This window comes from Aethalodelphis obliquidens, unplaced genomic scaffold (assembly GCF_003676395.1).
Source record: "Aethalodelphis obliquidens isolate GAN/ISIS:26980383/991018 unplaced genomic scaffold, ASM367639v1 scaffold53, whole genome shotgun sequence".
Taxonomy (NCBI): domain Eukaryota; kingdom Metazoa; phylum Chordata; class Mammalia; order Artiodactyla; family Delphinidae; genus Aethalodelphis; species Aethalodelphis obliquidens.
Window position 1 is genome coordinate 14,183,918 of NW_020837997.1, and position 66,782 is coordinate 14,250,699.

The following is a 66,782-nucleotide window of genomic DNA, read 5'->3' on the forward strand; positions in this document are numbered from 1 at the left end:
CGTGTGCTATTTTTATTTATTTATTTTATTTTTGGCTGCGTTGGGTCTTCGTTGCTGCGCGCGGGCTTTCTCTAGTTGCGGCGAGCGGGGGCTACTCTTCGTTGCGGTGCGCGGGCTTCTCACTGCGGTGGCTTCTCTTGTTGTGGGGCACGGGCTCTAGGTGCGCGGGCTTCAGTAGTTGTGGCACATGGGCTCAGTAGTCGTGGCTCACGGGCTCTAGAGAGCAGGCTCACTAGTTGTGACGCACGGGCTTAGTTGCTCCACGGCATGTGGGATCTTCCCGGACCAGGGCTCGAACCCGTGTCCCCTGCATTGCCAGGCAGATTCTTAACCACTGTGCCACCAGGGAAGTCCACGTGTGCTATTTTTGACCTGCCTTTATGAACGTGGGCACATCTGTGACCTAAGACAGTAGGGGGGATTCTCTGTGACTTTTGCCTTGGACATCGTCCCCTCAACAATCAGGGCCTTTGATGGATTCCCCCTATACTAGGGCAGGACCTGCCTCTTTCCCGGGAGGGCACTGGGTGCCCCATACTCTGTGAGGACACTTCCGCTGGATGTCAGGCACGGAGGCGCCGCCGCTTTCTCCCTCATACACGAGCCTGCTTGTCCAGGAGCACCGTTGGGGCCCCAACTGTCACAGCTGGCCCTGTAGCCGCTAAGTGGGTGTCTGCACATCTTCCAGCCCAGTACGTACAGCCCGTCACCTCCAAGGGGCAGCGTGACTGACGTAGGGTCCACCTGCCCCTCCAGGTGGAGGAAGTGCCCGTGGCCACCCAGCCTTGCAGTTCCCATCTGTCCTGACTCAGGGCTGGTCACACCCGTGGCGTCGCCAGAGGGACAGCGGCCAGTGTGACACAAGCATCACGCTAATGCTGGTGCTTTGGAACCTGCCTCTCCTGCTGTGCCCGGGGCTCCTGTGAGCACCTTGGAGATGAGCCCGCCAGTCTGACCGAGATCCGGCCGTGGCGCCCTGTCCAGGGCGGCCAGATTCAGCCAATACAAACCCAGGACGTCCACTTACATTTGACCTTCAAAGAGACAATGAGTGGTTTTTATTTAGCGTAAAGATGTCCCAAACATTGCACGGGATATACTTATACTGGAAAAGTCATTCATCGTTGGCCTGATTTTCAATGGAACCGGGCGTCTGAATGTTATCTCCCATCCCTCCCCCTGCCACCCTGGCCGATAGACGTGTGGGTGAGCGTTCCCTCAGACCAGGCAGCACCTCCATAGCTGACCACAGGATCATGAGCTCGTAGCAGTTGCTGTTGGAGCACTGAGGGCTGGGATGGTTGTCACACAGCAGAAGTTGACGGATACACACAGGGAGTGAGCCCCAGAGCCCGGAGTGGCAGCCCGGCTCCTGGACCCTGATCCCCACGTGGTCCCGCAGGAGTTAACTAAATAAGAGCGATGCTGCCAGAGAAGGTGAAAAACGCTGAGAGTGAGCAAGGGTTCTGGCTTTTCAGTTGGAAACTCGGCTTGTGTTTCAGCCTTTCTAATGGCCTTCGAGAAAACTCCCTCCCTCCCCGGCTCATATACCCCAAGCTGGGAGGAAACCAGGAAAGACTGAACGGCCGCGGGACCCGCAGACCCAGGCTTTGTCCCCACTTCGGCCCCCATCCAGACAGAACCCCCCCCACCTTGGGAATTGCACTAAGACTTCATTTAAACCTCTCGCCCAGAGCCTTGTGGGACGGCAGCCTGGCAGGTGGATAGAATTCTCTCTTCGTTCCTTAAGGGCAGAGGCCGGTGAGAAGAATTAAACGAAAAGTGAATCATCAAAGCAAGACCTTCCCACCAGCCTCATCGAATCAAGAACTTCAAGGACGCTGCACTTTTCAGGACACTCCTCATCTTTTTAAGCCAGTAACTGGATCATTCCTGGATTGTTCCCAAGGGGCTTCTGAGGTCTTCAAGCGAGAGAATACTTTTCTCTCTCTCTTTTCAAAAACTTGTGGTGAAATACACGGAACATAAAATTCACCATCTTCACCATTTTTAAGCGCACAGCTCGGTGGCATTAAGCACACTCACATTGTTGTGCAACCATCCCACCATCACCTCTAGAACTTTCTCATCTTCCCAAACTGAAGCTCTGTCCCCATGAAACCCTGACTCCCCACCCTCCCCCGGCCCCTGGCCCCCCACCATCTACTTCCTGTCTCTGTGGATCTGACTCCCCCAGGGCCCCCCTGTGAGTGGAACCACACACTGTGTGTCCTTCTGTGTCTGGTCAGCAGAATAACGGCCCCATGACGTCCCCGTCCTGGTCCCGGGAACTGCAGACGTGTCATGGGGCAGAGGAGACTTTGCAGGTGGGATTGAGTTAAGACCCCTGAGATGGGGAGGACCCTGAATTCCCCGAGGGGCCCAGCGTCATCCCAGGGTCCTTATAAGAGGGAGGCAGGATGGTCAGAGGCAGAGAGAGACGGGAGATGCTGCGCTGCTGGCTGTGAGGATGCAGGAGGGGCCGCGAGCCAGGGATGCGGCGCCTCTAGAAGCTGGAAAAGGCAGGAACCGATGCTGCCCTGGAGCCTCCGGAAGGACCAGCCCTGCCCACACCTGGATTTAGCCCCGTGAGACCCGAGTCGGACTCCTGACCTCCAGGACTGTCAGAGAACCAATCTGTGCTGGTTTAAGCCCCTTGTTCACGATGACTTGTTCCAGTCACCCCAGGAGACTCACATCCTCAGAGCAGGGGGACCAGGGGGACCGACCCATGGACACCAGGGTAAGGATGTGCTGGGACATGGGGGAGGACCTGGCGAGACTCAGGCAGGTTGTATCTAAAGCCCCAAAATGCTTTCCTGAAGGGCGGGGGCCCACATTTGGTTCCTGGGGCTGGAACCCCAGAGAAGAGCTGACCTTGGCCACCGAGGGGCACGCCGCCGGGCCCAGGCGCTCCCCATGAGGACAGATGCCCTCCTGCCTCAGATGGCCTGTTCTGCCCGAAGCAGCCCCCCTCGACCTCAGCTACCCCTGCCCCGGGCACCCTTGGAGACCCGCAGCCTCAGCTATTTCAGGCCACAGAGCCTCCCTGGCCCACGTGGGCCGCTTTCAAGATGCAGCTCTTAGAATAGCTGTGGCCGTTTTCCCTGCGGCGACTGCAGGGGAAGGAGTTTTAAGGAGGAGAGGGGCCGGGGGCAGCAGGAGGGGACAGGCCCTGCTGGCTGGGTGCCACCAGTTGCTCCTAGCCTCTGGAGGCCCAGGCTGGTGGGAGGAGGGGGCTGCCATCGGGGTCATTCTGGGGTCAAGGCCAGGGGTCCCATCACCATCCCCATGGGTGGGGGCGGGAAACGGAGGCAGGGCAGGTGGAGGGGCCCCTTGGCCACACAGAGGGGCAGCAGAGCCAGGTTTGAGTCCGCTGCCCATGGCCTTGCCCACGATGACCTTCTCTGCGGGGGTTGTGCCCCTGGTGCACACGCGGAGCCTAACTAAAGACCCCTCCAACTTCCCCTGACGCCAGAGGGCTGGGGACTCCGCAAGCGCTTAATAAGTGCTCCGAATATGGAAGCCAGAAGGGCTGGGGACTCCGCAAGCGCTTAATAAGTGCTCCGAGCATGACTGACGGGGCCACGTGGGAGAACTGAGACGGTCACTTGCTCACTGAACAAGCACTGCTTGAGCACCTTCTGTATACTACACTCAGGGATGTGGGGGACAGCCCGGGTGGGGTAGGGGCAGAGGCAGGAAGCAGCAGCCCTGGGGGCAGTGACATCACCCAGAGAAGTGAAGCAGGCAGAGGGGAAGGGAGAGGTCCAGGGCGGCCGACCACACCAGGCGGGGGACGGCCCCGCAGCTGCTTTATTTCATGGGGGGACAGAAGGACCCCCTTCAGACCCCACGTTGAGCCCTTTTCTCTGTCCGGGGCTGGCCCTCAGACTGGAGGTTTCCCAGGGCTGGAGCAGGGCAGGTCTCCCCTGTTAGATTGGGATGTCCCAGAAGAAGGAGCTGAGCGTCTCCCCTCTCAGAGTAACGGGAACAATTACATCTGGAGGTGGGGGATTTGGTCTCCTTCTTCCCCGGACCCAGGAGCGTTTGGCAACATCATAGGGGCAGAAGGAGTCATCCCCAGCTTTTGACCCAGAAAGCACAACGATTTCTGCAGGAAAAGAAAAGCGGAAAAGAAAAACCTCAAGCCCAAAAGTGCGTCCACCCCTGGGCTTGGCAGCATGAGATTTGAGGTTCTTGGATCTGGATTTAAAGAGGAACCTATGTCCTAAGGCGGGGGCTCAGGATGGTCCGCAGTTCCCAGGGCCCAGGGCCCAGGGCAGGGCAGGGCAGGGGGTGGGCGCCCGGCCCCAGGCTCAATCCTCATCCTCGCTGGCATAGATCTGGGCTTCCCAGCGCTCCGCCATGGCGTTCTTGTGGCGGGTTACCCGTGTGGCCTCCAAGACCTGCAAGAGGAGGCACGAAGTCCCCATCGGGGTCCTAACGCCCCCAAAAGGGGGTCCCAAAAGGTCCTAGCTCCCCTCGCTGCTAACCCATAGGAGAGGCCTAGAGCAGGGGTAAAGCAGGACCATCCCCTCCTCTGTTCCAGACCCTCTACTCCTAGTAATAGTGCCAAGGAATGTGTTAACTCATGCTGAGCTCCACAGTAGGGAAATGCCCGGGTCTGGCATTTTGGACTCAGCTCAAAGAGGGTCACAAATGTATTCCACAAATCCACTGAGGTAGCTGGCCTTCTACACATCTCAGATGAAATGCCTCCCTCAAAGAAAATGCCCCTGTCTTGGGCCGAGTCAGCCCCAAAACCATCTGGTAAAGAGGCTGCACATGGAACCTCTTTCCACAATCTATGCTCACGACAGGCATCAAAAGCAGGTCACAGAAAAATCCACCTCAGGCAGACACTATCAATCAAGAAGGTATCCAGGGAAGTCCCCACACCCAGAAGAAGGGCTTCTGAGGGCCCTGACGCAATAGGGCAGGGGGCACAGATGTGGGAGGGAAAGGCTCAGGTCCTCGCCCCCAGGAGCACACTCACCTCCGAGTTGACTTGGTCAGTGGGGTTGAGGCCGGCATACTACAGGAAAGGAACATATGTCAGCCCCCAGGGCCCTCTAGCCCTGCCCACCCCAGAGCCCCCCTGGACTCAATGCACAGCCCCCTTAGTCACCACTTGGGGCAGAAGGGAAGGTCTTCCCTGCCCACCGTGGTCCCCCCAATCACCCCAAACTCAAAGCCATCCACCATGCTGCTCTCCTCAGTGACGCCTCGGTCCGTCATTTGCAACTGTTTTCTCTTTGTAAACGTCATCGTAATAAAGACAGTTGACATCTATGGAGCTCTTGCTGTGGCCAGGCCCTACTCTAAGGTTGGAAGGGCGCTGTTCTTATTATCATGCTCATTTTACAGAGGAGGAGACTGAGGGTCAGAGAGGAGTAGGGTCTTGCCCATCACACCGCTGGCAAGCTGCAGGGCTGGGACTTGAACCCAGGCCCCTGGGCTCCACTCTGCCCCAAACCTCTGGGCCAGTCTCTGAGCACCAGATTGGCGAGGCTGGAGCTGGTGTTATTCTCCATGGTGTCAACAGTACCCGCCCAGGGAGGAGAGGGCCTCATGGTTAGGAATGTGGGGTTTGGAGTCAGGCCTGGGTTCAAGTCCTGGCTTGGGAGCTCAGACTGTATGACCCTGGGCATAGGCGACTACAGCTTTCTCCAGAGAATGGGCCACAGGACATCCCTCCAGGGTGTTAAAAGCAGAGTGTGTGCAGAGCTCTGAGACATCCCTCATGAGGTGTGGATAATAATCAGAAATAACAATGATGGTAATAAACACATGAAAATAATAAGGGTGATTTTGATAGATTGCCACAGCTCTCCTCCTCCAAGCGGAGCTGCCTCTCAGCCTTTGGCTCAGGGGGACAACCTCATGGTGGGGACCCTGCTTATGTGGCCCAGACATGCAGAGAGGCCCAGTTTACCCATCGTGCGCCACACGTGTGGGGGACACAGGCGCACAGTCACGGGCAGGGCAGTGAGGGAGGCAGGTGTCAAACCCAGCTCACGCTTGAGCCTTGCCTGACCTTCCCTGGCCCTAATGGGGAGCGTCAGACCTTGTCCAGGCCTCCAAGTGCATGGCAGGGCTCGAGACTCACCCACTGCTCATTCTTCTTCCTCTGCCTGGGGGCATCCTCAGCTGAGGCCTCTGCCGTCCACACCAGGCCGGAGTGCAGATGGATGGGGGTGAAAACGTGTGACTCAGACACCGAGTAGCTGTCCGTGATGCCTGGGGTAGGGAAGGAAAGAAAGGGCATCAGGGAGGATCCCGGGGTCTCCTGAGGGCAGAAAATTTGTCAGACCCCAGCCCAAGGGACACAGAGTCTGGCTAAGAGGCTGGACCAGTTAAGGAGATGGGTGAATGGACAGACAGAGCAGACAGCAGGTTGCAAAAACTGATAGACAGAGTGACCCACATAGCCAGTTAGGAGAAACTGGATCCACAGCTGAGCCGACCACACAAGGAGAAAAACATTAAAAGTCACACGGGGGGTATTTTGCCTTGACAGAAAAGGAGCAATCGACCAAGAGGCTAGGACATCTGTAAACCTTTATGCACCTAACAACAAAGTGTCCAAATGCATAAAGAAAAAGCCCAAGGCAAAGTTATTTCTCCAAAAGCTACTGCTTAAGCAGACAGACCAGCTGACCGGGGTAGTAGACGAAGTCCCCCAGATGCCCCCCCACCCCCAGCCTCTCCTGGCACCCTCACGCTCCTCATGCCACCCTCCTCTGCTCCAACCTTTGAGACTCTGAGCAAAGCAGCCCTTCCCAGGACCCTGCCTCACCAGATGCGCGGGAGGAGCTCCTGGAATCTTGGTCACCGCACTCGTCTGGAGGCAGGGAGAAGACCTCAGGGTACAGAGCGCTCCGCCGCTCGTCAGCCACCTCCCGCTCCCGCCGCAGGACGCTCTCCACCTCCCTCTCCAGCAGCTCTGATGACTGGGACTTCTGTAGCCTCAGTGCCGGGGCCCCAGCCACCTCCCAGCCCCAAACTCGGGGGGCCTCAGCTTTCTCAGGCTCATCCGGGACCCCGAACCTCAAGGGACGCAGGCGGAAGTACTCCCATCGCACGACACCCCTGTTGGCACACAGGGGTCCCCGGGGAGGCTCCTGCTTTGTGCTTGCAGGCTTTGCAGAGGATCCCGAGGGATGCCTCTGAGACCCCGTGGCCTTTGGAGAGCCCACAGGCCTGGCCTCATCGGCAGAGAGACCGCTGGGCTTGCGGTAGGTGTGGAAGGCTGGGGATCCTCCCGGGGGCGTCCGGGGGCTCAGGAATGGCTGGTAGGCATCAGGTGGGATGCGGTTCACCTTCCTCACCTCTGGTGTGGGGCTGGCTGCGCTGGCATCTGGGGTCGCGCTGAGGATGGAGTCTGCGCTGTGGACTCTCCTGAGGATGGGCTGGGGGCCTTCGGAGAACCAGTCGGATGTGGACGCCCGGCCCACCTGCAGGCCCTCGCGCCGGTGGTCCTCCTCGCGCTGCGACCCCTGAGCAATGTCCCGCTGCACGTAGAGCGACGGGCGCCCCCTGTGCGGCCGCGGGGCCGTGGCCGGGCTCGCCTTGCTCAGCAGCGGCCTGGCCGGGATCTCCAGCAGCTCCTGCTGGCTGGCCGCCCGTTGCAGCCCCCGCTGCTCCCGGAGGTCTGCCTCCCGCTGCTGGGCCAGCCGGATCTCCCGCTCAATGGGCGTCTCCTTGGCGGGTTCCGGGGACCCCTCTTGGGACCAGGAACCAGGGTCATCCGAGGCTCGGGCACCAGAGCTGGCGGGTAAACCGTGGACCCTCTTCTCGTCCATGACCACCTCCTTCTCCTGAGGCTTGACTGGGACGACATACCCATTGACCAGGGGTGGCCCGTTCAGGGCCTTGGAGGCCTGGCTGGCCCCAGGTGGTGGGATCCGAGGAACCCCCGCACGGGCGTGGGCCGCCCCGGGTGGAGCGCTCCTCTGCTCCAGGCTCAGGAACTGCCGCCTGGCTGCCAGGAAGTCGATCTGCTCTGTGTCAATCATGTTCTCCTCCAGGGGCGTGGACTGCGGGCGGCCGGGGCTCCTGGGCTCCCCGTGGTCAGGGGTGCCACGGAGCATGGCCACCGTGCCGCTCTTCCTGACCGCCTGGTCCTGAATGACCGCCCGGCGTTCCCACTCCAGGTCACGTGGCCGCCAGGGCGGGGTGTCCCCAGCCTCCAGGTGGTAGGCCTTCACCTCCGTCTCATTGTCCTCCGGGCAGGGCAGCTGTGGGGCCAGCCGGCCGGGGAAGTCACGCAGGCTGAGGGGTGTCCCCGTCTGCACCATTTCCAGAGAGGCCTCGTGGTCAGCAGGCCATGCCACTGGCTCATCCTGGCCCCAGCCTCTGGCCATGGACCTCACGTCCACCAGCTCAAACGAGTAGCTGGTGTCGCCTTTGAAGGCCATGCCGGCCACACGGGGTGAGTGCGGGATGCTGAAGATGGGGTATCTGGTCACTCGGTCCATGTTCTTGGGGTCTCTGCCCACCAGAGGATCCCAGGGTGGAGAAGATCTGGGCTCACTGAGGGAAGAGAAAGACATGTCAGTCACCAGGTCAGAGCACCTGGGGGGAGGTGCAATCCCACTCCCTTCAAGGGCAAAGTCCTGGCCAAGTGGCCTCTGTGACTGGCCCAGGGAAGGGTAGGTGACCCAGCCCTGCCAATCAGAACATTCCACCCTTTGGCCTCTGCGATTGCTTCAGGGATGGACATGTGACGCAACCTGGCCAATGACGTGAAATCCTGGGACTTTGCAATTAACGTGGAAAATTGGACCCTCTTCCCACTGGGCTTATTAGGCTGGTTGGATGAGGCCGAGAGCTGTTGGGGGGCCATATGTGTCCTCTTGTGGACGCATCTTGCTTAAGAGCACCCCCAATCCCAACACAGCATCCTAAAAACTTTGTTTGAGCTCCTGGATCCAGCCACACCTGAATCCCTAGGTGCCCCTGTACTGACCCAACGACTCGGCCCCTGTGTGTCTAACATTTGCAGGTACCCCTCCCACCTCCTCTGCCAGACACTGCACACCCTGCAGGGTAAGCCTTCCACCCAGTTCACCGCTTCCAGACCCAGGGCCACCCCTAGACAGCCTCTCTCCCAGGGCACACACACCCTGAGGTTCCTTCTGTGATTTTTTCCATCTGACCTTTACAGATGAGCCCAGTGGGCCTGCCCCTCTCTTGGGGATGTCAAGTGGGGAAACTGAGACCCAGAGAGGGGTGGTGACGAGCAGACTCCCACACCCTGGTTCTCTCTCCTGCACCTGTCCAGCAGGACACCTTGTCCCATCCCAGACAATCCTTTTCCTCAGCACCATAAAGCCAGGCTGGGCTAAGGAGCGCCTTGGACCTTGTCCCGCTGGGCCGGGCGACACCCTGACCCAGTGCTCCAGGGGGCCCAGCCCCCCTCCCAAGAGTCCCGGCTCCCTCTGAGCACAGCTCCAGGAGCCGTCGTGAAGGCCTGGCACTTGCTCTCACACCTCTGTGACTCCTGGCATCCTCACACCCTACCCAGGGCTCTCAAGACCGCCATCCGGCCTCAGGCCAAACCCCCAAACTCTGCAGGCACCAGACCCCAAGGTCGACCCTCTTCCTCCTGCCTGTGCCAGAACGACCCTTATTTCTGTTCCTCCACAGCCTTCTTAGCTACAGCCTACAGGACACCTCCTCCAGGGAGCCCCCCCACCCCCGCCGCCAGATTGTCCCCACCCTCAGAACCTGTGGCCTGATCATCCTGTGTGTACCCAGCCCGGCACAGTGTGGAGCCACCGTTTTACAGCTGAGGAGAGGAACTCAACTCCTCAAGCGACCATGGTCCCCCGGCCTTGGCCCCCCGGTGCCACCAGAGCTATTGGGTCCATCGCTGCATTTTTACACCAACTTGCTTGTGAAAGCTAAACATGGTTTTAAAAAGAAAAATGCAGACCCTCCCTGAACATGAAGTCGATCATGGGGAACCATGTTACACCTAACGCAGCATCACGCAATCTTTCAAATATTGAGACTATAATTAAGAAAACAATATTAAAAAACAAGCAGGCTTGGGTAATAAATTCCAGCCAAGCGGGCAGAGCCTCTGTCCCAATGATGAACGTGGCTGGGGGTGCACATCTCTTTGAAGGGAGAGGGTTCTATTTGAGGCCTGTCACCTCCCACCTGAAGCCATCAGCCAGGACCCTCTCGCCCTCCCAGTGGGCCAGGTGAGCACCCCCTCCCTCAGCCCGGAGTCTGGTACACAGCAGGTACACAGTGGCTGACTCTCACTCTGGGTGCTCAGGGCCCAGGGTTTGGGCTCATTCTAGCCCAGACCCGGATGCCCCTCCAAAACAACCCTCCAGCCCCAGCCCCCCCTGGACGGCAGGTCGGGTGCCCGCGCCCTGCAGCTCCCCTCGGGGGGCAGGTGTGGCAGGACTGACTCAGAACCATTTGCCTAGTGCGGGGCCAGAGGCTCACCCAGCAGGATTTATAAGCCGCGTTCCGGGAAAAAGAACCGCACGCCCAGAGGGTGTCAAGTCTGCCTGTGGGTGGGGCAGTGTGGGGGACTGCTCCTTCCTCAGCCCATTCCTTCTGGGTGATTCACTGAGGTCAGTGGGGTGGGGTCCCCCTCGCCTGCGTCCTTGGGCAAGTCTCCCTTCCGACCTCAGTGTCCACACCTGGACAGTAGGCAGAGTCCAGAGCACGCAGCTGCCACCACGAAGGGCTGCCGTGAAGACTCGGCGCCCTGTCCCTGGTATACAGTAGGCGCTCGATAAATGCTTTCACGGCAGTGGCTGATGTTATTATTTATACCCTGGATCCACCACCGATCTCGAAGTGACCTTGGGGCAGGCATTCCCTCTCAAAAAGCCTCAGTCTCCCTGCCTGTAAAGTGGAACGTTGCTGACCCCACCGCCGGGTGTAGGGAGGATCAAGGAGGCCTGAGTGGGTGCCTGGCGCAGAGAAACCCTCGGGGAGAAACGCCCTCTTGGAGGCTTCGTGGACTCTGTGCAAATGAGTAGCAATAGCGCTCAGAGCCTCCCAGCTCCTGGTGGGGGTCCTCGTAATTGGGCATCTCACACCGGCAGCTTTTTTGCCTCTCATAAGAGCCTGTGACGAGGGGAACCATTCTTCTCCCCAACATATAGCAGAGGAAACCGAGGCCCAGAGAAGGGTCACACCAGGGAGTGACAGAGCAACAGGTTCTGAAGCCAGGGAGTCTCCACCTCCTCCTCCAGGAAGCCCCCCTGGATGGCTCCTCCCCAGCCCCAGCTTTGTACCCTGTTGATACCAAAACTGAAACTGGGTTTATGGTCCCTGGTGCCACACACCTGCTTCCTCATCACCGCGACTGGCCTCCTGCCCTTGGGCAAAGGCCTGCTGGAGGGGCCTGGGGCTCAGCAGGGATGGGCTCCTGGGCTTCTTCTGTCCCTCGGGGCTACGGTCTCCGGGACCCTGGCTGGCAGAGGCCCAACCCCTGGACACACCTGGACACTGGGCCAAGTCTCTGAACCGGCCCCACAGGATCCCAGCTGCCCTCCCAGAGGCTGGACACCTCCCCACGCTGACTGCCCCATCCCCCTCCTAGGAGCCCTCCGATCCCACGGGAGGGTTGTAGGCTGTTTAAGGCCTCCCCAAGCAGGGCGCTGGCTGGGGCTAAGCATCTCCCCAGAAAGCTCCAGAATTCCCAGAACCAGTGGGGGGCCCTGTGCCTCTGGCCCTGGGGGTGCCGGTCAGGCCCCTCACTTAGAGGGTCAGAGATCAAGGCCCCTTGGATTTGGGGTCCTGAAGCCCGGGGTGGAGACTGGGGACCTGGCAAAGTTCAGGGATGGGGCTCTGCTCCCCTGGGCGGGTGCAGCGTGGGAAGGGCACAGACCTGGCCTCAGAGCCAGCCAGCGGGTACAGAGCGAGGGGAGGCCCCCGCCAGCCCCTGGGACCCCACTGAGTCTGGAGGGGGCTGAGGGTGGGGCTGGGGGCTCCCTCCCTGTACCCTGAAGGCCCCGCCGGTGAGCAGATGGTGCCGCTGGCACACAAACGCCCATGCCCAAAGAAGAGCCCACCCCACTCAGGACCCCCGCCCCCCCATTTCCCCAGACTCACCTCTCGGCTCTGAGCCGCAGCAGCCTCCAAGCCTGGCTCTGACTCTGTGGACGGCACAGGGGCCTCCCAGCCCCGCCCTGCCCCAGGTTGCCAGGGGACAGAGCCCCGCCCCGTGAAGCAGGTGCACCCCCTCCTCCCAGGCCCCACCTGGGCTCAAGAAACAAAGTCCAGAGGAGGAGGAGAAAGACGACACCACAGAGTAGAGGGCAGGCACCACGCCCATGGTGCACGGCCCCTCGGGCCCCAGGGGCCCCCAGCCCACAAAGTTGCAGCCAGAACTCACCCAGAAACCTTCCAGCTGCCGTCTGGCTTTCCCATCACCTCTCAGCATAGCTCAGAGAGACGCTGTCCCTTGCCCGGGGTCACATGGCTGGTCCACGAACCAGCTGCTGTTTCTCGGGGCGGGGGGTGGGGGTTCAAGTCCAAACCCCCACTGTGCCACCTGGCTTAACCCACCCTTTGGGGCCATTTCCCCAGAGAGCTCCTTTCTGGGACCAGCCCAGCTTCCTAGTCTCTGGGGGCGTTAAGCTGGGCCTGGGTTCAAATCCCACTTAACCATTCTGAGCCTCTGTTTCCTCCTCCGGGAAATGGGGACATCACAGGGCTGGGAGATGCCCCCAGCCCACTTCTACATAAAGGGCCAAATGAGGACATAAAGGCACCAGAAAGCGTTGGGATGGGCAGGGCCCGGGCCCCACTGACAGAGGGAGGCACGGAGGCTCGAAGAGGGTGGTGGGTGTCCCAGGTGCTTGGCTGTCCTGATTCTTGGTCGAGGTGCAGAGGACCTGCCAGAGCCACGGAACCCAGCGTCTGCGGGAAAGTCAGGCCACTGGGCACAGTGGTCAGTCAACGGGGGAGGGGACACAGTGGATGGGGCTTCTGTCCCCCGGGCTAGGGCTCTGTCCTGACCTGCCCCTTGGCTGACTGTGGGACCCCTCTGAACCTCAGTCTCTTCTTCCATCCAGTGGGCCCCCAGCTCCAAATCTGGCAGGGCTGCTCACGGGGGGAAAGGGCAGACTGGGTCATCCAGCATGTTGAGGGGCACATGTTGAGAGGTGAGGACTCACTCTCCTGCTCCCAGACTGGGGTGGCCTCCCCCTCAGGGTTCACACAGCCCACTGTACAGGTGGGCAAACCGAGGCCCAGAGGGAGCAGCCACTCCTCCCACCCAGATCACATAGTGATAGAAGCAGGGGTGGCAGCCCCCATAAATGCTTCCTCCCCGTGTCCCCACCCATTTCCCAGGGGCTGACTTCTCGGCAGAGCTTAGGGGTGTCGGCCCCCCGGGGGCTGTGAGCCCGGCAAGGGGCAGCCTCAAAGCCAAAGGATGGGGTGGACCAGGTGTGGAACCCGAGGACTCCACAGGAAACAGAAAGGAAGGCCTGCCACCGGAAGCTGCCCCCTTACCTCCAGGCCTTACCTGCCCAGGTGCAGCTCAGATGCCCACAGGTGCAGGTGGGAACTCCACCAACTCCCTCACCCACAGCACTGGGGTGAGTCTGAGGGATGCGTGGGCCGCAGACAGGAGAAACCAGCTCCCTGGGCTCTGTGAGCCTTACACCGGCGGCGCCCTACCCGCTGGCCTGGCCGTACCCTCCCCACGCAGGTGAAATCCAAGAACTCCAGGCCCTGGGGCTGTTCACACTGTTTATTTGCGTCTCTGGGAAAGTCAAGAACATTGGGGCCTCATCACACATTGAAAGCAGAGCGGGCAGCAAGGGCACTTCAGCGGAGGCTCACAGCTCGAGGACTCAGGTGGAGTCGAGGAGGAAGGGGGGGTTCCATGGCCACTGCTCAGGGTCACCTCAGAGAGGGCCTCTCATCCCAGCCACCCAGGGGCAGAGCCGAGATGGGGACCCAGGCTGAGGTCCAGGGCGGCCCCTGCACCCACCCTGCTGAGGTGGGAGGCGGCCTGGGCCCTGGGCACCAGGCTGCAGGTCCCTAGGGGAGGGGCCGAGATGGGGCCTGGTCATCCACAGCCCACACGAGAGGGCCTGTGAGCAGGTGCACTAATGTGCCTCTGGGGACGAGTGTGGCTGCAACCAGGGAGATGTGTCTGTACATCTAGGTGTCAGCTGCCCCCAGGAGGGGAGCCCCTCGCCCCTCACCGCTTCCAGTGAGAGGGGGGCAGGCGCACATCAGGCTGGGAAGCAAATGGGGGTCTCCAGCTGCAACCCAGGGGAAGCTCCCTGTCCCAGGTGGTGTGCCCCCCTCCACTGCCCAGAATGAGCCAAGCCCAGCAGAGCTGGCGGTGGGCCTGATCTCTGGGGTACGGGTGGGGAGACCCAGGACCCTGGTCCAAGCAGGCTGGAGAAGGGGCCAGGCCAGGGGCAGTCCCCCAGGGTCCCTGAATTAGCACCAGGAGGAAGGAGGGCCCAGAGGGGGTGGGAGCTCAGGACATAAAGGGGCTCACGTGGCCCTGCCTTGTTCAGGAGGCAGCTCGAAGACCCCCGGCCCAGCCCGGCCAGAAGACAGCACAGCGGTCACGGCCCTCCTGAGTGGGTGGCATATCCTCAGGGCTCCCCCTTCCCAGGTTGCATCGTCCACTGGCTGCGCCCACATAGAGCATTGGGGGGAGGGGCACATCAGGCTGGGGTGTCCAGCGGGGCCCGTACTCCATTCCAAGACCTCGAGCTTGGGCTCCCCAAAGAGGCACAGCCTCAGCCCAACTGCCCGAGATCTGGACCCAGCGCCTTGGCCAGGGAACGCCCCCCCCACTTCCAGAGGCTGAGCGGAGACAGAGCAGGCCCCCAGAACCCCTGGCTCCCGGGACCCCTCTCCGGCAGGGTGTCCCCTCAGGGACCTCATTGGAGGTGGCAGGAAGGCACAGGCAGGAGGCCCAGAGGGAGGTGGGCTGGCCTGGGGCTGCTTGGAGGCTCCAGGTCACACCAGCCAGGACCGCTGTGGGCAAGAGCTGCATCTGTGGAGCTGCCGTGACATGGGGGGGCCCTCGTTTGGGGAGAAGCGGGTGTGTCCGTGTCTCTCCTACCAGGCGTGGGTACACGGCTCAGTGGTTTAGGGTGTGTGGGGGGGTGACGGGAGGGGGGAACCCCTGTCCCTCTCTTTCCGGTGAAAGAAAACTCAGAAGGAACGTGTGAAGACACAGCATGTCCTGGGCCCGTGACTGTGGGTGGAGGGTGGACGGGCGCCAGGAGGGCCGGGCCGTGTGGGTGTCTGGTGTGGAGGGCGGGGCCGGGGTCTGGGGGTCCGGGTGGGTCACATAATGGAGCAGCATTTGCAGCGCTGCTTCTTCATGTCGAGGTCCTGGGGGTCGCTGGCAGGGGCCTCGAGCCCCACCTGGTTCTCTTCCCTGGAGCCCTCGGTGGCAGGGGGCTCGGCCGCACTGCCGTTGGGCGGGGCGGGCTCCTTGGGCTCGGCCGCGTCCTCAATGACCACCAGCTCTGCGGTGATGGTGTCCTGCAAGCCCAGCACCTTCTGGGTCTCAGCCTCATCCTCCACATTCTGGTAGCCCATGAAGATCATGGTGACCGGGGGCTCCTGGCCTGGCTGGATGCCAGGAGGGCCTGACGTGGCCTCGCCGGGCTGGGCCTGAACTCCAGTGATCTCCCGCCTGGACGGCGTGGTCCGGACTGCCTCCTCCGACGGCCCCCGGGGCTCTGCTGACCCGGCCGCAGACCCTGCCTCGCTCAGCGTGACCTCGTCCGCCTTGTGGATGAGTTCGTCCACCTCAGAGGAGCTCAGCGGGTGAATCCCATTCTCCGCCGTGCCGTCCACGGCGTGGACCACTGGCATGTGGGGGGAGAGAAGGAGAGAGTGAGCTGGTTCCCAGACAGGAGGGGAGGCCTGGCAAGGCTAAGAGCCACCTCTAGGCTCAAGGGGAATCATAAACTAAATGACACCTTTGGAACCAATTGACAATCAAAGCTCCTACGGGAATCTGTGGGCACAGGCAAACTGGTGCACAGAGGAAAATGTATAGGCACAAAAGCATGTCAGAAACCAAGCAAGAATAAATGAATCGGGATTTTATTGTCTCGCAGTTTGAAGCATTTCCCTATTCCCCAGTCAACTTGCTCCCAGGTGATTACCTTGCAAAGTAGGTCTGTTTTTTTCCGTCGCAAAGACGGAGAAAATGGAGTTCAGAGAAGGGTAGTTAACGAGCCCCACGTCACACAGCCGGCTGCGGCCGGACCCTGCTCTTTCTACCGGTCTAGGCATTCCTTTCATGAGGACCTGCGGGGATTCTGATTTCCTCCTTCCTTGAGCTCATGTGGACGATCTTGAATTAAAGTTTAGTTCATTCACCCATCTTTCCTGTTTTCTAGTCAATGCCCCAAAGGCTATACATTTTCCTCTGAGCTCTGTTTCGGCTGCAGTTCATGGATTACTTTATGTCATTCTGTTTCAAGTGTAAATATCTTATAATTTCCATTTTGACTGATTGCCTCTTTAAGCCAAGATTTATTTAGAAGAGCGTTTTTCAATTTGGGGGAGCGGGGGACTGTGGTCCAGGAAAACAGAGTGTGAGACACAACCTTGTAACAGGACATGGTCACTTTCCGAAAATGCTCCACCCTTGTTTGAAAAGAATGTGTATTCTCCACTGGGCAGAGTTTTATGTGTGCAGTTAAGCTTGCTAAGTGTATTTTCCAATCTCTCCGGCTTTTGTCCCCCGTGTCCCGCTGATGTGTCATTTTCTAACCTGTGTTACAGTCTCTGAGGACCGGACTTCGGCACCCGGGAGGAGTCCCAGCTGTGGTCTGATGCCAGCCTCAGATCACAGCCCTTCTAGAAACACAGCTGCCCAGCTGCTCAGCATGGAGGGAGGGACACACTGGACACCCCCGGGACTCGCCTCCTCCCAGGCCAAGGTTCAGGCTTGGCCAGTCTCTGGCTTCTGGCCAGAAGGAAAGTGCTTTCCACTCTCAGTTTCCAAATCCCTGGGGAGGGGCGTCCATGCATCAAGGCCTTGCAGTGACTTTGGGCTCGAGGCCCAGAGGGTGGGGTGTGCCCAGGTCACACAGACCCAAGCTAGGTATTTCCCACTGGCCACTGCCCCAGGGTAGGAATCCGAGCCCTTGGTTGCCATGGAAACGGATCACCTTCCCATTGCTAAGCAACAGAGTCCAGTCTGGCGGGTCCTGAATCCCCAGGGGTTGGGCCAGGCAGGGCTCAGCGGCCAAGGTGAGGACCTTCTGTGAGCACAGACATCTCTGCTCCTTGGCCCTGTGCGGTCTCACCCTTGTCCAGGAAATGGGGCAGCTGGGACGTGCCCGGGAACCACACAGCCCGTGAGAACTGGAGCTGGGATTCTACTTGGGTCGATGCCCCCAAATTACAGCAGAGCTGGGCTGTGACAAGACCCCTTTGATAGCATCCTGGATATCCCAGAGGCCTGAAGCTCTAAGAACACGGGGCTTTGGGAATCAAAACCACAGTGAGATACCACTTCACACCCACTAGGATGGCAATAATAATAATAACAATTTAAAAATGGTCAATGATGAGGGTTGTTGAGGATGTGGAGAAATTGGAACCCTAACGCACGGCTGGTGGGAAAGTAAAATGGTGCAGCCACTGTGGAAAACACCCCAGCAGTTCCTCAGATGGTTAAACCTAGAGTCCCCACGTGACCCAGCAGTTCCGTGCCTAGGTATCACCCGAGAGAAGCGAAGACATACGCCCCCACGAAAACTTGTACAGCATAAAACCGAAAGGTGGAAACATTCCAAACATCCATCAGCTGATGACTCGATAAACAAAATGGGGTCCATCCATACGCTGGAATATTACTCGGCCATAAAATATAAACATGGATGAACCCTGAAAACGTAATGCTCAGTAAGAGTGGCCAGACATAAAAGGCCACACGGTGTGTGATTCCATAGACGGCAAAGGTCCGGAACAGGCAAATCCACGGATGGAGAGTGGATTCGTGGTTGCCGTGGTGGGGATGGGGCAGGGGTGGGGCTTCTATCTGGGGAACAGAAATGTTCTGGGATCAGCTCGCGAGGGTGTACAACATGGTGAATATTCCAAAACCCACTGAGCTGTATACTGAATTGTACGGGTGTCCTGCATCCTCTCTCTCCAAATTCCATAGTCTCACGAGGGCAGCATGTACAGACTCACTAATGGACCCTGAGGCTGCGCTGTGCTAATTTTATACTTGACTCAAGGGACCAGCTCTGGGGACCCCATGTCCTGAAGAAAGCAAATGTTTGCCTTGACTTCAAATGTACTTTTAACATCTTCTTAAAATGTTACCTTTACTAAGGTAGGTTTGCCTCTATCCCTGGCATCACAGCAAACGTTGCCCCAAATTTCCCCTCCCCGGTCAGGTCATGCCGAAAGTAAACAAAAGTTTAAGTGCCAAGATGTTTACGAGATGGCTGTCTAAATTCTGACAGATTTCACAGTTTAAAGGAAAGTTCTCCTTAGTTAAAAAAAAAAAAAAGTGAATTTTACGTTCTGTGAATTATATAGAGAGAGGCAGGCACTCAGGAGCTTCTGCAGAAGGCTGCCCTCTCCTGCCGTTCCCAGCTTCCTTGTGGGTATTTCCCACAGCCTGCTCCCCTCCCAGCCGCTAGAGGGAACCCTAAAAACCAAACCAGATCTCAGCACCGTGGCCCCTGCCACCCCCGCCAAGGCTCACCATCCCCCTCCACACTCCGCATCAGCCGCATGGGCTCCTCTCGATTCCCCAGCCCAGCAAACTCCATCCCACCTCAGGGCCTTTGCACATGCTGTGTCCTCACCAGGCGCACTGCTCCCCCACGCCCACTGTGCCCCTTCTCACCTCCTCTGCCCCCTCCCCGCACTGCTGGACCCTCACTCGGCCCCCTCCGCACCTCTGGGCTTTTTTTTTTTTTTGTAGCCTTTACTACAACAGTAACTATTTAAATGAGTTATCTGTGAAATCGGGGTTGAAGGGCTGGGCCCTCTGGCCGGGAAGCACCCAGGACAGCAGGCGCCACTCAGGATGGGCCTCCCCAGCCCAGCCTGGCGCTGGCCACGCCTCCAGGTGGGTTCTTGGATGGAGGGAGGACTGGGCCTCAGGCTCTGGCGGGGCGGGGGCGGGGCGGGGGCGGGGCGCGTACCTTTGGTCTCGTCCTCGTAGACCTTGATGCCCTGAGGGAGGCGCTCCCGGGGGAGCACGGTGGTGCTGGACAGCACCCGGGTCTCCCCTGTCACCTTGTCCTTCTCCACCGTGATCTCCACCGAGTACATGGCTGGCACGAGAGGCACGGGTCACGCTGCGGCCCACCTGCCCATGTGCCCCCCGCCGGCTGCAGCCAAGCCAGGAAGGGGAGCCGGCAGCGCACAGCCAAGCAGCAGGTGCCCTCGACGCGGCCCGCCCCCCAGCTCAGCGTCCTTCCCTAGCTCCCCAGTCCCGTGGGCGAGGGGTCTGAATTCCTGTGCTGGGGATCCGAGGACACCCCGGCCACCCCGCCCCGTCTGCAAAGTCTTGAACTGTCCCAGTGACTCAGGGGCGTCCCTGGCCCACTCCAGCCAGGACTGGAACGCGGGTGAGCAAGCTCGCGCCCCACGATGTTCTGGACTGCCGCGTTCTCTGTGCTGCACGTCTAAGTCGACTACTGATATATCGATATTCTCATCTGCTCCACTGTGCAGAGGGGATGATTCCCTCTGGACGCGAATGCGGTCACAACCCGTTAAGGCCATCGCTCAACAGCCAGCATCTGACCCCGTTGTGCAGACATCGTCTGCCTGGGGTCCCCAGCCCTCCTCCATGAAGGGGCCCACATCACCACGGCCAAGACCCCTCCCAACCTGCCCCTCCCAGGTCCTCCCATTTCTCACAAGGACACCTCCGTTCTCCCTCCTCCCTCTCTCACCACTCCCACACCCCCTCCTCGGTCCATCTGCAAATTCCTGGGTGCTGCCTTGAGGACTCCCAGAACCCGCCCACTTTTCGTGCCTCCGCAGCCCCTGCGCGGGGGGGAGAGAAGAGCTGCATCCGCCCCCACCATTCCCCGGCCCTCCCCCATCTCCCCACTGTCCCCCACAGTCCTCCTGGACCATCTGCCCCACCATTTCCTCCTTCATCCCTTCCCTTCATCCCCCCACCATCCTTCCCCCTCCCCGCCATCCCTACCACTTCCCCCCACCATCCCTCGCCATCATCCCCCCATCCCCCACACAATAACCCGCCATCCTCCACCATTTACGCCCCACCTTCACGCTCCCCCACCCCTCCCGGACCCCCGCCGTCCCCTCCGCCCTGTCTCCCGCCGCCGCCCACGGCCTGTTCTCCCCGAAGCCGCCAGGAGGCGCCTGTGAGAACGCAGCGGGGCGCGTCCCTGCTCTGCCAGCCGCCCTGAGGGCTCACACGCCACCCCCCACCCCCACCCCCACCCCTGGCCCAGCATGGCCTGACCCGCCCGGTCCCCTCCTCGCCCTCATCTCCTCCCCCTCCCCGCCTCACTCAGGCTGCTCCAACCAGCACTGGCCTCCGCGCGGTCCTTCCCACCCGCCAGGCGCAGTGCTGTCCCAGAGCCTTTGCACTGGCGGTGCGCCCTCCTGGTGTGACCTCCGCCCCACCTGCATGCCTCGCGCCCTCACTTCGAGTCCTTGTTCAAATGTCACCTCCTAAGTTAGGCCTCCCCTGAGCCCTTTAATTCAAATGGTCCCCTCTCCAGCTCCCCGTGCTCTGCTGTATCCTCTCTGTAAGTTAACCATACAGGCTCTCACTCCCGTCAGAACCCCTGCTCTCCTGGCTGCGTCTCTCCTGCCTGGCTCACAGCAGGTGCTCAGCAAGCATCATAGAATGAATAAGTGGGTGAAGGATGCTCTGTAATCCCACATCCCTCTGAAGCCTGACACCCCACCATCAGACATACAGTTGGGCAGGTTGTGCACTGCTCAAGGTCACCGGCTGGGGGCCTCTGGCTTTGCTCTTGGGCAGGGCTGCTCTAACTGGCACACCCCCTTCTGTCGGCCACCCCCGGTATCGTCACGCCCTGGTCTTCGCTGCCTCCCTTGGTTCTGTGCCTCCAAACTAACTTCGGGGACAGCAGCAACAAGGTTCTGCCGTTCGTCCTGACTTCTGCTCACTCTCGTTACTGGGTTTGTGCTGGGCCCTGGGCACGAGGTCACTACAATTCCCCCCCCCCAACCCGGTGCCAGCCGTCATGTGATCAAGCAGGGATGTGAACCTGACCTTGTAGAGCGCTGAGCACTAATTCGGACTGCCCTGCTTGGTTACTTCCAGGGACAGGGTGCTCACTCCCTCTCCCAAGGTGGGCCGACGATGATGAAGGAGGGAAGGTTTGCAGTAAGCGTGCGAGCCTGTGCCCGCCTCCCTCCTCCCGGGCCCCAGGAGCGAGCGGCGAGGTTGGGGGATGGAAGCCAGGAGGGGCATCAGGTTAGAAACGCCATGCGAGGGGGCCCATCTTCTCGGGGAAGCTGAGCTGGCTTGTGACGGATGTGCCAAAGCAGAGGGGGCGCCCGGCCCCACCCAGGCTCAGAGCTGCGGCCTTGGTCCAGCCACCCACCCATAACCACAGCCCCCACCAGGTACTGCTGAGGGCGCGTCTGCATCCGACCTGGCCCCCTGACCTGGACCCCCAGGCCCCCCAGGGCTGACACTCAGCCCAGGACAGTGGCTGGACATGGGTCTGAGCCTGGGGCCAACCCACCAGCCTTCATCATGGTGGAGCCTTCAACCGTCCTCAGGGGGGTGTTGGAGATTCGCTTCTCTGCTCGGGGGGGCAAAAGGGAGAGAGAGAGACAGATTCAGATGAGGAAACACACAGATTTCCCCCCGTGCAAGACATGTGGACACCCCCCGGATACATGGACTCCCCCCAGGCACGTGGTAATCCCCCCAGGCACATGGACACACTCCAGACACGTGGACACGCTCAGGCATGTGGAGACACCCCCAGACACTGAGACCACCCTCCCACACACTCACCCAGATACCTGGATCCTCCCCCTAACACGTGCATGCAGCTGGACCCCTCCGCACATGTGTGCATGCCCAGAACCCCCGAACACACATGGGATCGCTCCCCCCAAAGAAAACACACTTCAGCCCCACAGTCCGTTGCCCATCTCTTTGACCCAAATGATTTTCACAAAATCCCTGAGAAGCCTGCATGGATTTTTTTTTTTAATTATTAATTTTTAATTCCACAGTAAGACAAGGAGACATTCTCTCCTCATGAATAATTAACTCATGACAAATCAGGCCAAAGACACTTCTGGCTACCACCTCCAATCCTGGCTGGTGGCGCTCTTTCCATGCCTTTACACACAGAAATAGAGACGCTCAATATATATTTTAAAATATAACATGTTAAAGAAATTTAATATACTTAGTAATATAGTTAATAAACGGTTACAGCTAACTGTATGTATTTAAATGTCATGTGAACATGTGAAGTGTTTGTAGATGTGTACACTATATACCTGTAATAAATCTGGGGGGGGGGCTTTTTTCTTTGTTTCCTGGACGGCAGTCTTCTGCACCTGTGTGTGTGGGACCACTGTCTTTTTATTTTATTTGACATTTTGTTTTACTTATTTTTTAAGGCTGTGCCACGCAGCTTGCAGGGTCTTAGTTCCCTGACCAGGGACTGAACCCGGGCTCCATCAGTGAAAGTGCTGAGTCCTAAACACTGGACCACCAGGGAAGTCCCAGGACCCTAGCGCACTATCTCCAGGACAGCCAGGACCCTGATGTCTCAGCCCCACCAATCCAGTTTTACAGATGCGAAAACTGAAGCCCACCCACCTGCCCTGGAGCCCAGAGCAAGGGGGTGTGGAACAGGGGCAGGGCCGGCCAAGGCCAGGCACGCCGCGTGGACAGGATGGACCCACCCCAGGGCTAAGACCTCAGCCAGACACGCCCCGGCAAAGCCAGTTTCCTCACCTGTAACACAGGTGCTGCAGCAGCCCCACCCAGGGATGTTGTGAAAATTCGATGAAATGATATTAAGGGGCACTGGGCCGGCTCAAAGTCGGGGCTCGCTGAGAACAATGACAATGCGAGTCATTGTGCTATTATTTTTACTTTTTAGCAACAATAGCACCTTAAAGTCACCCTCCCCTGCCTGCCATCCCCCATCTGGCCAGCAGAGGGCGCCGGGGCTCGGCCCGCCCCTTCCCGAAGACGTACCTTTGGGCGTGCCCACCGGGGCCTGCAAAAAAGAACGGAGAGGTCAGGGGTGCCGGCGCCCCCTCCCACATGACCAGTGTCCCACCTGCCGAGGCCGGAGCCTGGGGAGGGCCTGGCTGAGAGGTGACCCCATCACAGGGGCTGTCTCCTCCTGGACCGATCCCCCAGACAGCCAGAAAGGTCCCAACCTGCTCAGAAGCCTCCCGGGGCTCCCAGAGCTCCCAGACCAAAGTCCAACCCTTCCTGGTGAGCCCCAGGGCTTGTGCCAGCGGAGACCTACCCACTGGCCTCTCCTGCCTCCTCCTATCCCTGGCCAGCGTCCCTGGTCTCCTCGCTGTTACATGAGCAGTGTCCCTCCGCTTCGAAGGCCCTTCCTGGATTTCCACTTGGCTGGCTGCTCGCTCAGCCCCCTGACCACCCAACCTAAAGGTGGCTCCCCGACCCCATCCTGGACTGTCCCTCAGGTTACCATGTTACTTACCTAGCCAGGAGGTGGGCATCGTGAGGGCAGAGACCACTCCAGCACGCAGTCTGTGCTCAATCAACCTCACGGAAAACCCCCTCTCGAGTCCGAGCCTGGAGAACTCCTACTCAACCTTCAAAACCCATCTCTGGGAAGCCTGCCCAGCCCTCCCATGAATCAGACACCTCACTGGGGACTCCACAGCACGCCATGCTCCCCCACAATAGGTCCGACCACCTTCCTGTGCTTGCAGTTGCCTGATCATGCCCGTCTGCCCACTCAGCAACAGCTCAGGGAGGCCAGGGCCTGGGTCTACGTCCTCTTGGTCTGCCCCAACCAAGCCTTGGGAAACAGTGAGGGTAGGTCTGTAGGCTCCAGACTGAAGCTATCAGAGCAGCAGCTGGAGAAGGACTGGGGCACACAGCAGGGATGTCTCCCCAGCTGCAGCTCATCTGGGGTGGGGGTAACAAGGGTGGATGGGGGCAGAGGAGGCGTGTCCCACAGCCCCGAGTCCTGAAGACAACAAAGGTGGTTGGGAGACTTCTACATTTGCCTTAACACACTGTGGCAACCACGAGCTCGGGGTCCAGAGTTCCAGGGTCTGGTTTCACCTGAACCTGGTTGGATGTCACACCCGGGAATCAATGGCTGAGCCCAGGAAAGACCACTCCTCAGCTGTGCGGCCTTGAGCCAGTCTCTCAACCCCTCTGGGCCTCAGTCTTTCATTTTTTTATTTTATTTTTTCTGGCTGCACTACGTGGCATGCGGGATCTTAGTTCCCTGACCAGGGATCAAACCCGTGCCCCCTGCAGTGGAAGCACTGCACTGGACCGCCAGGGAATTCCCCGGGCCTCAGTCTTTGCCTTCCATCTAATGGGGACGCTGCTCGCACCTGAAAGGGCTGTTGTGGGGATTAGACAGGTGATGCCTGCTGTGCTCACGAACGTGAGAAAGATGCCAAGCAGGGAAAGACCCTTTACCCGCGAAATGCTGGTTTTCCACTGACTCACTGACCCCCCCCAGGACGCCCCCGCACGGCAGGGAAACCGAGGCCCAGGGAGGCAAAGCAAAGCATGCTGGTCACGCAGCTGGGAAGTGGCCAGGCTGGGATCTGGATGCACCACTGGCCACAGCCCCAGAGGCGGCGAGGGCGTCTGGATCTGGGCCAGCAGGGCGGCGCCCCGGGAACCTCTTACCTGCTGAGAATTCAGCACAGCCTCGGCCCTCTGGTCCTCCTGGGCGGGGCGTGGGGCCGGGGCGGGGGCGGGGGTACGGGCAGGGCTCGGGGCTGCCGGGCTCTCCTTGGCGGCAGCCGGCAGCGCATCCGCGTTCTCCAGCTCCTCGATCTCCTGCTCCAGCCTGGGGAGGGCGCACGAGGTGAACACCCTGCCGGGCACTTACGGTGCCTAGCACCGCCCGGCACATCCCAGAAGGGCTTCCTTAACTTGGATGTTTTCTAACGACCTTGCGAGGTGTTCTCCTTCCCGCGCATGGCAGGGGAAATGGAGTCCTGGAGCAGTGCCAGCAGGCCGCAGAGCGGGGACCCGAACCCAGGGGCCGGCTGGTCCCTGGATCCCTGCACCGCCCGTGCCACTGCTTACTCCTGTTTTTGCTTCCAACAGACTCTCCTTTTTCCCACTCAAATACATTTATTTTTACAGGAATCTTCATCTCTCCAGGGAAACTGGAAAAACCATGTTACTTTCCAAGTATTAGAAGATAATGGTGCACATAAACCCAGTGAAAACAAGACAGGCATATTCAATCCCGCCTGAAGTGTCACCTGCCTGAGCCTTTGGGCTGCAGACGTTAAAGGCACTCAGCACCCGGGGTCACGTTCTCCTTGAAGACTCAGGACAGACCGCGGGTGAGTCTGCAGCCCCCTAACAAAGTGAGCCCAGGTTGGCAGGCTAGACACAGCTGGGGTCAGCCTGGAGGGCTTCCAGGAGGAGGTGTCCAGTGGGGACACTGAGCAGGCAAAATGCAGGTGACGGAACCACCCGAGGAGTGGGTTGCCCCGTCAGGAAGAAAGCCAAGGCCCCCGAAAGCCAGCCACACAGTAGGGCTCAAGGGCAGGCCCTCCCCTGGCACAGGGCTGTACCCAGCAGGGTGGGAGGGGCAGGAGACCACCTGGCCCAGCCCCCGGTGGCCGGTGATTCCCATCCACCTTCCATCCCACCCGCAAGAGCCTTCGGCCTGCTCAGTCCCTACCATCTCTCCCGGGCCCATTTCAGCCCCGCCTCCATCTGGGCACACAGGTCACAGGTGGGAAAACTGAGGCCTGGGGAAGGGAATCCCAGCCAATACTCTCCCACTTTCTTCTAGATGAAACACATCCAGACAGGATCCCAAGGTCCCCACTGCGGGGCCCGCCTCAGCGTCCGCTGGCTGGCGGGCTGGCCCATGCCTCTAGGGCCTTCCCTGGCCCAGCGGACACTGGAATTTTGGCTGTCACTTCCCTCCGCATGACCCCGCTGCCCCGGGAGCTGAGCCTGGGCCGCCGGCCTGCCTGCCCGGAAACTCCTCCGGGCCTTTTGTCCCAGCCCAGGGCGATGGTCACTTTCCCCGGCCTGCCCCCTCCCCCGGCTTCCTGCAGGCCCAGCTGCAGTGCCTCCGCGGCTCCATCAGCGCCGGGAAGAGCCAGCTGGGCTGGCGCCAGGAAGCCCAGGGGGAGGCCGCATCTCCCACGCTCAGAGATGCACCGTCGCCCTGCCTCCTCACGCCCCGCTGCGGGGTGGAGAGGAGGAGGGGTCACACAGGCAGCACACCCCTCTTCCCCGAGCCTGGGTGGGAGGCTCCTCCCACAGCGCCCCCTCCACCCGGGCACAGGGGCCCGCGGGTGGATCCCACTCCTTGGGCATCTCACCGAGCCCTCCGCGGCTGCCGCGGCCCCACCCACCTAGAGATGGATTCTTCCAGCAGTCGCGCCTTCTGCTCGTCCTCCTGCATCTGTCTCCTCATGTCCTCGTCCCCCTCCGAGGCTGAGGACGGCGTCCCCGCCAGCAGCCAGCGTTCCCGCAGCGCCTTGGACTGGGACAGTGGGGACCAAGGTCAAAGTCAGGGTCGGGGCTGGGGTCAGGTTGAGGTGGCGGTCAGGGTCAGGTTAGGGTCTGAGTCAGGACTGGGATCAGAATAGGGGTCACCTCAGCCTTCCTGCCCCCCTGCTCCGGCCAAGGCCGGGGTCCCTGGACGCTGCCGCCCCCTCCCTGGCCGAGGCTCCGCCCGGACCTTCAGGTGCTGCAGCTGCCGCCGGTCGTCCTCCAGCTGCCGGCGCCTGTTCTCGATCTCCGCCTGCCTCCGCCGCTTCTCCTGCCAGACGGACCACGCGGTCAGGGCGGGCGTGGGGCGCGGAGACCCCACAAACGCCCAGTGTTTGCCCACACGGATCCCGCTTTTTCTGTAAATGGCATCCCACTGGCCCCCCCACCTATGCCCCAGGCTGTGCCCTCCTCCTGCCCCCCCCCCGTCCCCCCCCCCCCCCCCCCCCGCTTGGCCCCCCCCCCCCCCCCCCCCCCACATGCCAGCACAGTCTCTCCCCTGCAGGTGGGCTGCCCAGGGGCTCTGAGAGGGCTCTCGGCCTAAGAGTCCACGTTCTGAAGACTAAGGGGATCTCGACATTTTCATTTTGTGGGGAAGTACCAGCAGGCACTCAAGTTTCCCACTCCACACTGGGGTTCTGCGTCCTGGAGCCCCAGGCTGGGTGTGGGGAGCCCCTGAGACCCCAGGTCCCCCCAGCCTGCCCCCACTGGCCACACCATCCTCGGGACCAGGAAAAACTCACTGCAATGGCCTGGAGCCGCTCCTGCTGGGACGTGGTCTCTGCCACCAGGACCCTGGGGGGACAGAAAAGGTCAAGTGAGGTAGGGGGTCCACCCCAACCCTGCTTTTGGCAGATCCAGTTCCAATCCCCACCCTGTGTCTTCCTGCTGGGTGAGCCGGAGTTTCCCATCCGCGGCATAGGGCCATTACCCACCCCCCTCAGAGGCACAAGCCTCCTCTCCCTGCAGCCTTTTTTTTTTTTTTTTTAAGTCTTTATTGAATTTGTTACAATATTGCTTCTGTTTTACGTTTTGGTTTTTTGGCCAGGAGGTAAGTGGGATCTTAGTGCCCCAACCAGGGATGGAACCCTCACCCCCTGCATCGTGTTGACTTAAAAAAATATATATGCACAATGTGAGAGTTGCAAGTTTTGGTTTTTTTTTTCTTCCCGGACCGGGGCACGAACCCGTGTTCCCTGCATCGGCAGGCGGACTCTCAACCACTGCGCCACCAGGGAAGCCCGGGAATTAAGTTTTATTGGGGGCAAAATGAGGACTGCAGCCCGGGAGACAGAGCTTCAGATAACTCTGAGAAACGGCTCCGAGGAGGCGAGGGGGGAAGCCAGGACATCTAGGAGTTTTGCAACAAGGGCAGGTAGTCGGGAACGTCAAAAGATTATAGTTAATTACAGAAAACCAGGACTTCCCTGGTGACACAGTGGTTAAGAACCCACCTGCCAATGCAAGGGTCACGGGTTCAAGCCCTGGTCCAGGAAGATCCCACATGCTGCGGAGCAACTCAGCCTGTGCACCACAACTACTGAGCCCGCGCACCTAGAGCCCGTGCTCTGCAGCAAGAGAGGCCACCGCAATGAGAAGCCCGCGCACCGCGATGAAGAGTAGCTGCTCCCGCAACTAGAGAAAGCCCGCGCGCAGCAACGAAGACCCAACGCAGCCAAAGATAAATTTTAAAAAAACCTACGTGTCGTAAAATAACCTTTAAAAAAATAAAAGATAAAGAAAATCAGATATCTCAAGTTAAGGAGTTTAGCGCTTTTCCGTGTATGGGAAGATGCAACAGTCTGGGCTCACTGAAACCATTCCTTTGATGTGCACCTCAGCTCTCTGGGGCCAGTATCCTGCCACATCCTGAGTTTCCTCAGGGCTCACCGCAGGGAGCGGCTGCAGTCTGACGGCTGCTAGATGGCAGGTATTCTTTTTAGCCCTGAGTTTCCTGAGGGCTCACCGGCTCACGCTGGAGGGCTGCAATCGTTGATGACTGTGACATCCTTTGTTTATTGATATGGCAGGAAATATTCCATTTATACATATTCCATTCCATTTATAAATATTCCACTTATCAATTGGAAGAGGGAGTCCCAACCACCGGACCACCAGGGAAGTCCCCTCCAAGCAGCCTTATTCCCGCATTAATTCCTCCCAACAAACCCTCCTGCCACCCCTCGGGGCAGGGCCAAGGGACATGAGGAGTGAGGCCCAGTCTAGAGACCTAGGAAGGGCATTGAAGCTGGGCTTCTGAGGATTCATAGGAGTTCCCTGGGAATCAAAGCCTGGAGAAGAGTGTCTCAGGAAGAGCAGTATCACCTTTCCGCTCAGACGGAGAGCCTGACCGAGACCGCCCCCTCCTCAGCCTCAGCATTCTCCAGCCCTGGGAGGGACACTTGGGGGAGGAAGGACCCTGAAGCCCCACCCCACAACCTTTGGCCGGCAAAGTCCTCGATGCTGTCCTGGGATTTCTGGCGCTTCTCACACTCGCCTCACCTGGAGTCTCCCAGGACTCCAAAAGGCCCAGAGACAGCTGTGAGCCTCCCAAAAACACACAGCAAAAAAGCAGCAAAGCTGAAACTCAACCCCAGGCTCCCTTCTCATCCCATCCACGTTTTGTACGTTTGATTTTTTTGCTGCGCCGCACAGCTCGCGGGACCTTAGCTCCCTGACCATGAATTGAACCTGGACCCTGGCAGTGAAAGTGCTGAGTCCTAAGCGCCGGACCACCGGGGAATTGCCCCATCCATGTGCAGTTTTAGCCTTAAACTGGTATGCAGTAGGAGCTGGATAAATGTCAGGTGCCCTTAAAGGGACAGGACCTCATGCTGTTGAGGCTCTGGGGCCTTCTGGGGGGGCACGGGGCCAGCAGGAGGCCCAGGACCTGGAGGATGAGTCATCCCTGCTCTCCTGCATCCCCCCTCCCCACCTGGTGGGGGAAGAGGAGCTTTCAGAACCTGACACTTCCCTTCCCAGTCTCCGGTCTGGAAGCTGCACACAGTAGGTGCAGTGAAATGACTGGACCCCTGAAGCCCAGAACATCCTCTCCAACGGGCCTCAGAATAACCTCACGCGTCCAGGGCCGCTGTGACAATGCAAAAGGGGGGTGGGGGGCGGAGGGTCTCGAGCCCAAGCGGGGGGCTTTGGGACCGTCCGCCTCAAATCCCCAGTGACCACAGGGCCACTCTTGGACGCCCCGTCTCATGGGCGAGGGCCTGGCGGGCACGAAGGGGTTCTGAGCATGGGAGCCACAACCCCCCACCTGTCCCCCCATTTGCCCCGAGCCCCTTATCTTCGCGGGCACGGCAGGCACTGAAATTACAGACCGTGTTTGGGCCCCACCCACTCCTTGGCCTTGTATCAGGGCCACCCCGAGGCCTCCACAGACCCTGTGGGTCTGGCCTCGGTTTCTCCATCAGCACACCCCAGCTCCGGACGCTCCTGTATGTCTCCCACCCGCTGTGGCTCGGAAGGGAAACAGGCCCCAAGTCGCAGAGCGCTCGGGGTCTACCCCCGCCCCAAGCTCCCGCCCCCGCCCTCCCCTCCACCCCCCGCCGGGCGGCTGCCAGGTGGACATCCATCCCGGGCTGCAGTGCCCCAGCCGGCCGCCCCACTAGGGTTCGGTGGTTTCCTGGCCTTGCTGAGACCGGTGAAGTCATCAGGCTCCCACGCCCCAGCCAGGTGACCCCACCCAGCTCCTCCCTCCCGAGGAGGCACCTCCTCCCCTCCCAGGGGCCCAGCAGTACCAGCTGCACCCTCTGCAGTTTCCCCCCGTCCTTCCTCAGGGAGGCTGGGTTCAGCTGGGTGGAGTTCAAGAAAGGCTTGATCCAGCTATCTGACTCAGTTGCCCTTCCTGAAGGGCCAGGCCAGCTGGATTTCTGGGTCTGCCCCTTCACCCTGTGTGACGCCGGCAGGGTGCCACCCCCTGAGCTCCCCACACAGGCCTGTTTCCTCAATTCTTGCAGACGCCACACTTCCCACCCCAGCCCAGGCCTCCACCATCACCTGCCACCTCCCTGCCCCCCTGACAGCCCACAGCCAGAGGCAGCTTCTCCAAATGAGAATCCAAACCGGTCGCTCTCCTGCTCTCAAGTCCCCCAGGCTCCCACCACCCTTTGCAAAATACCACAAGGCCCAGCCCACACCCACTTCCCTGCCCTGGCGCCCTCCACTCTCCCTCCCGCTCACTCTGTTCCAGCCACCAGGACCTGCTGGCTGTGCCTGCACTGCACCAAGTTCATCCCTACCTCAGGGCCTTTGCACTTGATGTTCCCTCTGCCTGCTACACGCTTCCCATAGCTGGAAACTGAGGCCCACAGAGGGCGAGTCACTTGCCCAAAGTCACACAGCTAGGAAGTGAGAGCTGGGATTCAAACTACAACTGCCCAGCTCCAGGCCACACCACAGGGCTTCCCCTTTCCTAGCCCCAGCGCGGCCTCCAGGGACCCACTCAAGCAGGAGGCAGAGTTGGGGGAGGGGGCATAGCAGCTGAGACCCTAGTGCAAATAGGGCCATGGCGGGCAGAGTTACCAAGCCGCCTAATGCCGGGTCCCCACCCTGACAGGCAGGTGGCCATTCGGGCCAGACACAGGGACACAGGGATGGCTGTGAGGTCAGCTTTCCAGGTTGGAGACAAGGCGGGCAGTGTCCTCGCTAGGGCGGCCAGTCCCTGCCGGGCCAAGCGAGGGCAGGGGAAGGTCAGGCGGACACACGAAGGAGAGGCGCCGGACCAGGCAGAGAATTTCTATCCCTCCCCATCCGCCTGGCTGTCTCAGCCCAGACAGCCCGAGGGGCGCAGGCTGTGAGCCCCACTCAGGTGCCCTTCCCCAGGCCTGGGGGCGCCAGAGCCGCCCCGGGCGCGGCCGCCGCCTCTGGTGATGGATGGCTGGGCCCACGGGAGGCGGTCGCCCTGGCAACCGCGCCATCCCCATGGCAACGCCGAGGCCTGCAGGCGCGCGGGGGTGGGGCCGGCGCCAAGCATCTCCAGTCCCCAGCCCTGCGCCGGGGGCCTGAGGGGCTTCCGGCCTCGGGCGTCAGGGGCTGCCTAAACAGGGTGGGACTTGGATGGATAACAGGGTCTCCCCGACCCCTGCTGCAGCGGGGAGGGCTCCCCGTTCTGGTTTTAGGTGCGTCTGCGCAGGGAGGGGCTTCTACCCGGGAAGGGTCTGAACCCGCCCTCGGTGTGAGGCAGCCAAGGTCAAGCGAAGATAATGTTCAGCATCGTAAATCCGAAAAGTAAAACAAAATAGGACGATGGAACCCTAATAAAACAGCAATACAATAGGAGCACCTTCCCCAGCGCTAACCATCTTCCGCGGGCGGGTCTCAGCCCCACTTTACAAAAGGGAAAACTGAGTCTGGGGAGGAGCGGGGTCTGTACACATTTGCTAAGCGTCCAATCTCCTGAAGATCCTGTGAGTCACGTGGGATAATTATGGCTGTTTTATCAATGAATGGACTAAAGCATCTAAATGGTGAAGTGGGGACCTGGACCCAGGCAGGGTCGGGCACACGGAGCGCAGGGTCTCCCTGAGGTCTGGCGCGGGTAGGGGTGGTCAGTGGGATGGTTGAGATGCTCACTTGGGCTCAGTGAGGGAAGCAGAGGCCAGATTACAAAAGATTTTACAAGCTGGGCGCAGAAGCTGAATTTTGGCTAAAACGCATGGGGAGGGTTTAGCGCAGCGTGGCGGCTGCCTCCGCTGGCTGTGTGACCCGGGGCAAGCCACGAGCGTCTCTGAGCCTGCACCGGCTCCTCTGGGCAATGGGCCACAGCTCGCAGCTGCTGGTGGAGGGACATGCCCTCCGTCAGGACGCCCACCATCATCAGCACGCGCAGGTGTCTGGTCCTTGCGCGATTATTTTTATGGCGCATGGAGAAAATTCTGGGCTCGAGCAGCCTTGTGGGCGGCTCAGGACTCGGCGAGGGCGTCGGCTGGGAGCGCGTGAGATAATCCTGCTCCAGGAGATGAGCTAATGAGACCCAAACCCAGCGAGCCAGGCAGAGGCCTCAGCGTTTCGGGCGTTTATTTTTTAAAGGCCCAGAGAGGTTACACAACCGGCTCAAGGTCACCCAGCGGGCAGGAGGGACCGGGGGGGGGGGGGGGGGGTGGGAGGCCGGTGTGTGTGTGGGTGACACTTGTCTTTCCAGAGCCCACCCCTGGGCAGTTCCAGCAGGAATGAGGGGGTCCCAGCCCAGACAGGCGAGGAGCCCAGCGCTGGAACATTCCTGTGCTGATTGAAAGAAAACAGCTGACAACGACCTTGGCCACAGGTGGGGGGGGTGGGGGAGAGGCAGAGTCACGCGGTGCCGGGTGTGGGGGGTGAGAGGGAGCCCAGCGGCCCCTTCCCCCATTGGGTGGGGGATGGAGTGGGGGGAGGCTGGTTCCCAGCCCCAGACTGGGTTCCTCCTAAGCGCCAGCACCTTCCTCGCTCCAGACCCTCCCGCAGTCCTGTCACCCTGAGTGAACCTCAGCCTCTCAGCACGCAGTTCAAGCCCCTGTGTTTGTCCCTCACCCTTCCCCAGTTCCCTGCCTTCCCCTTTCTCTCCTCCACCTCCAATCTCAGCTCAAACACAGCTGCCTCTTTCAGGAAGCCTTCCTAGGTCTCTCCCCTCATCAGGAAGGAATCCCCCTTCTCGAAGCCCCTCAGCACTCAGCACGAGTGGGCCCCCGGGAACACGGCTGTCATTGGTGAGGTGAACAGCCCATGAGGCATGGGCCTTCTAGAAGCTTCAAGGCAGAGAGACATCTCCACCCCCATGGTGGGGACCAAGGTTGGAGCAGGTCCCAGACCCAGGGGAGCAAATCTGTTGCCTATTAACCTGGGATGGGGAGGGGTGAGCTGGACCCTGCCCTGGGCCCTCACAACAGGATGGGGCAGCAGGGAATGAATGCGGGCCCTTCTCCGGCTTCAGGCAAATCCAGCAGCAGAGACCAGCCCCAAAGTCCCAAGGTCCCTCCCACCCCTCACTCGACTGCTCCAGGCACGATCCCACCTCAGGGCCTTTGCACTGACCGTGTCCCCGGGCCTGGGGCACTTCTCTGCCGGGTCTCCAAGGGGCTCACTGTCTCCCTCGGGCCTGTCTTCAGATGTCACCTCCTCACTCAGGCCTCCTCTGACCCTAATTAACCCCAGCACCTCCCAACACCGCCCCCTAGCCCTCACCATCAGGAAACACCTAATCATCTAACTTATTTTGTTGATTTCTCCACAATGACAGTGACTGTCTCTTTTTGTCCCTGCCGTGTCCCCAACAGTTGGTACACAGCAAGTACTCAATAAATGTCCACTGGGCCAGCACATCAATTAGGGTCCTTCCATTTCCAGTGGAGGAACCCACCTAAGGGTTCCCCACCCTTGTCACATTCCTGCCACCCCCAGGGACCATCTGTACTGTGATCACGTCCTTTTTTTAAAGAAACTCACTGTCACATCTTACATTTATCTAAAGCAGGACCTGGGCGCCTCACGTCCAAGAAAGGACAGAGGACATGCCCCAACCACCTCGGACGTGACTTACAAATTAATATATAAAGCGATCCAAATGCCCATCAACGGATGATGGATAAACACAATGTGGTCCCTCCAAACATGGGAGCACCACTCAGCCCTGAAAACCGGCAAAGCCCTGACACTCGCTACAACGTGATGGACCCTGAGAACACGATGCTCAGTGAGAGAAGCCAGACACAGAAGGACACACAGTGTGTGATTCCATGGATGGGAAACGTCCAGAACAGGCCAGTCCACAGACACAGAGTGGATTCGTGGTTGTCAGGGGCTGGGGAGGGGGTGGGGAGTGACTGCTGACGGGGACGGGGTTTTCTGGGGCTGATGGAACGTTCTGGAATTAGCAGTGATGGCTGTACAACTCTGAATGTGCTGAAAAACACTGAATTGTACACTTTAAATAGGTGAATTGTGTGGTGTGTGAATGATATCTCAAAAAAGCTGGTAAGAATAAAGATATACATAGATACAGCAGAAATGCTGGCCCTCTCACCAAGGGCCTTGCTGGGGCCAGAGCTGGGGTCCTGCCCACCCCACGGGGCATTGTAAGGCCCTGCCAGCCATGCCCCGAGGCTCTCCCGGGTCAGAAGGATCTGAACACAAACTGACCTGGTCATCACCTGCCCGCTCCCTGACAAGTGTTACCAGAAGCCTCCCGCCAAGCCAGCTGCCCTCCCCCCACCGCCCAGGCTGGGCTCCCAGGCCTGCCCTCACTCTGGTCCTCGTGTGTCTTGCCCACCACGGGGCTTGGCTTGGGCTTCGCCTCCCAGTACCTGTCCCAGTCCAGACTGGTCCAGTGATGGGCTCTGACTTGCCCTGAGTTTCTGCTTGAAACCTGTCTGGCAGGAGACAGACGCCACAGCCCAGTTCTCCACTCCTCAGGCACCATGACCTCCACCCAGCCATCTCGTGCCGCATGGAGACCCCTCTGAAGCATGGCCAGGGTGCACTCTAGCCTCCCAGCACATGCAGGGGCTGGGCCATCTTGCCCTGACCAGGACACCGTCCCTGTGGGCAGCTCTGACCACCACAAAGTTCTGAAGTCAGCGGACGCCGACCCAGACATCAGGTCCTGCCGCCCCTCCCCCGGCTCTCGCTTTTCTCCCCAAGTTGCTCACACTGTCCCTGTCCAGGCTGAGGTCTGACTTGCTTCTCCCTGCTCTGGACCCTCTGCTGCCAGAACCTCTTTCTGGTGCCTGGGTAAGAACCTCACTCCTCCCCTGCTCAGATACCATCCATGGCTCCCTGGGGCTCCCCAGCTGGGCACTGTAGGCCCAGAAGGACCTGGCCCCAAGAGCACAAACCAAAGAACACTGCCTTCTCCCAACACATTTCCCACCTCTGGTCCTTTGCACAGACCAGTCTCTCCACCAGGAACACCCTTCTGCCTGCCTGGGTAAGCCCTTAAATATATTTCTCAGAAAAGGTCCATGACAGAATGGACAGGAAACCTTCCCCACACCTCAGAGAAGACCCTCCATGGGCTCCTCCAGACCCAGACCCCTCTGATCCTGCACAGGACTAGGGTGATCAGCAGGGTCTGTTTCTTTTCTTTTCTTTTCTTTTCTTTTGCAGTATGCGGGCCTCTCACCGCTGCGGCCTCTCCCGTTGCGGAGCCCAGGCTCCGGACGCGCAGGCTCAGCGGCCGTGGCTCACGGGCCCAGCCGCTCCGCGGCACGGGGGATCTTCCCGGACCGGGGCACGAACCTGTGTCCCCTGCATCGGCAGGCGGACTCTCAACCACTGCGCCACCAGGGAAGCCCAGGGAGTGTTTCTTAAAGGAACAGAGGAGGAAATTCCCTTGTGGGACAGTGGTTAGGACTCGGCCCTTTCACTGCTGGGCCCCAGGTTTGATCCCTGGTCGAGGAACTAAGATCCTGCAAGCTGTACGTTGTGGCCAAAACCAACCAACCAACCAACCAAACAAACAAAAACCCAAAACAGATGACAGGCTTCCTGGGTAGAGACAGGATGGAGGGAATAGGTCCCAGACTTGGAAAAAGGTGACGTGATACTCTTTAAGAAAATCAACCCATTTTCCTGCATCAAAGCCCGAAGCCCTTGAAGATGGGCCCTCCCCATGGGGCTGGGACAGAGCTGTGAGTGGTCCTTACAGGGCCCGATCCCTACAGCACCCACCCTCCCCTAGCTGCACCCCACCCAGGAGGGGCCTGGGTGGGCTCGTGTCTCCATTCACCAGATGAGAAAAGTGAGGCCCAGAGAAGGGGGGTGGTATGACCGAGGCCCATGGGGGGTGAGAAACCCCCTCTCCATGCCCCACTCCGAAGTCAGCAGTCACAGAAGGGGTCCCTGGGGTGGATGCAAGGGCAGATGGCCCCAGGAGCCCAGACCACAACAAAGGCCACCTTCTGTGTAGCCCAGCCAGCCAACCAGGCTGAAAAGCCGATGTTAGGATACCTGGGAGCCCCACAGCCCACAGCCCCTGGATACAGGAATGTGCAAAGACCCCCTCCCCAGCCTTCCCTGGCACCTAAGAGGATGGCCCAGTAGCAAATGCCAACATCACCCCTTTCTGGCTGTGTGGCCTCAGGCATGTCGCGTCACCTCTCTGTGCCTCAGTTTCCCCACCTCACAGGGCTGCTATAAGGACCAAGTCCGTCCCCGTGGACAAAGCACTCAGAACAGGGCCTGGTATACAGCAAGCGCTCAATGACTGTTAAGTAAATAAATCACACCTGCACGTCTCAGACCACCTTCCCGCATTCCTGCCACCACCTCTAGTATCAGCTGCCTGTCCCTTCCCTTCAAATCCACTCACTGTTTAAATCCAACCCCTTTGTTTTCAAAGGAAATAAAGTTACATCGTTACCCAGACTGAGAAAACCAGAAGCCACTGCCACACACATCAGAGTAAAAACATAAAAAAAAAAAAAATAGATACACGATGAAAAGAAAAACTTGTTATTAAGTTCAATTATCACTGGGTACTGCTGCCTTTTAACTGGTTCTGCTTCTCATTAAAGGGAGATTCGCAAGTGTGAAAGCAGCCTTAAGAACCCACTTAGCACCCAGTGGAGACGTTCTCCTTGAAACTGTCCAGGCCTCAGGGCAGTCAGGGCTCTGGGAAGGTCCCGACCCAACTCTGCTCTCCTGCTCTGCTCTCCTGCTCCGTCCCGGGGTCTGAGCCTTCCCCTCACCCGGGAGAGCGGTTTGGACATCTGAGGTGGCTGCTCCCAGCTAAAATATCTTTATTTACCAGCCGGGGCCTGAGGGTCCCAGAGGAGAAGCACCTCACCCTCACGTGGGCCACACAGCAAATCCTCCCCATAGCACATGCACCCAGCTCCGGATCCCCCACCCAGGCCCCACCCTTGTCCCACCTTCAGAGCACCACCCAGCGCCCACGCGGCCTGCCTCGTAAGAATCCTTTCATTCTTAAGTTAATGAAAATTCGTTTAATCCTTAAATTAACGAAAAATTGTCAAAGTCGTAAACGTCTCTTTAAAAGAAACTTTCCAGCACCACCATAAGCCGCCACCATCTCCCGTGATGGCAAAATCCATGGAAACGGAAGGAGGTGGACGATTGCGTCCTAGCGGCTGCTGCCTCCGCGCCTGGAGCCTGCTCTGCCCTCGTGGAGAAGGACGGAGAGCCTGGGCAGGTGTTCACGTAGGGCGGCACCAGATGGAGCCTCTCCCCACCCATCGTCACCCCGGAGTGCTGGGGACTGGAGATCTCGCACGGCTATTTAGGCGGTTAACGCCAAGTCCTGTCCCACGCCTGCACCCAGAAAAGCCAGCGACCTGCCTAACGGTGGACCCACAGCACCATATCTGACCCATGACCAAGAAGGCCTGGGGGCAGGGCAGCAAGCACCCGGGGGCCCTCCGTGTGCTGTGTGACCATGGGCCAGCAGCTGCCCCTCTCTGGGCCTCCATAACCTCATCGAGAATGAGAGGGGGGCTGGAAAGGAAACAATGGGGTCCATCGGAATATCTCACTCCTCTGCTCTGAGTGGGCGTTTCCTCCCTCTTCACCCCTCCTCCCCCAGGCAGCCCCCTCCCCAGGGCCACACCCTGCCTAGGGCCTGCTGTGGGCAGGCCCACAGGCTCCCCTTGGGCCCCAAGAGCAGATAAACAAGTGAGGGGAACGCAGCAGACTGGTCTGGGCCCCGGCTCCCCTGAGCCCCTGGCTGGGCTCCCGGGGCCGGGCTGGGCCTTTGTCTGGGTTTTCAAAAGCAGAGGACATAGGGTGTCGCCTTCCTGGGAGGGGGGCAGGCAGGAGGCAGCGGCTCCCACCCAGCTGAGGGTGTGGCGGGTCACGGGTGAATCCCTGGAGGAAAGTTGCAGGCTCAGAAAACACACCCAGTGGGAAGGGCAGAGGAGCCGGGCCGGGTGGGCTGGCTGGACCTCCATGTCCGGCCCTAGGCAGGGTGGGGACCCGGCCCACAGTGGGGCAGCTGCTGGCCCTGGGACAGGGTAGGTGGGCTGCGGGACACCAGACACCCCCTTCCCAGCCCCCTGCCCACGTAAACGCACCCCACAACCTCCCTGCATCCACCTGTGGGAGTGGGGGTGTGGGGGGATGCCCTGACGCCAGGAAGAGAGGACCTGCGTGGGAAGCGACCAGGCACACTCACTGGGCACCTCCTGGTGCAGGACCGGCTGCCCGGCAGCTCCTCACCCAAGCTCCCAGACCCAGGCTGCCCACCGCATTCGCACGGGGGCCAGCGGGCTCTTGGCTACATCATTTGGGGACCCACCTCGGGGGACACTTTCCCCAGGAAGACATGAGACCCAAGCTCCCCTGCTGGAAAGCACCTGGTCCTCTGGTCTCACACACATCCCAGACCCGGAAGCCTGGAGAAAAGCCCCCTACAAGCCGGGACTTCGGGCGGGTGGATCCCCGCCTTAGCAGGGGCTCCGGACAGCACTTGAGGCCCTTGGGGAGGGCAGCCAGGCGAGGGAGGACCGGCCGGTGCGCATCCAGGGTGCAGGGCACGGCGAGCTCAGGCTGGGGGTGGGGGAGTGAGCTCACGGCCGGCCGGGGCAGTGGGGAGGGTCGCCCCATCGCCCCAAGTGGACGAGGGCCTGCCCCGGGGGCGCGGGCCGAGCGCGGGCGGAGACACAGCGCATCCCCTCCCCACCCGCGCGCGCGTCCCGGGCCGCCCCCAGCCGCTGCCGCCCGAGTCCCCAGGAACCCGTGGGCCGCCGGGGCCGAATCGTGGGGAGGCCTGGGTCGGGCACGACCCAGCCCAAGTCCCTCCCGGGCTGAGCGGGGATCCCGGAAGCCCCGTGTCACCTCCCTGCCCGCGCGGTGGCGGCGGGAGTGGGGGCCTCAGCCTCCCCGGCGCCCCCGGCCCGAGCGCGTTACTCACTCCATCTCCCCGCCGAGGTCCGTGGGTCCGCGAGGCCGGGCGGCGGGGGCGCGCGGGGAGTACCGGCGGGCCGGCGGGCTAAGGCCTGGCGGCCTGGGCAGAACGGCGCGGGGGCGGCTGCACCGGCGCGGGCATCGCCCCGCGCGCGGCTGTTTATTGTCCGCGCGGCGGCGGGCGCGGGGGGTGGGCTGGGCGCGCGCGCCGCCGCCGCCGCGTTTCGCTCGCGCCCCCTCCCGCCGGCTCCCGCCTCCCGCCGCCGCCCGCCTGCGCCTCCTGCCGGCCGCCGCCGCCGCCGCCGCGCCCCGGTCGCCAGGCGTCTGCCCGCCCGGCCCGCCGGAACCTCCGGCCGCTCCGACCCATTCATTCCATCTCGGCGCGGGGCTGATTCTCCGGCCGAGCCAGTCCGGAGTCGGCCTGGGACGCAGCCTGGCCGCCATCCATCCCACCCCTGCCCGGCTCCTGGTCCGGAGGGTGAGCGAATGGGGACAAATAGCCCGGGGGAAGTCCAGGAGGCCGCTCCGAGGACCACGGCCCTACTGCGGGCGGAAGGACCCGCAGACTGCCTGCGGGAGTAACTGGGGAAGAGCATCAGGGTAGCGGGCACTGCAAGCGCAAAAGGCCGGCGGTGGGACCGAGCCAGACCCGTTTGAGGAGAAATAATCATAATAGAGCAATTGCTGGTCTTCTGAGCAGTGGCTGGGCTCTGGGGACGGCCCTACAGTTGGATGAGGGTTAAGGAATTGAATCTGCTCCCGCGGGGCAAACAGGCCTGCGTGCTCAGAGTGAGAGGGGTCCGTAGAGGGGGCAGGGAGAACTTAGACTTTGTCTTGAGGGCACTGGGGAGCCACAGCAGAGTTTAGAGCAGGAGAGGGGTCACCCCGGTTTGTGTTTGTGAAGGCCGCTCGAGCTGCCAGGTGGGGAGTGGATGAAAAGGGGCTAAGGGGGCGGGGGGGGCTTGGGGGCCAGAAAAGGCAGAACTGGGGCCCCCAGGGACATGGCAGAGGCTGGACCAGCGTGAGAACCAGGTGGATTCTGCATGGATCTTGAAGGGGGAGGCTGCAGGATTGCTACGGGATGGGATGAGGGATGACAGGCATCAGGGTTCCCCTCTCCAGCCTGAGCTCCTAGAAGGACATGCGGACATGAACGGGGCCTGGGAGATGACAAAGGGGCCTTGGTCGGGCAGCTGGATGCCCAGGTTGGAGTTTGGGGTCAGGCCCAGCCTGGGCTAGACGGGGGGCTCCCCAGGGTGGGGAGCAGGTTCAGGCAGCAGAAAGAGCCGACTCGCTCCCCTGCCGTCCCCTCGATTCCCTGTAGTCCATCTTGGATCCTTCATCTGTGCAGACCCCACAGAGCAGGAGGGAGGCAGGAGCTGTCCCCACCAACGTGTTCTTAGAAGGACACTAGCCACCGGGCCGCGAACACACTTATTCCATGGGGTGGGGGAGGGGGGTGCAGAGAGGGAGGTTCTTCCAAAGCCCTTAGGGTTTCTGTAAAACTGTTCTGCTCAGCTGGTGCTCAGTAAATGGGTGTGTAAAGGGAAAGAGGCTTGGATGAGCTCTGGAGAAAAATGGGGCACGATGCACCCCAGACGGGGGAGGGCGTGGCTGCCTTTCCTCTCACAGGCCTTTGCACCCTCCTTTTACAATGAACATGTACCCATTTAGCAGGAAAACGATGAGATAAATTAGCAAACAGAACAAAGAAAAAGACTCAGAAACATCAGGGGGCCTGGGTTCCAGTTCCAGCTCAGCTCTGTAGGTGCTGTGTGACGCTGGGTCTGTTTCTTAACCTCTCTGAGCCTCACTTCCCTACCTCCTAGGGCTACTGGAAGGGTTGACAGAGCAAACATACACGAAGGACTTGAAACAGGGCCCAGCATACACTCGCTCAGGGGTTGGCAAACTTTTTCTGTAAAGGGCCAGATGGTAAACATTTTCAACATCACGGGCCGGCCGCTCTCCGTGGCAAGGACTCAGCTCTGCCATTGCGGTGCAAAAGTGGCCGGAGGCAGTACATGGCCACATCGTGTGGCCATGTGCCAATAAAACTTTAGTTATAGGGACTTCCCTGGTTGGCGCAGTGGTTAAGAATCCGCCCGCCAATGTAGGAGACACCGGTTCAATCCCTGGTGTAGGAAGATCCCACATGCCGTGGACCAACTAAGCCCGTGCGCCAGAACTACTGAGCCTGCGCTCTAGAACCCGCGAGCCGCAACTACTGAGCCCGCGTGCTGCAACCACTGAAGCCCGCGTGCCTAGAGCCCGTGCTCTGCAACAAGAGAAGCCACCGCAATGAGAAGCCCGCGCACCGCAACGAAGAGTAGCCCCTGCCCGCTGCAACTAGAGAAAAGCCCGCGCACAGCAACCAAGACCCAACGCAGTGAAAAGTAAATATAAAATAAATAAATAAAATTTATTTAAAAAAAACAAAAAAAACTTTATTTACAGCAGCCCCGGCTGCTCCCGGACATCCTCTGGGCGCTTGGACTCCAGGGGGGTCTGACACTGGGCTCTGTGTGGGCCCCAAGAGCCCACTCCTCCCCTGTCCCTGAGTCGCAAACCCCCTCACCTCTCCCAGCCCTGACTCTAGCTCAGGCCTTGTGTCCCCCACTCCAGCTCAACCACAGCCTCCCTGTCTCCCCACCTCCTCTCTCCTCTCCACTCTCACCAGAGGATCTGCCCCCACCTGCCCTGCTCAAGCACCTTCTATGGCTCCCCAGTGCCCTGCAGTCTGGCTCTCGAGGGCCAGGTGAACACTGAAAGCACCCTTCCTTCCCCTGCCCCTGCCGCACACCCCGCTGGGCTGTCCAGACACCTTCTCCGCACCCACCCTGGGCTCCTCCTGGATTCCCCTCCTCACTCTACCAGGGTTACTGGGTTTCCTTCTTGCCCTAAAATCCTACCCCCTCCCTATGCTTCTTGCCGACTCCGGTCACTCCTTCCCCACTTAATTCTGCTGCAGACGATGTCAATTCACTGTCTCTCCACCAGGGCAGGGGTCTGTGTCTTCCTGTTGCTGTGTCCCCTGCCCCCCCTTGCACTCATGCAGTGCCCGCACGCAGCAGGCACTCAATAAACACTCATGGAATGAAGGGCTGCATACCTCTCTCCATCTCCTTTGACGTTCCCCACAGGAAGAGTGGCGCTGGCGTCCAGTTTGCAGACGAGGGGCGCCCAGGGCACCCAGCCCCCCGCTGAGATCTCGCCACACCCTCAGAGATGCTCTGGGGTCACCTGTTTCCCAGAGGAGGAGACCGAGGCCCAGACAACAGTGGCCAAGCCGCATCCCCACACCCATCCTCCCCCCTGTGGAAATCCTGGAGGCTGCAAGGGCAGACGACGTGGACAGCAGTGGTGACGCTCTGCCCGCCACCTCAGTTCACCCATCTGTGGAATGGGCTTGCTCAGGGCCCCCACATGCCAGCCACTCACACCTACTTGTCGCTTCCTCCGTTCTCTGCCAGGCCTTTGGATGTGGGTCCAGGAGAAAGTCTGTGAAGGGCAGTGGTGTCTGTCACCACCCCACACTGGCCAGGGCTGGCATCCAGAGGAAACCTGGCTGGGATGCAGGATGCAGGATTGGGCTGTTTATTCTGTTTTTTTAGAGATTTATTTGCTTCCTTTGTTTTTTTTTTTTTTTTTTTGGTTTGTTTTTTTTAATTTTTGGCTGCGTTGGGTCTTCGTTGCTGCACCTGAGCTTTCTCTAGTTGTGGCGAGTGGGGGTACTCTTTGTTGCGGTGCGTGGGTTTCCCATTGCAGTGGCTTCTCTTGTGGCAGAGCACGGGCTCTAGGCACACAGGCTCAGTAGTTGTGGCTCGCAGGCCCTAGAGCACAGGCTCAGTAGTTGTGGCGCACGGGCTTAGTTGCTCCGCGACATATGGGATCTTCCTGCACCAGAGATCAAACCCGTGTTCCCTGCATTGGCAGGCGGATTCTTTTTTTTTTTTTTTTAACATCTTTATTGGAGTATAATTGCTTTACAATGTGGTGTTAGTTTCTGCTGTATAACAAAGTGAATCAGCTATACGTATGGCAGGCGGATTCTTAACGACTATGCCACCAGGGAAGTCCTGGACTGTTTACTTTTAAGGCAGTGCCGTCCACTCAAGAAATAAGAAGCTGGGACTTCCCTGGCGGTCCAGTGGTTGAGACTCTGTGCTTCCATTGCAGGGGGCACGGGTTTGATACCTGGTGGAGGAACTAAGATCACACATGCTGTGCAGCACAGCCAAAAAATAATAAAAAATAAAAAGGAAGAAAGAAAGAAAGAAGAAGTGATTTCCTTGGAATGTGAGTTAACAAGGTTAAAAAGTAAAGTGTGGGGTGTAAGGGAAAGCGTCACCAGCTGACACCTGCCGGGCCTATGCCCCATTCCAAGGACCAACCCTATTCACAGATGAGGACACTGAGACACACAGGGGCCAAGTGGGGTGGGGTCCCTGGGCTCCAACACTGAGCCCGGGGGGTTTCCTGGGAAGATTTTGAGCTTTTCTCAAATTCTCAGGGGCTCCTGACCAAGCCCCATAACCTCTCCTGACTTCTTGAACCTCTGCTGCTGCTTTGGGCTAGGGAAGAGGCTGTGCACTTTCTGAGCGCCGACTGCATGCCCCACTCAGGGCTGGGTGATGAGCACCGACTGCATGCATACCCCACTCAGATGCTCAGGAACTGACTGTGAGCTAATCTCCTTAATATGTAAAGAGCTCTAACAAATCAATAACAAAAGTAAGAGTTCAGTAAAGGGAGCTATTATTATCATCATCATCAGAAGCAACATTATTATTGTTGAGTTGCTCTGACTTGGAAAGCCACCCAAATCCTCCATGGAAAGATCCTTCAAGGATGACAGTCCCAGAGTTCTGGGTTCAAGACCGTCTGCTGTGCAGCCCCAGACCAGCCAAGCTCCACTCTCTGGGCTTCAGTTTGGGAAGTGGAAACACTGAACTCCACATAGTCTGTTCCTCGGGACTTGGTTACTTGGATCCTTGAAGGACAGTTGCTGGTTTCACAACTGCTTGCCAGACAAGAAGGAAAATACAACGGGCTGTGGGAAGAATCGGCCCTCGGCAGAGGCAGCAGGAGCTGGCCTGAGGCTTCAACCCTGGCCCCATTTCCCCCTCGCTGTGCAGCCTTAGTCAAGGTACTTAAACCTTCTGTGCCTCTGTTTCCCCATGGGGACAGAAACAGTACCGACAGCCTTGGTTTGCTCTAGGACTGCATGAGTTCCACACATCTGCAGCTTCGGGTAATACCAACCCCCAGGGGCATGTGGCTGGGGGAAGTGACTGAGGCCTTGGGGCACAGACGAGACAGGACAGCCCCAGGGAGCCAGAGTGGACAGGAGCCACCAAAGTCTCCCGAAGAATCATCTGCTACCGCCTGCATTGACTTCCGAGGGAAATGCGGGGTCCAGCTCTGGCCGAGACCCCGGAAACGACTTTCGCATGGACGTTTCCCGCTTTCCTCCATGTTCAGGGCCTGATGGTTTCCCGCAGCTGCAGTAATACATCACTGCAAACTTAGTGGCTTAGAATGACCTTCTCTTACCTGATCAGTGGGCCTATCCGGGCTGAGATCTAGGAGTCTGCATGCCAGCACGGCCGGTTCCTTCCAAACCAGCTGGTTCTACCCCCACCCTGCAGCTTTCAAGGCTGTGCCTCAGTTTCCTTGTCTGTGAAATGGGTGTGATAACAACATAGCAAACTAATTAACACAGGGGGCTGAGGTTGGCTAAATACGGCCCCACAGCCTCCGCATCCTGGTCCTGGGACCTGTGGGTATGTCACCTGATGGGGCAGAAGGGACCTTGCAGGTGGGATTGAGTTAAGAGAGATGGGAACGACTCTGGATTCCCGGGGGCCCAGCGTCATCACAGCGTCCTTATAAGAGGGAGGCGGGAGGGTCAGACGCAGAGAGAGACGGGAGATGCTGCGCCGCCGGCTGTGAGGATGCAGGAGGGGCCGCGAGCCAGGGATGCGGCGCCTCTGGAAGCTGGAAAAGGCGGAACCGATGCTGCCCTGGAGCCTCCGGAAGGACCAGCCCTGCCCACGCCTGGATTTAGCCCCATGAGACCCATGTTGGAGTCCTGTCCTGCCTCTATCTCTCTGTCTCCCTCTGTCTCTGTGTCTATCTCTGTGTCTATCTCTCTGTCTCTGCCTCTCTTCCATGTCTCTGCCACTGGGTCTCTCCCACCTCCAGCTCCACCTCACCTTCTCCGTCCATCCCACGCCCTCACACCTTTGTCGCAATGCTGAGTGATGGGCTGGGAGGACCACCCTCCCCCGCCCCGGCACTGACGGAGCCCACCCTGGTCCTCCGGGCTGGGCACTGCGTTCTGGCGAGGTACCCTCTGTGCCTCCGAGGCGTGTGTGGGGTGAGCCTACTGTGAGCAGCGGCCACTGACCCTCCGTTCCCCTTCCTGTGACACTGGCCCCCTCTCTGCACAGGGCTACCCCTAGCCCCAGTCGCTCTCCTCCATGCTGTGCGGGGTCCCCTGCCTCCCAGATGTCCCTCTGCGTCTCCACTTTAGTGACTGATGGCGGACGGGCACGGGGTCTCAGCAAAGCCTCCGCAAGGCAGCACAGGGCCTCTGACCTGTGTGTCCCCTGTGTGTGGCCCCTCACCAAGGCCCTGCTGCCCCTTCCCTGCTCTGAAGCCTCCATGGCTCCCCGGTACCCACAGGAGAAGCCCCCGCCTTCCAGGCCCTGAACTGACCTGACAAGCTCGCTGTTCTCTGGCCACCAGAGCCCGTGCTTCAGCCATGAAGCCAGATCACCTCATCTGTACCCACAACCCCGAGAAACGCCAGCACTACAAGGGTGGGTGCCTTTGTCACATTGGGCTCCATCTGCAGCACTTACCGGAGGCTGGTAATGCCGTAGGCACTCAATACCTCAATACATGCAACCAAGGCAGCAGCAGTCACAAGGCTTTCTGGAGGCTGGGGTTGCAGATGGGGAAACTGAGGTTTGAGGCAGTGACGGGCAGGGCTGGACCCGGACCCCCTTCAGCTGGAGAGCTGGTCCCCAGCCCTGAGGGGCAGCGAGGGCTGTTGTGCTGCCAGCTGCGTACCTGGGAGATGCTGGGTAAGCCGGGGCATGGCACGCATTAGGGACCTCTGGGGTCACATGTCTTGGCAGAGCCGGGAGCCCCCAGAGCCCCCGTGCCCACTCCACTGCCCTGGCTCCTGGCTTCCCGTGCCATTACGATTATCATCAACGACCCCGATGCAGGAGAATCATCAGGCTTTCCGAAGCACGGGCTCAGAACTGGGCTGGTGGGGCCTCTGACCACAGGCCACAGCCCAGTTCCCCATTTCTGGGCCGTTGGGCGGTGGGTGGACCATGGCCCGCAGAGCTCTCCAGGGAGAGGCTGACCTGCAGCAGCCATGAGGCCCGGGGAGGGGAGCTGGGCCTGCCTGCTGCTGACTCTGACCGCCTTCCAGATGCTGCCCATGAGGCCCCCAGGTGAGGACCCCCGAGTAGCCCAACCAAGCCCATCAGAGCCCCGTACAGGGGCCCCACCCAGGAAGCTCCAGGTAGCACCACGTGGTCAGTTACTCAGCCCCCTGCATGGCTGTTCCTCTCGGGTCTCAGCTGGGAGGCGGGCATGAGGCCCAGCTGGGGTCTCGGCCAGGCCCGGACCCAGCTTTTAGTGCACCCGGCCCCTCTCCCGGCAAACTCCACGGCCTTCTCTGGGCATCTCTGTGTCTGTCTATCCCGCCCGGCCTGACCCCTACCCCACACTGCCCCGTCCCTGACTCGCTGCCCACCCTGCCTGCAGGCTCCTGGGCGTCCCGAATCATCGGGGGCCACAAGGTGACCCCCCACTCCCGGCCCTACATGGCGTCCGTGAGTTTCCAGGGCCAGCACCACTGCGGGGGCTTCCTGCTGCGGACCCGATGGGTTGTGTCGGCCGCCCACTGCTTCAGAGACAGGTGAGCCAGGATGAGGGGGTGCCCTGGTGTGGGTGGGGTGAGGGCTCGTGCAGACAGGCCTCTCAGCTGGGGGGTTTATCAGGGATGGAGGGGCGGCAGGAGAAGTAGGGAACGAGCAGCCGCCGTGACCATAAGCCGATGTTATAACCGTTACGCTTGTCCTGAGCATATTGTTATAACGATTACTAACCTTCATATTGAAATTATTGGAGGCGATACTATAATCGAGGTGGGAATTAGAATAAATATAATGAGTATTATATTCATTCTAAGTATATTTTTATAAGTATTAAAATTAATATTGCAGGGGCTTCCCTGGTGGCGCAGTGGTTAAGAATCCGCCTGCCAATGCAGGGGACACGGGTTCAAGCCCTGGTCCGGGAAGATCCCACAGGCCGCGGAGCAACTAAGCCCGGGCGCCACAACTACTGAGCCTGTGCTCTAGAACCCACGAGCCACAACTACTGAGCCCGCGTGCCTAGAGCCCGTGCTCCGCAACAAGAGAAGCCACCGCAATGAGAAGCCCACGGGCACCCCAACGAAGTGTAGCCCCCGCTCGCTGAAACTAGAGAAAGCCTGAGCGCAGCAACGAAGACCCAATGCAGCCGAAAATTAATTAATTAATTAATTAAATTTTTTTTAAAAAGTACTGCAGTGGGAATTCCCTGGTGGTCCAGTCATTAGGACTTCATGGTCTCTCTGCAGGGGGAGCGAGTTCAATCCCTGGTCGGGGAACTAGGATTCTGCAGGTCACGCGGCGTGGCCAAAAAAAAATTCAATTCAATTCATATTGCTGCGATCGGAGTTAATACCATAATTGAGGTGGAACAGTAATAAACGTGACGCTTATTATCACGGGCTGGCATGAGGGTGACATGGATTTGCTTGGCCCATGCCGGGTGGCCCTCACCCCAGCCTCGCTCACAACCACCCTCCCCACCCCGCAGAGACCCCCAAACGGGCCTGGTGGTGCTAGGGGCCCACGACCTGCGCACCGCAGAGGCCACGCAGCAGGTGTTCAGCATCTCGGCTGTCTTCACGCACCCCGACTACCATCTGGCCACCCACACCAGTGACATCTGTCTGCTGCGGGTGAGACGCTGCGTGGGGGACGAGGGCCAGACGCGGGTCCCAGGCCCCCCCACACCAACGATGGCCTGATTTGTTTAAAATCAGCTGTTGGGATCCTGTGAGCACCCGTGCTCAGAGCAGGGAAGGAGAGGCTCGTTAGAAAGACCCTTTGGGCAGCTGAGGGGTTGAGACTCGAGGCCTGGAGGCTGGGGAAGACCAGAGTCCTGGTCTGAGGCAGTTGAGGCCTGACGGGCAGTGGCGCGTGGTGGCCTTCCGACAGCCTAATGACGGCTGCCACTGACTTCTCTCCATGAGGCCAAGAAGAAACCCAGAAAGGTGAACAGGCAGGAGCAGTGGTGGGTGGCTGCGGTGGGGGGGGGGCCTAACCTCAGTGCTCCCCCTGCAGCTGAACAGCTCTGCCATCCTGGGTCCTGCAGTGGGGCTGCTGGGGCTGCCACGGAGGCCACCCAGGGCCGGGGCACGGTGCCAGGTGGCCGGCTGGGGCTCCGTGTCCGACTTCGAGGAGCTGCCGCCTGTGTTGATGGAGGCCGAGGTCCGCGTGCTGGGCCTGGACATCTGCAACAGCTCCTGGAAGGGGCGGCTGAGCCCTGCCATGCTCTGCACCCGCAGTGGGGACCGCCGGCGACGTGGCTTCTGCTCGGTGAGACACTCAGTCTCTGTCCTGCCTGCTTACTGCGTGGGGAAACTGAGGCCCACAGAGAGGGTCAGAGCTGGGCAGAGCCTTGGGAACTAAGTCCCAGCTCACCCTTGACCGGATGGGCCTCACCTAAGGCCCTGGAAGGGCACGGAGTTGCCCAGGGTCACAGGGATGCCATGTATGGCTGTGCGGGTTGCACACTGCACAAACAGCTACAGATTTGTGTCTTTAAAAGCAGTGTCAAAAAAAAAAAAAAAAAAAAGCAAGGTCCAGATCTCAAGGAAGAAGCTCCTGCTCCTAAGCCCTTGTATGGATTAATGGCAAATTTGGCCCCAGTGCCAAGGAAGAAACTCAGTCCAGGTGTGGGGTGGGGGTGGGGGGCGGTGTCTTTTGTTCCAGCCACGAGAGTGCAGTGGTTCAGATTCTGGAGCCCAACTGCCTGGGTCCAGGTCCAGACTGAGCCACTCCCCAGATGTGTGGTCTTAGAAAAGTCACCTCACTTCTCGGGACCTCACTTTCTCCATCTGTAAAACTGTCACACAAATAGGACCTACTTCTTAGAGTCAGAGCTGATTCCAGGTGACAATTAGGGTGATAGGTGTGGGGAGGTGAGGGGAGAGGAGGAAGCAGGAGTTTTACGGTGAGTGTTCCGGTAGGTCTCTCTGAGGAAAGTACTTTTGAGAGTTGGAGGGGCCTTGAGAAGATCTGAGGGGAGGCATGCCAGGCAGAGAGACCAGTCACAGAGCTGCTGTGTACAGCTGCGCAAGTTGTGTACTGCACAAGGTGCTGCCGACTTGTGTATTTATACAAGCAGTGTCCAGCAGGGGGCAGTAACGGATCTCAAGAATATGCAAAAGCCTAGAGGTTGGAGCTTGCTTTGCTGCAGGAAGAGCAAGGTAGGCAGGCATGGCTGGAACCAAGCAAGTCGGGGGAGAGGAGGGCAGACAGGTGGGTGGGGGCTGGATCCTCTAGCCCTTAAAGGCTGAGGTGAGGAGCTTAGTCTTTGCTGTAAAAGCTCTAGGGAGCCATGGAAGGATTTTGAGGCAGGGAGGGTCCTTCTCAGATTCACCCGTATGAGCTCCTTTAAGGAAAGTGAGGCCCAGAGAGGGACCCATGGCCTCACCTTTGCCTCCACCTCCAGGCAGACTCTGGGGGGCCCCTGGTTTGCAGAAATCGGGCCCATGGCGTCGTCTCCTTCTCCGGCCTCTGGTGCGGCGACCCCAAGACCCCCGACGTGTACACACTGGTGTCCGCCTTCGTGACCTGGATCTGGGACGTGGTTCGGCGGGGCCCGCACGGCCCCCAGCCCAGCCCCCCACCCAGGACCACTGGGGGCCCAGCAGGAGTTGCCTGAACCACAGCAGCGAACAAGATGAGGTTAGCTCCAGCCTGGAAAATTCCGTGGCTGGGGCAGAGGGTCCATGGGCCCCCAAACCCCAGGAAGCCTGGTGTGTGTGGGATGGCAGGTGGGATAGGGGGGAATCAGTTCCAAACAAAAAGGGCAAAATAACACAATAAAGTGTTAACTGGCTCACCAGACACGATGGTCTGCCTCCAGGGTCCACGCACGTCTTTGAGCTTCTCCTTGGCCTCAGCGTGGCCGAGGGTCCGGTTCCACCACTCCCTCCCGGAAGGACCTTGAGCCATAGGACCTGGGCCCCTCTCCACCCTCCCACACCCTCCCCGCGCTGACCCCTCTGGAGTTTCCCACCCTGCCTCACAGCCCGAGCTTGGGACGGCCTCCCCGCCTTGGTCCCTACCTGGACCGCCACTCCTCTGCCCTCCAGCCAACCCCACACGGGGAAACCGAGGCCGGGAGAGGGTAGGGTCTCTGGTCCTCAGGGTGGGGTCTCAGGTTGGCCTGGCTCACCCTCTGAAAAGCGCTTTGAGTGAATGGTGCCCGGCTGGCGGCAAGGCTGGGCGAGTCCCAGCTGGTACTTTTACTAATCGTGTTAGTGTCACTATGGTACCTCCAACCCTTCCAGGCCAGGCCTCCGTTTCTGGACCCTAAACCAGGTGGCCTCTTGGGGCTGCCCTAAGCCATCTTGGCCCCCCTCTTCCCCTCCCCTGCCCCAGAAAGGCCAAGACTCTCCCACCCACCCTCACCCCACCTGCCCCAGTTCTACCTCGGCTGCCGCCCACCGCCTGAAGGTGGGCACTGAGGCCCCGAGTCGGGCAGTGGCCGCCCCAAGGACGTACACCTGTGTTTCTGCGCTGGATGCTTCCAGAACACACTATGCACCAGCATCACAGCACCCCAGGACCCAGGCTGGTAACCCCCTACCAAAGTGGGCGGCGCAGAGGCTCAGAGAGGTGGCGGGCAAACCGAGGCCTGGACATCCAAAGTGGCTTTTTCAGTGTTTATTTCTTTGGCAGGCGAGGCAGGACCCCAGGGCGGGGGAGGTTGCCTTGTCGGGGGCTCGGGCGAACCCACTGCTCAAGGGCACTTTTCCAGGTGTCACAGGTAAGGCACTTCCTGGAGGCTGGGAAGGACACGGACGAGCCCCACTGCCCTGTGCTCCTCGCTCCAAACTCGGGGAGCTGGGCTCCTGCCCCGCTGGGCCCCCACCCTGGTCTGAACCTCCAGTCTACACACAGGCACAGGGAGGTGACAAAGAGCAACAGCCCAGGAAGATGGAGGGAACCCGGCTGGCAGGCAGGGGGGGCTCAGCTGGGAACAGGGCTTAGAGGCGTGGCCAGGGCAGGATGCGGGGGACAGAGGGTCCCGGGTCTGGACCTCACTTGTGCACGGGGCAGCAGGCACTGGGGTGCCCCTCAGACACACGGCTCCAGGATGCCAGGTGTGCAGTGGGTCTTGGTGTCTATTCTCCGTCCTGGGCCAGTGGGTGAGCAGGGACCCCACCGGGTCCCACCCTAAGTGGGCCGGGTACCACCAGACATGGTGCCCTATTCTGGGCAGATACAGCCTCTCCATGCCCAAGTCCTGTGTCCAGAGGCCCAGATGGCACCCTGTCCCTGGGGACAAGCTGGGCTTTTCTCAGGGGCCTTCACAGAACACACTGGGAGCTGGAGGGAGAGGGAAGATAAGCCCCTTGGTTACCCTGGGGCTGGTGGGGGACAGTGGTTGCTTCCTTGGCCTGTCTGGGGTCTGGGCATGTTCTGAGGCTCATCTCTACACACCCAGGCCGTGGACCCCCTCTCACCCCATGGTCCCTGTTCTATCAATAGAGGCCAGGGTGCCTCTTCATTAGTTGCTGGCAGGAAGTCCCCAGCCCTTTCGGTGGCAGCGACAATGAATAGAGTTATCCCCGAGGAAGGAGAAGCGTGGGGTCCTCCTGGGCAGTAGGGTACCTAGGTCTGGGGTGGCACCCCACCCACCAGCCCTGCTCCCAGGCCTCCTTCCCCCAGTCCTTCCAAGGTATCGTCGGGGGGCAACAGGGCTCCCAAAATGGTCCCGGTCCAGGCTCTGAGGAGTGTCCGTGGGACATAAATTAGACTCTGCTGTGGCAATAAATAAAACGGGGCTGCCTTGAACGCCAGGCCCAGGCCGGTCCCTCAGGCTCACACAAAGTTCTCCTCGTCCTCCTCCGACTCAGCATCTAGCGGCTCGGGGGTGCCTGCAGAGTGGGAGGGACCAAAAGAGAAATGCGGGCGCGGAGAGGGGCTGGGGGCTAGACCCCGCCGCTGCTTCCCGCCCCTCGCCGCACCTGCACAACTGCCCGGGTGGCGCACGCCGATGGAGCGGCCCAGGAAGCAGGTGGCCTGGCGGAGGTGGCACGAGGACATGTAGGTGACGTTGTTGTTGCCACAGAGCTCCTGGCCGGGGCTGGAGGGCGCGGGGCAGGGCGCCGCGCGGCACACCACGCAGTGCGCGCTGCCGGTCTGGTCCACCACGCATGACTGCGGCCGCAGGCACACAACGTGCGCGCACGATTCTGCCGGTGGGGCGTCGGGGAGGGTCAGGGGCGCTCCTCCTAACTTGGGCCACAGGCCCCGCCCCCGCCGCGAACCCGCCCTCAGGGTCCCACCCTCAGACGTGGCCCCCTTGTTGCACCAGAAGCCACACCCCTTCCACGAACCGCGCCCACACTCCAGATCCACCCTCAATCCCTCCCCCCTTTGATTGCACCAGTAAGCTTCTCTGACACACACTCGTATCTCTCACCCCATATGAGCCCCAGAACCCCCGTTCCAAACCTGCACCCAACTCTTTCTCATTCATGACCCCACAAAAGACCTAATCCAGTGACACTCTCGCGGGACAATAGACTCCCTCCGCTAGGCCCCGCCCACGAGCTCCCATCTAAGCCCCGCCTAGCACAAGGCCTGGGAGCAGGGCTGGTGGGTGGGGTGCCACCCCGCCTAGCCCGCCCAAATCCGTAAGACATAATAGGACACCCTGGATTTCAGACCCCGCCCCTTCCTGCCAAGACCCCGCCCCCACGCGTTGCGGCAGCGGCCTTACAGGATGCTCAGGCCCGGTGGCCCCGCCCCTCCCCCAGGCCCCGCCCCTACGTACTGCGGCAGCGGCCCCGGTACATGACGCGCAGGTCTGGGTGGCCGCGGCAGCGCGCGGCGCGCAATTCGCACTCGTCGCGGTAGGTGGCGCCGTCCGAGCCGCAGACCTGAAGGCGCGCTGGGAGCCCCGAGCAGTCGGGCGCGCACTCGCAGCGCGGACGGCCCCCCAGCATGCGGCAGGCCTTGCCTGGGCCGCACGCCACGCCCTCGCACGAATCTGTGGACAGAGGACACACACGTGTGGGCTGGGGCGCGTGGCCGAGGCCGGAGGTCCTCAGAGCCCCCCGCGCCCTCGCCCCCTCCCTGTTCCGAGGGATAGAGGCCGGGCCGGAGTCGGGGCCCACAGGGGAGGAGACTGATTTGGGGGTCTGGGGGCGGGACCGTTAGGGACGAGATTCAGCCACGGCCCGGGTGGACACGGACTCGACGCTGCTCCTGGGGCGGGCTTCTGTCGGGGGGCGGGGCTCAGTGTGGGCGGGAGGGGGGGGGTCTCTGCCCGGAATCTGGGGGTCCGGGAGGAACGGGCTTCCGCCCCCGGTTCAGCTCTCGCTCCGCAGCTGGGCCACCCGCTCGGGCTGACGTCTGTTCCCTGATTTACGCGCGTTTCTGGGAAGGCCGGCGGGGAATCGGCTGCGTCAGCCCGCGGGGGGAGCGGGGGGCTCCACCCCGTCCAGGCGCGGGTATAGGGAGGACGGGCAGCGTCTGTTCCCCGTGCCTGCCAGGACCTCCCCGGAGGAGGTGTCAGGGAGGGCGGGGCGTCGGCCTGGTCTGAGCCTCATTTCCTGAGGAAGGGGCCTCCCACAACCCGAGCCCTCCGAACCAGGGGTTACCGCCCCCCGCAGCCCCATTTCTCAGGTAGGGAGACAAGTCTCTCTCTGAGATCCCCGCCCCCACTCGGGCCCGGCTAACGGCTGCTTCTGGCCTCCCAGGCCCAGTGCAGCCTCCCATCTACCCCCACAAGGTGGTGCCGTTTTGTCGTCATTTTACAAAAGGGGGAAACGGTCACAGCTGTGAGTTGGAGACAGCCAGGGCACTTCGGCGTGAGAACTCCAGGCCGGACCCGATGGACCCCCCAGCTCTGTGGCTTGTGGGTCTGGAGGGCCGTCTCTGAGCTCGAGTTGATGTTTCAGCTTCAGTTTCCCTGTGTGTAAAGTGGGGCTGATGGGGAAACCCACCTTACAGGGTGAGCAGAAAATGATGGATGCTCCTAAGAGACTAGCTGGCGTGCCCCACGTCCCTGTGCCAGGGCATGTGGGCTGCACCTGGGCGCCTCCCATGCTGCCCGCCCACACGCACATCTGGAAACGCTCTCCCGGGTGGCTTCACGCAAGCAAGAACAGAAGTGGCAGGGCTGAGTTCCTGTCCCCAAGGCCAGACAAGGTTGGGGGGCGGGGGGGAGGGGGTCCTGGACCGTCTCATGCCCAGGCCAGGCACTTTTTGAAGTCTGTCCTCCTCCCAGAAGCCAGAGGGGCTTCTGGAGGGAGCCAGGGCACATGGCAGTTGAGTCTGGGACCACCCAGCCAGGCTGATCTGGGATTAATCACACCCCAGCGGCCAGTCAGGCTCCTCAGTTTGGCCTGCAGGTCTGCAGCCCTCAGCTCCAGCCTCCTCCCTGTGCCCCTGTCCTGACTCCACCCACCAGGGTCTGATCCCAGGCCATGGTCTCTGCTGATGCTCTCCCCCATGCTTTCTCCAGCTGGCGAACTCCTAATCATCCGCCAGCACCCTGGCTCTAGAGCCCACCTCCTTCAAGTCATGCCCCCCTGCGCCCTCTGGGTCCTTTCAGGTTCAGCCTTGCACAGGGGGCTGGGAAAGTCCCCAACCCCTTCTCCAGGGCAGAGACGATGTCTTGACTTAGTCATTTACTCATCCTGCCTAAAGAGAGCCCCTAGTCTGATGGGGGAGGCAGCATTTCGCAGAGCATGGTGCAGAGGCACACGCTTGTTTAACATGCAGCTGTTTAACCACAGCTAAGCCCAACCCCAGACCCTGGACTCTGCGGGGTCAAGGGCAGATAAGTGTCTGGGAACACTGAGTGTGGGGTCATGAACCCTAATGGCCAGTCGGGGAAAATCCACCTTCCTAGGAGCTAGGTGTGAGCACATCCACCAGGTGCAGGGCAAGTGGGAAAGGCCACCCTGGCAGAGGGCTCCTCGTGAGCAAGGGCCTAGAGGCTGGAATCCAAACTGGGGACTCCTTGGAGCTTCCTGAACCCTCACCTGCAGGTGGCTAAGCTGGGAGCCTGAAGGCCCGCAACCCCTCTCTGAGCCTGGGATCCCCGTGCCGGCAGCCTCAAGCTTCTGCCTGCCCCCAAGACGGGGGGCTCACTCTCGGCTGTCCCGCCTCTGACCCTGTGACCCTGGCCTGCGGCCGACACCCAGGGTCTCACCTTTGCAGGGGAGGCAGTGGACGAGGCCCAGGAAGCCCAGGAGGCTGATCTTGTTCCCCGGGTGCGTGAAGTTGGACCAGGCGGTGTCGATGTTACCAGACGCACAGCACTCAGCCTGGCTCACGTCCGTCCTCAGCACCAGGCTGCAGGTGGCCTCTCGGCCCTGCTGGAGCCAGCAGACACCACCTGCGGACGAGCGGGCCAGTCCCCACGTGGCCAGAGGCGCCCTCCGGTGCCCCCCCCCCACCCAGGCCTTGGCCTTCCAGCCAGCTGCCGGCCCATGGCGATGCATACAGTTGGTGCTCAGTAATTATGGAGGGGATAATCTGCCCCTGACCTGGGAAGGAGGGGCAGAGAACCGCACAGGTGTCCCCACCCTGGCTGCAGATTCTTTGGGGACCCTTCCTCTCTGGGCTCCAGCCCCAACACTGCTCCAGCACCCACCCCACCCCCTCCTGGGAACCTCCCCCCCACCCCCACCCCGGTCCAGGCCCCCAGCCCGGGCCTGGCATCCTGCCCGAGCAGGCAAACGCCCGGAGCTGGACGTGTCAGGGTCAGCGGGCCCTGGAGCCGCCTCTCCCGCCTCTGCCCTCTGTCTAGACAGCGCCCGAGGGCACGCGGAGCCCCCTCGCCCAGCAGCCCCCCCTCGCCTGGCCCGCCTCTTACTCACTCCAACTCGGGAACATTCCCCTCGCATGAGCTCACTGTCTCCCCGGGGATGCGGCCTTCGGGGAGGGGGCTTGGCTCTCCCCTCACTGCGGGGCTGGGGTGGGGCTGCAGGGTGGGGTGGGGGGCAGATGGCCCTCGGTTTCTGCACCGTTAAGTGGGGGCGGGGGTGGCCACGGCCCCCATTCCATGGAGCTCCCAGGCTCTGTGCTGAGCGCCTCCCAGGGACCAGCTCTGGGCAGCCCAGCACATTGGCACCCCGTATAAAAGGGGAAACTGAGGCCAGGAGTGGGGATGTGACTTCCCCGGCACCTCCGCAAGTGGCAGGTGTGAGATTCCAATGACCTGTCTGCCTGAACCAGACCCAGGGAAAATCTGAGACCCCAGCTGGAGGTCCTGAGTCCAGCCACCCAGCCCTGCCTTTCTGGAGCATTGGGACCCGGATGGTCGAGGTTCAAATCCCCGCTTTGCCACTTACAAGCTGTGTGACCCTGTGCCTCAGCTTCCCCACCTGGAAACCGGATAGAAGAGTGCCCACACTACTGGGCTGTTGCGTGGATTCCAGGACGGAAGAGGCAGACACTAGGCGCCCAATAATTGTCAGCAGCTCTTGTGACTAGATTCTTGATAAATAAATTGTGAAGGAGTCACATCTGCTCTCCTGACCTCCTGGTGACCCTCCTTTGGGCCTTTTGGGGCTGGGGGAGGGGAGGCTCAAGCCCTCCCAGATTCAACCTGCAGCGGCCACGGGTCACCACGGGTCACCGCTCTCTGCCACCGCCGCCGCGCCCCCCGACCTCGCCCCCAGGCCCGCATTCCGGGCAGGCCCACGTGGGTGGCCCACCCCGCCCGCCCCTTCCGGCCGCCCCACTCACCGGGCGCGGGGTCCCCAGAGCCCACGGAGCCAACGAAGCCCACGGCCCACGCCAGGGCCCCCCAGGGCAGTGGCCACAGTGGCCCCGGCGCCCCGGGACGCATGGCGGACGCAGACACGGCGGCGGCCCCCGCGTCGGACGCGCGGGCGGCGGGCGGGCGGGCTGCAGGGAGGGCGGCGGCGGCACCACTTCCAGCGCGCGGCCGGCGCGCCCTATAAAGGTCCCGCGGGCTGCGGGCGGGGCGGGGCGGGGCGGGCCGGCCGGGGCGGGGCGCGGGGACGGCGGGGCGCGGGGACGGCGGGGCGCGGGGCAGTGTCGCGCGCGATGTGGGCGGCAGCTGGTCGGGGGCGGGGGCACGACCCGGGAGCCGAGCTCGTGGCTGTGAGTTCGAGGTGTCGCCGTGCGTTTGGGGGACTGGCCGGTGAACCAAGGGGAGCGCGTCTGCGGATCCGTGCGCGTCGTGTTCTGCATGTGGTCGCTGGGGTGGCCTCAGTGTGCTCTGGACTCCTGGCCTGTCCTCCCCGTCCCTACACGCCCCAGGGACCTCAATCCCAACCAGTTCCCTAATCACACACCCCCGGCCATCCGCCTGGCCACTTGGTTGGCCGCTGGAGCCGGTGGGCACGGCTGGGTGTGAGCGCGTGGAGGGATGGGGAGGCTGGTGGGGTGGGAAACAGAGGCAGAGAGGTGTGGCAGAGACAGACCCCAGAGACACGATGGTCCTGACAACATCGCTGACAGCAATAATCATACCACAAGAGTTACACTGTGGTAAAGTGCCCACTGTGCCTGGCCTTTGCCCCTCACAGCTGAGGTTGCACCAAACACCCCAGGCCTTTGCAAACCGTGCCCCCAGGCCACATCAACAACCTGCTGACTTCTCTCCTCCAAGGGGCAGTGCTCCCTGTCCTGGGACACCCTGGAATCCTGGGTTTTCCACAATTTATGATGGCCACATCAGCGTGGGCCTGGGAAGCACTGAGTCCGCTGGGGCCTCAGTGCAGCAGGATGCTTTTCCTTTTTTTTTTTTTTTTTTTTTGTGGGTCGGCGGCCCTCTCCTTGTTGTGGCCTCTCCCGTTGCGGAGCACAGGCTCTGGACGCACAGGCTCAGCGGCCATGGCTCATGGGCCCAGCCGCTCTGCGGCATGTGGGATCTTCCCGGACCGGGGCACGAACCCGCGTCCCCTGCATCAGCAGGCGGACTCTCAACCACTGTGCCACGAGGGAAGCCCCTGCTTTTCCTATGTTGGAGCTGATCTCTTCAATCTTGGGGGCCTCCCAAATTGTTAGGGCACCCCAACAGGCTCATGGGTCCTGTGCAGCCCCTCTGTGTTTGTGCTTCTGGGAAATAATTAGTGTCAATCTTCTGGTAGCAGGGACCTTTGGGGGATGCTGGAGCCTCAGGTTGACCAAGGCAGACCCAGTCCCGTCCTCGCTGAGCTCATGGTTTGTCAGAGTCATAGACAAGAAAATACATAGAAAAACAAACTAATGTATAACTTTTAAGAGTGCAAAATGCTTTTAGGAAAAAACAAAAATGATTGAGGGCAATTGGTCATCTCCCAGGGCCACCTATGCCTCATCGCCCCCCATCCCTGCATCTGCCCCCACCCTGGGTGTAGAAACAGGATCCCTGAAGGCACAGCCCTTCCTCTGCATGCACGAGATCTGCTGCTGGCCGACACCATGCCCAGACCACTTACTCCACCTTAGCTGCCCAGCCTGACCCGTGTCCCCAGGGCAGTGCCAAGGGCCGCATTACTTCCTAGCAGCACTGAGGGAGGGCACCCAGCTGTCTCTACCTGGCCTTGGCCTCTGACAGTCCAAGGAGATTCTCCCCTGTTGGGAAATGGGGCAGGAATGAGACCCTGTGTTCTCAGCAAGGGTGTGCGGGGGCTGGACAGGGTGACCTTGGCCGAGACCTGACCCTACCATGGCTCAGCCACCCCGTCCTGAGCTGTGCAAATAAAAGGGCCATTGTCGGCCTGGCGTGGGTTCGAAACTGAGGCCAGCGGCCAGTGGCCTTCTGCTCCCCAGCCTGGCGTGTCTCCCCAGCCCAGAGGCTCTGCACTGGGTGACCTCAAAAAAGTCATGGCCCTCTTTGGGGAGCCCTCTTCTGAGTATCTCCCATTTGTGCCCTCCTCACCACCCCGACCCAGCCTGCAGCCTGCTTCCTACCCCAGGCGCCTGCCATAACGTTCCTCCCTAGCCCATACCCATCATGACTCCCCAAAGTCCCTGCTCACCACCCCAGGGAAACCGACAGTGACAGTCCAACATAAACAGAGCTGTGATGGAGGACGCTGGACCTGACCCAGCCTGGGGAGATCAAGGCAGACTTCTCAGAAGAGGAGGACATTTACATTGTTAGATTGAACAGTGGGGGAGGGAAGGAGGGATGGGAAAAGAAGTCATGGGATGTGTGTGCTACAAGTAAGAGAAAGCCTGAATACAGCCCCCTGAGACATGTGGGTCCCTGGACCCTGTGAATATGTCACCTCCCACGGCAAAAGGACTTTGCAGATAGGATTAAGTTGAGGCCTTTGGGATGGGAGATGATCCTGGGCTATCCAGGTGGGCCCAGTGTCATCACAGGATCCTTGAAAGTGGAGAGCTTCCCCACTGTGGTTGGAGAGATGCAACATGAGAAGGACTTGATCTGCTGTTTTTGGCTTTAAAGAGGGAGGAGGGGGCCTCCGGCCAAGGAATGTGGGCAGCCTCTAGAAGCTGGAAAAGGCAAGGAACAGATTCTCCCCTGGAGTCTCCAGAAAGGAATGCAGCTCTGTCAGTACCTTGATTTTAGCTCAGAGAAACCCACGTTGGACTTCTGACCTCCAGAACTAGAAGAGAAAAATTTGTGTTGTTTTAAGGCCCCAAGTTTGTGTCGATTTGTGACAGCAGCTAATACAAAGGGGTTCAGTGTCGCAGTGATGTGGTCCCTGCCTGGCTGGAGACAAACGAGGGAGTGAACCCTGGTGGAAAACGGTCGCAGGACAGAGACCCTAGGAGCAGGAAGGTTTCCAAGGAGGTGACTGAGGCCTGGAGGGAGAAGGAGGCATCTGGTGGAAGCCCAGTGCAGTTTGTGCCACCCTGGCCAAGCCACATGTGACATCTCCATGCCTCCATTCTCTCATCTGTAAAATGGGCACAGATCCTAGTACTGCAGATTTCAGCCAGCACACCAGGGACAATGCCTGGTGCATGGTAGGGGTATGATATGGTGCAGAGATTCTTATTAATTAAGAATGGGTAAGTATTTTGCCGTTCCCCACAATGCTGTAAGGCAGGCATCCATTTTACAGAAGGGGGAAACTGAGGCTGGAGGAAGGAAAGTGACTTTCGGGTGGATGCGTTACAAAGCCCCACAAGGTCGGGAATGGAGCCAATACCAGGTAAGCAAGGTTCCAGGACCCATGTGCTGAGCCCCGAGCAATCAGGGTGAGCCCCCAGGTTGTGGCTGGCATCCCTGCTCCGGTTCCAGCACCAGATTTTCCTTTGGGAAATCATCTCCTGCAATCCCAGCTCAAATGTCCCCAAGAGTGGGCACCAACCAAGGCCCAACCACTTAGAATCATCGGACATTCAGCAAACCAGGAAGAGTCAGCTCTGAGACTTTTGCTGGGAAAGGGACACCCACTTCTTGCCTGAGCTAGAGGGGTGTGAGCCTGGAGCTGCAGGTGGCTCCTGCCAATGGCCAGGGAGAGGCCGGCGCAGTGGGACACTGAGCCAAGAGAGGCAGCAGCAATGCCCTGTGCTGTTCTTGGAGGTCCTGGATCCAGCTGTGCCTGAACTCCGCCTCCCCAATTAGATAAAGCTGGTTTAAGAGGCGTTTCTATCACTTGCTGTGGACAAAACCAGCTTACAATAAGCCCGTTTACATTTTATTCAAGCGGAGCCTTTAGAATCCAGAGCAGCGGGTTCTGCAGGGGCTGTAGGAATCACACACACCCTGATGTGCCACTGCGTCCAGGACGCAGGTCATGCGTGGCCTGGTCCGGAACGCTCAGGGTCACCCGATCCCATATTACTCAAGCCAGAAGAATGCTTGTGATAGACTCCACATGAACTTAGCATCTGCAGCCCTTGGACTAGACGTGAAATGCTCCAGGCTGTGGGAAGCAAGGCCTTGCTTGTTCCCTAATGGGGCATATGATGATAACCAAGGCAGCACTGAAGACTCGGCCATGGTAGATAGCATGGGAGATCTCTGAACAGAGCTGGGCATTATAACGCCCCCATCGTACATACGGTCCCTGCTCCAAACGCCACCCATGGCTCCCCATAGCCCCTGGATGGAGTCCAGGCTTGCCGGTCTGGGTTTGAAGCCCTTGCTTCTGAGCCTGCTCAATTCATGCCCCTTCCCGCAGCTACTTTACCACGTTACCACCGAATGTCCCCACCCCATCCCCTTCCCTACAGCGGACAACGGGATTTTACGCAGGAATCTGGCGGCCACGTTTGCGGCAGAAGGTAGGGCCCGCCCTCAGCCCAGAGGTGAATTCTGATTGGTTGAACAGAGTTGACGGGCTGTCAGGCACAACCATGTGATACAGCACTGGCCAATGGCCTGTTGGGGGTGGGGTTTCAAGGAAAGTCACAAATGCCCAGGCGGACTGTGTCTGGAGGTGACCCGGTATAGCTTGACGTATGAGTTTCCTGTTTGCTGCTTTAACAAAGTGCCGTAAATTTAGCTGCTGAAAATAGCACACATTTATTACTTCGGGAGATCAGGAGTCCGACAGGAGCTGAAATCAGACGTATTTGGGGGCCTTTATTCTGCGCATCACGGCGCTCAGTATTGTTGAGAGCGTGGCTAGTTTCGCAGACATTTGTTGCTGCATCCCGGTTGTGTTCTTGCTCCTGGCTCACAGTCGATCCTCCACCAGCATCTTGATTGAGGGATTGCATGGTGGTCTCTGTCCCTGCCAGGCTGAGAGGTGGAGGGGCCCCACCCCCTTTTCCGGGGGTGGGTGTGGGTGTGGGGCAGCCTTGGTAAAGCCCTGAAAGCTGATTACCCAATTTGGTAAACGTGCTACTGTTTCAGGTAAGAGAGAGGCCTGCTTTTGGAAGTACGCCTGGTCGTGTTTGGGATAAAGGGGCGTGGGGGCAGTAACGTTGCCTGAAATTCCACACAGACACAGAGAGAGAGCAAAAAATGTCAACCACTGGGGCGTCTGGGTCAAGGACGCCCGGGTCAATAATACCCTTTGTATTATTCTTGAAACTTTTCTGCAAGTTAGAAATTGTTTAAAGTAACAACTTTTGAGCAGCGCTCAAGGGACATTCATCAGGAGAGAGAGAATGGAGGCATCCATCTTCCCCACTGGCTTCCCCGTCCCTGTTCTGACAGCTTATTCCTGAAAGATTCTTTGAGCAGCTAGAAATGAAGGAAGTTTGATCTAACATGATGGTGACTACCCTCCTGGGGAATAGCTTGGGGAATATCGGAGGTTCTGGGGCTGCAGGGTCCTGGGTCCTGGTCTGGGTATGGGTGACTCAGGGGTCCACGTCAGGCCATTTGAACAGAACTCTGAGGAATTACTGTGTGTGTTTATATCTCCAAACCAACAAATAAAAAACAAAGTTAAAAAACAAACCCATTCCACAAACTAAAACATATGAATTAAAAAGTGGGGCTTCCCTGGTGGCGCAGTGGTTGAGAGTCCGCCTGCCGATGCAGGGGATGCGGGTTCATGCCCTGGTCCGGGAGGATCCCACATGCCGCGGAGCGGCTGGGCCCGTGAGCCATGGCCGCTGAGCCTGCGCGTCCGGAGCCTGTGCTCCGCAACGGGAGAGGCCACAGCAGTGAGAGGCCCGCGTACCGCAAAAAAAACCCCAAAAAAGTGAAAAAAAGGAAAAAGCACAACTCAAAAAGTATCAACAGAAATCAAAATCAAACAAACAAAAAAGCAAATGGGGCTTCCCTGGTGGCGCAGTGGTTACGAATCTGCCTGCCAATGCAGGGAACACAAGTTCGCACCCTGGTCCGGGAAGATCCCACATGCCGCGGACCAACTAAGCCCATGCGCTTGCACTCTAGAGCCTGCGAGCCACAACTACTGAAGCCCGCGCACCTAGAGCCTGTGCTCCGCAACAAGAGAAGCCACCGCAATGAGAGGCCTGCGCACCACAACAGAGTAGCCTCCGCTCGCCGCAACTAGAGAAAGTCCGCGTGCAGCAACGAAGACCGAATGCAGCCAAAAATAAATTAATTTTTAAAAAGCAAATGAAAAATAGAAATAAAAAACACAAACCAACAAATATAAAGAAAAAAAGGACATAAGAAAATATTTAAATAAAAGAATAGAAAGCAAACCCCCAAATGCATGAGCAGATAGCAGTGTACTCATACCTGTTGAAATAATGCTCGGTGGAGCGGTGGCCTGCCTGCAAGGTGGGTAACAGCACTGCTTTCTCCAGCTCCAAAGCCTCCAAAGGTCCCTCCCAGAGGCTTGATTTGAACCCAAGTCAGTGACTTGGGCGGGGGGTGTGTGTGACATGGTTCTGTCCTGAGGGGTTACCTCATAATCCACTTTCAAAGACTTTTCAAGAAAATGCTGAGAACCCATCAGGAGGCACCTGTGTCTCGCTGCACCCCGCAATCAGAGAGCCCTGGGGTGGCCAGGGCACCCCTCACAAGTCTGTCCCATCAGTGGCAGCAGCAAGGTGGCCACCAGTCACAAATGGATGCCTGAGGCCCAAGAACCTCAGGAACACTGGATCACATGCAGACAGTGGCCCGATTTCTTGAATTCAAATGCCCCAGTCCCAGGGTGACCAGCAGGGCAAGTAGCCCAGACCCAGAGGTCCAATGGTGGAGTCTGCTATATGACCATGTTTGAGCCTCAGTCTCCTCATCTGTAAAATGGGAGTCTTCATTTTTCCCACATCATGGTGCTTGTGTGAGGATTAAACTTCAGGCCTGGCACATCCTGAGCTCTTAGTTTTATTATATACAAAACCCCATATTCTTGTTCCCACTGTATCCCCAGCGCCCTGTGCAGGCCTGGCGCTGAGGTGCTTTTGAGCACCTACTATATGCAGGGTATTGGCTTCACATATTGGGAGACACCACTGATAACTCCTGGATCCAGGAGTGGCCGTGGCAGGGGGAGAGGGAAGAAGGCACTGGGCAGCCTGGTGCAGCAGGAGATGTGGGCTCCCCCAGGATAGGGTAGGGGCAGCCTCATGAGAAGCAGGTAAAGAGAAGGGAAGGTAGGAATGGCACTCCCAGCAGAGGGCATGACCAGGCAAATGCCCTGAGGTGGGATACAGATTGGCCTACCCATGGGGGCCAATGAGACTGGGCTGGGGAGGGGTGGGAGAGGGGCAGATAAACTCAGGGCAGGCAGCAGGGCCCAGTGAGGAGGTGTTTTGGGTACCCACAGGTGCCCCAAGCCTAATCCAATCTCACAACCCTGAGAGGCAGTTTCTGCCGCCTGCCCAGAGAGGTTAAGCGAGTTGCCCAGGACCACAGAGCCAGTGTGACTTGGTGGGATTTGAACGCATGCCCGCTAACTCCAAGGCCTCTTGGGCAGTACCTCATAAAATTCTGCAGGATGGGGAATGCCCTGGCAGTCTAGTGGTTAGGACTATGTGCTCTCACTGCCGAGGGCCCAGGGTTCAATCCCTGGTTGGGGAGTTAAGACTCCACAAGCTGCGCGGCAAAACAAACAAACAAACAAGAAAACCCACACTAAAAAAACAAACTTCTTTAGGATGAATGAATGAATATATGTCTTCGGTGCGAAAAAAGCCCAGGGCTAGGCATTAACGGCCTGAGGCAAAAGGCCCATCTGGGGGGCGGGGCAGGGGTGGGTGGGTGTTGCCTGGTTTCCCAGCAACAGGGTTGGGGCGCTCTCTGGTGGTCAGAGCAGGAATGGCTTGGAATCACTGAGCCTTGAGGGGTACAAAATGGTGGCTGGCAGACAAGTCCCTGTTCCTAGTCTCTTGACATTCAAAATCGTTTATACACAGGCTCCAATTTGTAATTCCTTGACACTCGTGCTCCAATGCTCCCTTCAGCAGGAAGCGCAACTCCAACCAACTCCTATTCGTTCTTCAAAGCCCTGGCTCCAATGTCCTCTCCCCTGGGAAGTCCTGTCTGTCTCCCCAGGCTGAACCAAGTCTACTCTAGGGACTCATCCTCCGGCTCAACCTCACGGGGCTGGAGGGTATCTGCAACCAGCTCTGTCTCCTCCAGACATGGAGTACTTCAGAAAACCGCTTTTATTGCCTGTTGAGTCTGTGATTGCCCCTGCTGTGTCCTTGCACCCAGCAAAGGGTCTGGCATACTACAGGAGCTCAATGAAAGTTTGTCGAGTGGATAAAGAAAGAAGTGCATGATTGGCCTAGAACTAACCTCAGAAATGACCCTGGCCTGCTGATTAATTTTTTGGGGGGTTTAGGTTTTCTGCCCTCTTCTCACCCGAAGACATCATGGAAACAAGGCCATACCTGGCAGGCCTCAGACTCTCTTATCCCATGTGCCACACTGAGACATGGGAGGGCAGCCCTCCTTGATTCAGGAATGGGTCTCCTGTCTGTATGCATTCAACGAATGTTTATGGATTGCCTGTGTGCCAGGCACTGTTCTGAGTCCAGCTGGGAACAAGATACAAAAATCCCTTCTGTTGTGGAGCTGACCCTACAGTTTATCAGGCGGAAATGAGTGCTATTGCGGAGGGCGCCTCAATAGATGGACATTTGAGCAAAGACTTGAAACGTGTGGGTTAGGAAGCCACGCAGGTGTCTTGGGAACGGTGCACCGGGTAGGGGCACAGCCAGTGCAAAGGCCCGGAGGTGAGAGCGCTCAAGAGCGTCCCAGGTACAGTGAGGACAGAAAGGTAAGAGAAAGGTGGGACTTGGCAATAAGAGCAATAATGAGGGAAGCGGGGACCTTTGTAGATTTGTAGAAGAGGAGGGGCTCGGACCCGCCCAAGACCCGCCTTCGGCCTTTCCCGCAGCCTTCGGCCCCGCCCCCAACCCCACCCCGGGCCCTGATCCAGGTTTGCCAAGGGTACTCGGCCTCGCCCCCTCAGGACCCGCCCCCCTGCCATCCCCACAGCCTGGCCCCGCCCCGGCCCTGCGCCCGCTCCTAGTTTGCCCCTCGGCAGCCACCGTCGCCCGGGCCACCGCCCGCCGCGTGCGTT

At 59.8% G+C, this 66,782-nt stretch overlaps 4 protein-coding genes across 11 annotated transcripts; 1 reads left to right on the forward strand and 3 right to left on the reverse strand.

Annotated features, from left to right (window-relative positions):
• Window positions 1–3,528: 3,528 nt before the first annotated feature.
• MISP (mitotic spindle positioning) lies at window positions 3,529–12,067 on the reverse strand. 3 transcript variants are annotated; one of them, XM_027085887.1, is made up of 5 exons: window positions 11,325–12,067; window positions 6,803–8,538; window positions 6,113–6,243; window positions 5,000–5,038; window positions 3,529–4,114 (listed from the first exon to the last, which is right to left on the reverse strand). In XM_027085887.1, exons 2-5 carry the CDS (start codon window positions 8,481–8,483, stop codon window positions 3,998–4,000), a joined length of 1,968 nt encoding a protein of 655 aa, XP_026941688.1. In that variant the 5' UTR covers window positions 8,484–8,538; window positions 11,325–12,067; the 3' UTR covers window positions 3,529–3,997. The 3 variants fall into 3 exon arrangements, with proteins under 3 accessions (XP_026941688.1, XP_026941686.1, XP_026941687.1); XM_027085885.1 differs by having other exon boundaries at window positions 6,803–12,067; XM_027085886.1 differs by having other exon boundaries at window positions 3,997–4,409; window positions 6,803–12,066.
• A 1,656-nt stretch (window positions 12,068–13,723) lies between these two features.
• PALM (paralemmin) lies at window positions 13,724–40,006 on the reverse strand. 3 transcript variants are annotated; one of them, XM_027085915.1, is made up of 10 exons: window positions 39,555–40,006; window positions 28,404–28,418; window positions 27,445–27,496; window positions 26,892–26,972; window positions 26,563–26,693; window positions 24,860–25,022; window positions 23,201–23,222; window positions 21,717–21,776; window positions 19,155–19,286; window positions 13,724–15,839 (listed from the first exon to the last, which is right to left on the reverse strand). In XM_027085915.1, the coding sequence occupies exons 1-10, from the start codon at window positions 39,989–39,991 to the stop codon at window positions 15,310–15,312; spliced, it is 1,623 nt and encodes a 540-aa protein (XP_026941716.1). In that variant the 5' UTR covers window positions 39,992–40,006; the 3' UTR covers window positions 13,724–15,309. The 3 variants fall into 3 exon arrangements, with proteins under 3 accessions (XP_026941716.1, XP_026941717.1, XP_026941718.1); XM_027085916.1 differs by lacking the exon at window positions 28,404–28,418; XM_027085917.1 differs by lacking the exon at window positions 19,155–19,286.
• Window positions 40,007–46,814: 6,808 nt separating this feature from the next.
• Window positions 46,815–51,014, forward strand: PRSS57 (serine protease 57). 3 transcript variants are annotated; one of them, XM_027085966.1, is made up of 5 exons: window positions 46,815–47,022; window positions 47,339–47,492; window positions 48,440–48,584; window positions 48,970–49,224; window positions 50,392–51,014. In XM_027085966.1, exons 1-5 carry the CDS (start codon window positions 46,944–46,946, stop codon window positions 50,737–50,739), a joined length of 981 nt encoding a protein of 326 aa, XP_026941767.1. In that variant the 5' UTR covers window positions 46,815–46,943; the 3' UTR covers window positions 50,740–51,014. The 3 variants fall into 3 exon arrangements, with proteins under 3 accessions (XP_026941767.1, XP_026941768.1, XP_026941769.1); XM_027085967.1 differs by having other exon boundaries at window positions 50,363–50,691; XM_027085968.1 differs by having other exon boundaries at window positions 50,367–50,610.
• Window positions 51,015–51,567: 553 nt separating this feature from the next.
• FSTL3 (follistatin like 3) lies at window positions 51,568–57,802 on the reverse strand. Of its 2 annotated transcripts, XM_027085964.1 has the most exons (6): window positions 57,631–57,798; window positions 56,090–56,275; window positions 54,688–54,841; window positions 53,702–53,917; window positions 52,890–53,155; window positions 51,568–52,799 (listed from the first exon to the last, which is right to left on the reverse strand). In XM_027085964.1, the coding sequence occupies exons 1-6, from the start codon at window positions 57,731–57,733 to the stop codon at window positions 52,744–52,746; spliced, it is 981 nt and encodes a 326-aa protein (XP_026941765.1). In that variant the 5' UTR covers window positions 57,734–57,798; the 3' UTR covers window positions 51,568–52,743. The 2 variants fall into 2 exon arrangements, with proteins under 2 accessions (XP_026941765.1, XP_026941766.1); XM_027085965.1 differs by lacking the exon at window positions 54,688–54,841 and having other exon boundaries at window positions 52,890–53,117; window positions 57,631–57,802.
• Window positions 57,803–66,782: the final 8,980 nt, after the last annotated feature.

Bases quoted from the DNA above. Each gene is read 5' to 3' on its own strand.
- PALM (XM_027085915.1), bottom strand. From the start codon at position 39,991: ATGGCGGCCAGGCTGCGTCCCAGGCCGACTCCGGACTGGCTCGGCCGG. The intron at 26,694-26,891 runs GTCCGGGCGGAG...CCACTGTCCCAG, and splicing joins GGCAGCTGCAGCACCTGAAG to TCCAAGGCGCTGCGGGAACG. The intron at 15,840-19,154 runs GTACGCGCCCCG...CCCACATGCCAG, and splicing joins CTACGAGGACGAGACCAAAG to TGGTCCACGCCGTGGACGGC.
- FSTL3 (XM_027085964.1), bottom strand. From the start codon at position 57,733: ATGCGTCCCGGGGCGCCGGGGCCACTGTGGCCACTGCCCTGGGGGGCC. The intron at 53,918-54,687 runs GTAAAATGACGA...CTCTGTCCACAG, and splicing joins TGTGACCGTTTCCCCCTTTT to ATTCGTGCGAGGGCGTGGCG. The intron at 53,156-53,701 runs GTACGTAGGGGC...GCCCAAGTTAGG, and splicing joins GTACCGGGGCCGCTGCCGCA to AGGAGCGCCCCTGACCCTCC.
- MISP (XM_027085885.1), bottom strand. From the start codon at position 8,558: ATGTCTTTCTCTTCCCTCAGTGAGCCCAGATCTTCTCCACCCTGGGAT. The intron at 5,039-6,112 runs GTGAGTCTCGAG...CCTTTCCTGTAG, and splicing joins GGAAGAAGAATGAGCAGTGG to TATGCCGGCCTCAACCCCAC. The intron at 4,115-4,999 runs GTGAGTGTGCTC...CTTTTCCTGCAG, and splicing joins CTGACCAAGTCAACTCGGAG to AAATCGTTGTGCTTTCTGGG.
- PRSS57 (XM_027085966.1), top strand. From the start codon at position 46,944: ATGAGGCCCGGGGAGGGGAGCTGGGCCTGCCTGCTGCTGACTCTGACC. The intron at 47,493-48,439 runs GTGAGCCAGGAT...CCCACCCCGCAG, and splicing joins GCCCACTGCTTCAGAGACAG to AGACCCCCAAACGGGCCTGG. The intron at 48,585-48,969 runs GTGAGACGCTGC...CTCCCCCTGCAG, and splicing joins GTGACATCTGTCTGCTGCGG to CTGAACAGCTCTGCCATCCT.